This window comes from Brassica napus, chromosome A8, assembly GCF_020379485.1.
Source record: "Brassica napus cultivar Da-Ae chromosome A8, Da-Ae, whole genome shotgun sequence".
Classification (NCBI taxonomy): Eukaryota; Viridiplantae; Streptophyta; class Magnoliopsida; order Brassicales; family Brassicaceae; genus Brassica; species Brassica napus.
Genome location: NC_063441.1, coordinates 7,552,925 through 7,623,365, shown reverse-complemented (window position 1 = coordinate 7,623,365; position 70,441 = coordinate 7,552,925). Strand labels below are relative to the sequence as shown.

Genomic DNA, 70,441 nt, shown 5'->3' with positions numbered 1-70,441 from the left:
ATACCTCACTCTTCACCTTTCATTGTGGGTCAGATGTTATTTATCTCCTCGTATATGTGGATGACATGGTAATCCCTGGCAGCAACAACAAGTTGATTGACCAGTTCATTGCGACTATCTCATCACGGTTCTCTTTGAAAGACCTCGATGAGCTGAGTTATTTTCTGGGTATCGAGGCAACTCGAACCTCCAAGGGCCTGCATTTGATGCAAAAGAAGTATGTCATCGATCTCCTCACCCGCACGAACATGATGGATGCGCGACCGGTTTCCACACCAATGCCTCCAACGCCTAAATTATCTCTCACCTCCGGCACTCCCATGGAGAATCCTAGCGAATATAGAGCCATCCTAGGGAGTCTCCAGTATCTTGCGCTTACCAGACCTGATATTGCATTTCCGGTCAATCGTCTCTCTCAATACATGCAGCAACCGACAGACCTCCACTGGCAAGCTGTCAAGCGCATCCTCCGTTACCTCGCTGGAACCTCTGCGCATGGTATTTTTCTTCGCGCTGACACACCTCTGAAGCTCCACGCCTACTGATATCTTGCATATTTACATTGTTTTATCCATTTATTCATGTGCATTTTCATCATATAGATTAGGACTTAGCCATGTCTAGGTTGCATTTTGCATGCATATGTCTCTATCAGGTATTTGAGTACCACTTGGAGTTTCTGGAGACATTTGGGTGCATTTGGAGCTCAAAAGGAGGTGATTAGAGTGATCTTTGGACGAACACTGCCGGAGCGATCTCTCGGAGCGACGGCATGAGGTCGCTGTGCACCACATCCCGGAGCGACTCATCCAGAGCGACTGCACAAGGTCGCTCGCGTTTTCACGTCTGGAGACACACATTTACACCTCGGAGCGACCTTCCAGAGCGACGTGCTGAAGTCGCTCCCGAAGCTCAGAGCGACCATACCAGAGCGACAGGGAGAAGTCGCTCGCGTTTTCATCACCCGGAGACGCGAGAACGAGCCCGGAGCGACCTCTTGCAGCGACACAGCGAGGTCGCTCCCGAAGCCTGGAGCGACTTGTCGGAGCGACGGGCTGAGGTCGCTCCGTGTTTTGTTTCTGCTCGAACTTGTGATTTCTCAAGGGCATTTTGGTCATTTCATTATGCACGTTTTTATTTTCTAAACCTATGTTTTATTACTCTGTAAGCCACCAGGAGGCAGATTATCTTTTGTTCTTAGAAAAACCACCAAAAACCTTTGGAAAGTGATCTCTTTGAATCAATTGATCAATTTTGTTATTGAAATTCTGTGTTCCTTTATTTCCTGTATTTCTCTACATGATTAATCTGAAATCCAACATGGGTTTAAGAGGGATCATGGAGATTAGTGAGTAATCACCTTTTGAATTCATGGGTTAGGGAGATTAAGGGTGATTAGGTTAGAACTAGGATGTTTTAGTGTAGATCATTCATATTTCCTTGCTAGTAGAGTGAACATAAAGCATCTTCTGAGTTGGCCACTCAATTGTTGATCCTTAGGCATTTCTCACCCGAAAGGTGTTCGATGAAATGCCCGAGACAACTCTCCTAGGCTTTTAGCATGCTCTGCCAAAGACATTTGTTGTTAGAGATGCTAAGATAGCTAATAGACTTGTTAGTAATGATTGCTTTCATATATTCAACCAAAGACATTTGATGTTTGAATTGTGTTTAGTAAATGAACATTCATCTAGACATAGAGTTTGTTTAGGATTGCGTCTAAGCTTAAGGTTAATAGATTGATTGATCGTTTGCCATCTTTAGTTCGAAACTTGATCACCCGAGGTCTAATCCCTATATCCATGAGTTCTCTTTTCCAATAGTTAAGAAAGTATCATTTAGTTATTCCTTTTAATTAGTCATAGTTTAAAAACCCATCTAAATCATTGGTTGCACTTAGATTAAGTGAGTACTTGCATTCTCAGTGCTTTGATATCCCTCATAACTGGTTCGACAATCTTTTATACTACAACATTTGTCTTAGCAGCCTTGAAAACTCCTAACATCAAATTGGCGCCGTTGCCAAATTCTGAGTAGATTTGAACATTGAGATTTAGTCACTTGCTTGAGACTAAGTCATTTTTATTTTCTTTTGTTACTGATTCTCTTTCTTCACCTCCCTTTAATCTACAGGTGTATGAACTTGAGGAGCAGGGGTCCATCAAACCTAGTTCCAATAGCTGCAGACATCAGAGCTTTAGAGAGAGAGTGTGCTAGAAATAGAAGAGAAGAAGAGCAACAGGCTCACTTGCAGAGATTGAGTACTGATATGGGAGACATACCTCAAAACCAACAGCGAGCAGCTCGACCCATTGGCACTTACGACCGCCCCAACATTCATGGTCATAGATTGGGAATCCGAGCACCCGCTGTGGCAGCCAACAACTTTGAGATCAAATCAGGACTCCTCAACGTGATCGAGAACAACAAGTATCATGGCTTGGCTCTAGAGGATCCATTTGATCACTTGGAGAGGTTCGACAGCTACTGTGGGTTGTCAAAAACCAATGGTGTGTCCGAAGATGCCTTAAAGCTCAAGCTATTCCCTTTCTCTTTGGGGCATAAGGCACGTTAGTGGGAGAAGTCTCTACCCAGTGACTCCATCACTACTTGGGATGACTGCAAGAAAGCATTCTTGGAGAAGTTCTTCTCTACTTCAAGAACTGCTAAGCTGAGAAACGAGATTTCCAGCTTTCAACAGAAGAACTTGGAAGGCTTCAGTGAAGCCTGGGAGAGATTCAAGGGCTACCAAGCTCAATGCCCACACCATGGCTTTTCTAAAGAGAGCCTACTGAGCACATTCTACCGTGGTGCTCTTCCTAAGTACAGAGCCAGACTGGATACAGCTAGCAATGGGTTCTTCTTGGGGAGAACTGAGGAGGATGCAGAAGAGCTGGTTGACAACATGGTAAAGAGTGATGCAGTCAACAGTGGAGACCACGACAGAGGCAGTAGAACAGATGATAAGCAGACGAGGAAAGAGATCAAAGCTTTGGAAGACAAGATCGACCTACTAATTGCTGAAAAAGCAACCCAAGAACAGCTGAAGTTTGTTGGTAACTCCAAGCAGGAAGATCCACTTGCTGTCAATGAGGTTGAGGGGGTTGGAAGGTCAAGAGGAGTTGTGTTTCATCAACAACAATGGTAGCTGGTACAAAAAGGAGCCCAACTTTCAGTACAACAACTACCAACAGAAATCCTATCCAAACAACCAACAGAGTGGCTATCCGCCAAGAAACAACCAGCATAGCAGCTATCAGCCTCAGCAAAACCCCTCGTCTGGTTCCTCTGCTCCTCAAGAGAGCAGCACTGATACCTTACTGAAGCAAATCTTGGAGTCTCAGACTAGAAGTGAGAAGCATGTTGGTTATGAGTTGAAGAACCTTCATTCCAAGATTGATGGGAGCTACAATGAGCTCAACAACAAATTCTCACACCTTGCTTCTACAGTCAAGAATTTAGATAATCAGTTTGCTTCCATGAACACTCACCAGAATCGCCAGCAAGGATCTCTACCTGGAAAAATCTGACCAAAATCCCAAGGAGGCCAAAGCTATCACCCTTAGGAGTGGTAAGCAGTTACCTCCTAGAACCCTCACCAAGGATGCTGAGACACTAGGTGAGGAGGTGGCCATCAACATAGATGATGAAGTGGTGATTGTTGATGAGAAGATCAATGACGAGATCTTGGAGAAGATAGTGGAAGCCAAAGGTAAAGGAAAGGTTGGAGAGGAGAAGAAGACAGTTAAGGATGGTGAAGTTGTTACTCCAGCAAGTGAAAGTTCTTTTGTTCCTCCTCCCTATGAACCCAAACTTCCATTCCCTGGTAGATTCAAGAAGCAGCTGCTAGAGAAATACAAAGCTCTGTTTGAGAAGCAAATGAGTGAAGCTCAGGTTGCAATGCCCATCATCGATGCTTTCATGTTGATTCCTCAATACAACAATTTCCTGAAAGATGTTGTAGCTGCAAAGAAGAAGGAGATGGAAGGCATGATGATTCTTACCCATGAGTGCAATGCCATCATCCAGAGGCTTGATGTTCCAGAGAAATTAGAGGATCCAGGAAGCTTCACACTACCTTGTGCTCTTGGACCTATGGTATTTGAGAAAAGTCTCTGCGATTTGGGAGCTAGTGTCAGCTTGATGCCTTTGTCTGTTGCAAAGAAGCTTGGATTCACTCAGTACAAGAAGTGTAGACTCTCTCTGGTGTTAGCTGATCGTTCAGTGAAGTATCCTGTGGGCATCTTAGAGGACCTCCCTGTGAAGATTGGAAGGTATGAGATACCTACAGATTTTGTGGTGCTTGAGATGGGTGAGGAGGCTCAAGACCCATTGATTCTAGGAAGGCCATTCTTAGCTACAGCAGGAGCTATTGTTAATGTGAAGGAAGGCACGATTGATCTCCATTTGGGTAAAGAGAACATCCTCCACTTTGACATCAAGAGGAAAATGAGGAAACCAACTGTGTTCGGGCAAGCCTTCTACATTGAAGAGATGGACACCCCTGCTGATGAGCACCTTGAAGAGTTACCACCTGAGGACGACGAGGAGGGAGCATCTCCCTCTACTCATTCCCTATAGAAGGTAACCCACCACACTCCCTTGTATATACCATTTCATTTTTGCATATTAGTCTTCTTTTCGGTATCTCTCTCTACTTGACGACACAGAGACTGTGTAACTCAAGTTTGGGGGAGGTACCAAGTATTTGATCATGTTTGCTTTGATGTTGTTTCATTGAGTCATGCATGGCATACCTATTTGCATAGATAAAAAAAAAAAATCAATCATTTAGTTTGCATCATTTGCATTTTTAGGAGAGTCTAGAGCATATAGGTTGCATTCACTTACATTGGGAGCAATGATTTTGAATGCCTTGTAAAGAACACTACGTTGCACTTGAATAGCTTTTGCACCTCTCAAAAAGACTTGTATGTTTCGAGCCTTGAAAACTCTTCCTGAAACTTGTTGATTGCTGAAACTCAGTCTTTGAAGCCAACTACAACCTTATTAGAAATGAATGAACTTAATGCTTCTTGCTTAGGGTCCCTTGTGTACTGAGTCATGGCTATACACACTTGAGTTGTCACATCTTTTATACCAATCTTTTTTGACAAACTCTAGTGGTAGACCACTCCCAAAACCTTTTCCTCCTTTTAAGCTTTCATTGTTTGATGAGTGAGGCCTTCTTCGGAAAGTCTTACATGCGCATAATGTTGAGAGTATCGGGAACGACAATGCTTGATCTTCATTTTTGCTAGATTGGACACTCTTTTGTCTAGCTATAGGTGGGAGGGTGAGTGTTGTGATCATGATTTGGGAGAAATGAAAAATAAAAAGGATAGACTCTTTGTGCTTAAGTGAATTGATTTTCTGGGATAAGTAGAGAACCTCTAGCTCTAGTTTTGAAAAGTCTTGGCCCCCAACCTTAAAAAAAAAAAAAATATATATATATATATATATATATAAAAAAAAAAAAAAAGAAATCGAAAAAAAAAAAAAGAAAAGAAAGAAAAGGGGGCTAGCAAAGTTGTTAGGAGCTAAGAAATGTTTTGAGGTTGTAGAAAAATCCCTTGTAGATTTCAAAAAGAAAGAGTTAAAGTTCTTAGGATCTATCGGTGAGAGATGTGAGTTGGGTTTGACATTTGGGAATGATTGTGTAATTGTATGTTTGGGAAAAGGGTAGAATAATGGAGATTGAGCATTGTATGCATGAGTTGGTCCCTTTCTTAGATATATTATGTGCAATGTCAAGGCTACTTGTTTTGAGAGTAAATCACCTTAAAGATCGTATGTTTTGAACCTCTTGAACCACTTGAATAAAAGCCTTCCCTTACCCAACCAAGTGACTTGGACCAACGGACCATTTGCAAGAATTCACCTGATGTTTTGTGCTTAATGAATGTGAGAGTTGGTTGATTTGAATGTGTGGATGCTTGATGATGAGTGTAGGGACAAAAGGATTTGAGATAGGCCTAGAGAAGCTAGAGTGTAATAAGAGAGTGTGCTAATTATATTCGCTAGTTGTGTTTCTTTTGGCTATGAGCTCCCACCTTCAAACCTCTCTCCTTGCAAGTTCTAGAAAGTTCACTTGAGGACAAGTAAAAGAACAAGTTTGGGGGAGTTGATATCTTGCATATTTACATTGTTTTATCCATTTATTCATGTGCATTTTCATCATATAGATTAGGACTTAGCCATGTCTAGGTTGCATTTTGCATGCATATGTCTCTATCAGGTATTTGAGTACCACATGGAGTTTCTGGAGACATTTGGGTGCATTTGGAGCTCAAAAGGAGGTGATTAGAGTGATCTTTGGACGAACACTGCCGGAGCGACCTCTCGGAGCGACGGCATGAGGTCGCTGTGCACCACATCCCGGAGCGACTCATCCAGAGCGACTGCACAAGGTCGCTCGCGTTTTCACGTCTGGAGACACACATTTACACCTCGGAGCGACCTTCCAGAGCGACGTGCTGAAGTCGCTCCCGAAGCTCAGAGCGACCATACCAGAGCGACAGGGAGAAGTCGCTCGCGTTTTCATCACCCGGAGACGCGAGAACGAGCCCGGAGCGACCTCTCGCAGCGACACAGCGAGGTCGCTCCCGAAGCCTGGAGCGACTTGTCGGAGCGACGGGCTGAGGTCGCTCCGTGTTTTGTTTCTGCTCGAACTTGTGATTTCTCAAGGGTATTTTGGTCATTTCATTATGCACGTTTTTATTTTCTAAACCTATGTTTTATTACTCTGTAAGCCACCAGGAGGCAGATTATCTTTTGTTCTTAGAAAAACCACCAAAAACCTTTGGAAAGTGATCTCTTTGAATCAATTGATCAATTTTGTTATTGAAATTCTGTGTTCCTTTTATTTCCTGTATTTCTCTACATGATTAATCTGAAATCCAACATGGGTTTAAGAGGGATCATGGAGATTAGTGAGTAATCACCTTTTGAATTCATGGGTTAGGGAGATTAAGGGTGATTAGGTTAGAACTAGGATGTTTTAGTGTAGATCATTCATATTTCCTTGCTAGTAGAGTGAACATAAAGCATCTTCTGAGTTGGCCACTCAATTGTTGATCCTTAGGCATTTCTCACCCGAAAGGTGTTCGATGAAATGCCCGAGACAACTCTCCTAGGCTTTTAGCATGCTCTGCCAAAGACATTTGTTGTTAGAGATGCTAAGATAGCTAATAGACTTGTTAGTAATGATTGCTTTCATATATTCAACCAAAGACATTTGATGTTTGAATTGTGTTTAGTAAATGAACATTCATCTAGACATAGAGTTTGTTTAGGATTGCGTCTAAGCTTAAGGTTAATAGATTGATTGATCGTTTGCCATCTTTAGTTCGAAACTTGATCACCCGAGGTCTAATCCCTATATCCATGAGTTCTCTTTTCCAATAGTTAAGAAAGTATCATTTAGTTATTCCTTTTAATTAGTCATAGTTTAAAAACCCATCTAAATCATTGGTTGCACTTAGATTAAGTGAGTACTTGCATTCTCAGTGCTTTGATATCCCTCATAACTGGTTCGACAATCTTTTATACTACAACATTTGTCTTAGCAGCCTTGAAAACTCCTAACATCACCTACACTGATGCTGATTGGGCCGGTGACGCGGATGATTACTGCTCCACGAATGCATACATAGTCTATCTTGGTGGCAATCCGATCTCCTGGAGCTCAAAGAAACAAACCGGCGTCGCTAGGTCCTCCACGGAAGCGGAATATCGAGCTGTTGCCAATGCTGCTTCTGAGGTACTATGGGTATGTTCTTTGTTTACAAACTTGCGCATACCACTGCCCGAGATGCCAGTACTATACTGTGATAATGTTGGTGCAACCTACCTCGCTGCAAATCCTGTTTTTCATTCACGAATGAAGCATATAGCACTCGACTTTCATTTCATCAGACATCACGTTCAGGCTAGGGCACTAAGAGTTTCACACCTCTCCACGAAAGATCAACTCGCTGATGCACTCACAAAACCGCTTCCTCGACCTCGGTTTCTTGAGCTTATGAACAAGATTGGAGTCACTCAAGTACCTCCATCTTGCGGGGGCGTATAGGAGATATATCATTAAGGGTTATTATTGTAATTAGTGAATCCCTAATCCCTTATGTATTTTGTATAAATACTGTACAAAGACCTATCAATAAAGTATTCAGCATCCTTTCATAGTGGTGGTTGTTGGGGTCAAAATCGGTCACGACGGAATCAATGTCTGAAAGTCCGTAAAAATCAGCATAAACGTTTTTACGAAAAGTAATCTTCGTAAAGATATCTTCACGAAGAGCCTTGCAGTAAAATATCGTCCAAATCTCAATCAAACCACTAAATACCGATTGTCCGAAGGCAACGGACATGTATCCAAATCGGCCGCGGACAAACTCGAGTATGGAAATCAGACCGCGGACAAGCCAAGCTCGATCGATACGCGGCGACCAAGCATGCACACAGCTCGGTCGCTACGTAGCGACCGAGCGTCCGTCCCGCTCGGTCGCTACGTAGCGACCGAGCCTGAGCCAAACTCGGTCGCTACGTAGCGACTGAGCTCGAGCCAAGCTCGGTCACTACGTAGTGACCGAGCGTCCGTGTCGCTCGGTCGCTACGTAGCGACCGAGCGTTTGTCCTGCTCGGTCGCTACGTAGCGATCGAGCTCGAGCCAAGCTCGGTCGCTACGTAGCGACCGAGCTTGGCTCAGGCTCGGTCGTAGCGACCGAGCGGGACAGACGCTCGGTCGCTATGTAGCGAGCGAGCTTGGCTCAGGCTCGGTCGCTACGTAGCGACCGAGCGAGACGGACATGTATCCAAATCGAACCACTAAATACCGATTGTCCGAAGGCAACGGACATGTATCCAAATCGGCCGCGGACAAACTCGAGTATGGAAATCAGACCGCGGACAAGCCAAGCTCGATCGATACGCGGCGACCAAGCATGCACACAGCTCGGTCGCTACGTAGCGACCGAGCCTGAGCCAAACTCGGTCGCTACGTAGCGACTGAGCTCGAGCCAAGCTCGGTCACTACGTAGTGACCGAGCGTCCGTGTCGCTCGGTCGCTACGTAGCGACCGAGCGTTTGTCCTGCTCGGTCGCTACGTAGCGATCGAGCTCGAGCCAAGCTCGGTCGCTACGTAGCGACCGAGCCCGAGCCAAGCTCGGTCGCTACGTAGCGACCGAGCGTCCGTCTCGCTCGGTCGCTACGTAGCGACCGAGCCTGAGCCAAGCTCGGTCGCTACGTAACGACCGAGCGTCTGTCCCGCTCGGTCGCTACGACCGAGCCTGAGCCAAGCTCGGTCGCTACGTAGCGACCGAGCGTCTGTCCCGCTCGGTCGCTACGACCGAGCTCGAGCTTGGTCGCTACGTAGCGACCGAGCGTCCGTCTCGCTCAGTCGCTACGTAGCGACCGAGCCCGAGCCAAGCTCGGTCGCTACGTAGCGACCGAGCGTCCGTCTCGCTCGGTCGCTACGTAGCGACCGAGCCTGAGCCAAGCTCGGTCGCTACGTAGCGTTTGAGCGTCCGTCCCTCTCGGTCGCTACGTAGCGACCGAGCTTGGCTCGAGCTCGGTCGCTGCGTAGCGACCGAGCGTCCGTCTCGCTCGGTCGCTACGTAGCGACCGAGCTCGAGCCAAGCTCGGTCGCTACGTAGCGACCGGGCTCGAGCCAAAGTTCGGTCGCTGCATAGTGACCGAGCTCTTCCGAACATCAGTACGACATCAGTACATGCATTCTCGTCAAACCTTCAAATGTTATCTCCCGAAGACCGTAGCGAGCTCAGTCTATATTTTCCGCTATTCTAAATCATCGATCAAACTTCGTGGATTAGAAACCGCGGAAAGTTCTTTCTTTGTCGAAAGAAATCGTAGTAAACGCTTCGAGTCGGAAGACGGCCCAAAGGGACCTAAAACACGACTCGAGGCCCATCCTGCGATTTCTTAACCAAAAGCCCGTAAACCACAGCCTGGTTTACGCTTGGTCCACAAGGAAGGATAAATGTCAAGTTTCCGCGGATAAATACGGAAGTTTTGAAGATAATTGTGAAAATCGGGAAAAATGGAATATCTCCATTTTTATGCTATGACGGCTTAAGGGCAGAAGAGTAAAAGCGTAAACCGACCTTGGAGCTAGTATATAAGGAGTTCTAGGCGAGGAGCATGAAGGAGAACTTTTTTAGAGCAAACTTAGCACTTAGAGCAATTTAGGCAATTTTCCGTTTTTGTTATTTCGAGCTGCGACTCAATTAGGTTTAGCCGTCTTAGGGTTGCTAGAACTAGGAATCTCGCCGACAGCTCTCGAGCCCAGGCTTATACCTTGTTGTAACGCTCATACGCAGATTCGGAATAAGATCTACTTTGCTCTCTTTTCGATTTCTTATTTTTATCGTTGTTATTCTCGTGTTCTGATTGCTTGACGTGTAGTAATTAACAGATATCCGGGTCCTCTGGGAAATTAGGGTTTTCCTAGTTTTCTTATTTAAACGGAAATCGACAGTGTGAATTTTGGTTCCCACAGTGGTTGTAGTGAGGATCGCTTGGACAGGAGCCGTGATGGTGCCGAGTAGGGCACTGTAGAGAAGCTTATCTTGGCGCTTCCAAATGGAGTATTCGTTGTTGATAGTAACTTCACCATCAGTTGTGAGTGTTGGTGACGGAATCTCCATAGATCCATCAACGTGACCAGCTAGGTCATAACCATCAAGGAGAGAGTGGATTTGGCGATTCCACATGAGGTAGTTGGTAGAGGTCAGCTTCGTGACGTTGGCCATGTTCACATTGAGCAGCGTACGTGTACCGGAGACGAGGATCGTCTCGTGTGAAGAGGTTGGTGAGCCACCGGACATGGTGAAAAATCGGGTGAAGAGAAGAAACAGAGGATGAAGGAGAAGAAGGGATGAGAGTAGAGCGGCGGGAGAAAAAAAAATTTTAAGGTATCGTATTCAGCTCTGATACCATATATGAAAGGAGGCTGAATACTTTATTGATAGGTCTTTGTACAGTATTTATACAGAATACATAAGGGATTAGGGATTCACTAATTACAATAATAACCCTTAATGATATATCTCCTATACTTACGTCCATGATACTTGATGATAGCGGGGGTTTCCTCAGAAACTTCCTAGTGCAATACACGCTGCAGGCAACAGTGCATGCTCTGTGAGAGAAAGGAACGAAAGAAGACATGGTGCAATCGCAAGATTAGCAAGAGACATTGGTAAAGTTCTGGATCGTCAAGTAAGGAACCGATGCCTTTCTTTACGCCAACTAGGAGAGCATAAGTATGCTGGAGGACTAACTTTCTGGTTAGCCAGACGTTGATTAACGAGTTTCACACTTTGTAGTGTTCTTTAAACAATCAAAACATGTCACACTTGTTGTAAAAAAGTTGGGTTTTTTTTAAATAAATTTAACATATATTCAAAAAAAAAAAATTTAAATCATGGCACGTTCTCTTGCCCTCGAGTTAGCCTCTAATGTATCGTTTTATTAAACACCCACGAACTGTCTCTCGATGTTTTCACATGTTTCTGAGTGTATATAAATATATTTACTTATTAACTTCATTTGTATGTCACGCACGAAGAATTCTTGTGCTCAGTCGACAATTCTAGCATTGGTTTTGTGGGGCAAGAAAATTCTGACATTGTGCTTGCTTGTCTAGAATACCATGTATTATTTTTTCATATGTTATCAAAATGGAATAAGAACAAGGGTTATTTCCTATTGTCCAAAGTTATGGGTGCCACCACGTGAATTTTTTTGTAGTTTTTCTTATCTTGAGTTTTTTTTACCTATCTTGAGTTTTTTACCCGTAAAAATTTCACACACATCTTTGAATATTATTACTTTTAGAAGCAGGGTGTGTATGCTATACATGGCAGAACGAAAAATGAGGCTAGTCATCCTCCAAGTTTATCTCAAATTCTAATATATTGTCCTCCTCTTTGGACCACATCTAATAAGTGTGGTTCTTGTCTTTTGCTAAATAATAGATAGCGAATGTCCTTTTTTATACAAACAAATTCAGACAGAGTTGTTTCTTTATCAGTATTTTTCTTGATGGTGGATCCCTTATCCTCGGTGTTTCGAGCTCCACTATAACCATTCGTACATGTTTTAACATTTATGTTGATGCTTAGCTTTTAGCTTTAAAAAAATCAGATAAACGTCGCAAGTCTTTTGCTCAGCTCTACAGAAATGACGAAAGAGAACTCTAGTCATCACCATGCAGAAGCAAAGAGAAAGAGACTTATTTGGATTCTCTGTGTAAGTGGATTCTGCATATTGTCGTACGTTCTTGGATCTTGGCAAACCAACACAGTCCCGTCTTCTTCCTCCGCGGTCTACAAAAGAATGGGATGTGATGAAACCAAGACTCAGACAAAACTTTCTTCTTCTGCTGATAATGATGATGGTAATCTCTCCTCTTCCTCTTCCTTGTCCTCCTCTTCATCTTCAGAACCAGTCGAGTTAGATTTCGAAAGCCATCACAAACTCGAGCTCAAGCAAAAGAACCAAACCATAAAGTATTTGGAGCCATGTGACATGTCTCTCAGCGAGTACACTCCATGTGAAGATCGAGAGAGAGGAAGAAGATTCGATAGGAACATGATGAAGTACAGAGAGAGACATTGTCCTTCAAAGGATGAGCTTCTCTATTGTCTAATTCCTCCTCCACCAAACTACAAGATTCCATTCAAATGGCCTCAGAGCAGAGACTATGCTTGGTACGATAACATCCCACACAAAGAGTTAAGTATTGAGAAAGCTATCCAGAATTGGATTCAAGTCGAAGGTGAACGGTTTAGATTCCCTGGTGGTGGCACCGGGTTTCCACGTGGTGCTGATGCTTACATTGATGACATCTCTAGACTCATCCCTCTTACTGATGGAGCCGTGAGAACAGCTATTGATACAGGATGTGGTGTACGTTTTGCTTTCTACTACCTTTTTAGATGCACCCATCTTTCTTTCGACTTAAAACCGCTTTTAAGGCATTAATATTTTATATGATCTTAATTGGTTGTCTAGGTTGCAAGTTTTGGTGCTTACTTGTTGAAGAGGGATATCCTGGCTATGTCTTTTGCTCCAAGAGATACTCATGAAGCTCAGGTCCAGTTTGCGTTGGAACGTGGAGTGCCTGCCATTATAGGGATTATGGGATCTATAAGGCTTCCTTATCCAGCCAGAGCTTTCGATCTTGCTCATTGTTCTCGTTGCTTGATTCCTTGGTTTCAGAACGGTAAGAAAATTTTCTTGCTGATTTTTATCATTAGGTTTCTTTTGAGTATTATTGGAGCTTAACAAAAAACAAATTAGTTGCATGTAGATGGTTTGTACTTAACTGAAGTGGACCGGGTTTTAAGACCGGGCGGTTACTGGATCCTCTCCGGCCCACCGATCAACTGGAAGCAACACTGGAAAGGCTGGGAAAGATCACAAGAGGACTTGAAGCAAGAACAAGATTCAATAGAAAATGCAGCAAGGAGCCTCTGTTGGAAGAAAGTTACAGAGAAGGGTGATTTTTCCATTTGGAAAAAGCCAATTAATCACATTGAGTGTAAGAAACTCAAACGAGTTCATAAATCTCCTCCCATATGCACCAAAGCTGTTCAAACCGATTCCGCTTGGTACACAGTTTCAACCCCTCCCAAAAGCTCAAAATCAATATATGTATTGCTAAAAAATTTGAATCATGAGTTTCCAACTCGAAACCAAAGGCAAATGTCCCATTCCGGTATGATACAGTTTAACATAATTCATGTTGTACCTTTGACAGGTATAAAGAATTAGAATCTTGTGTAACGCCATTGCCAGAAGCAAAAAGTCCAGATGAATTTGCAGGAGGTGCATTGGAGAATTGGCCGGACCGGGCATTTGCGGTCCCACCTAGGATTATCCAGGGAACTATACCGGAGATCAGTGCTGAAATATTCAGAGAAGACAATGAGGTTTGGAAGGATAGAGTAGCATATTACAAGCAGATAATGCCAGAGCTTTCAAGAGGAAGGTTCAGGAACATTATGGACATGAATGCATACCTCGGTGGGTTTGCTGCAGCAATTGTGAAATATCCATCTTGGGTTATGAATGTGGTTCCTGTAGACGCAGAGAAGCAAACGTTAGGTGTGATTTATGAGAGGGGATTTATAGGAACGTATCAAGACTGGTGCGAAGGATTCTCTACGTATCCAAGAACTTATGATCTTATTCACGCTGGTGGATTGTTCAGCATTTACGAGAACAGGTAAACGCCTATTACTAGACACTAATTAAGTTTATATTTTCAAAGTAAATCAACAAAATTAAGCATTTTATGCAAAAGTTATTTGTTAATCCTAAATGTCAAATACAAAGAGAAAGATAAACACAGTGTTGTTGTTGTTGTTGAAAGGTGTGACGTGACGTTGATACTCCTTGAGATGGATAGAATACTGAGACCAGAAGGAACAGTGGTGTTTAGGGACACTGTGGAAATATTAACGAAGATACAAAGCATAACCAATGGAATGAAGTGGACAAGTCGAATTATGGATCACGAGAAAGGTCCTTTTATCCCTGAGAAGATCCTTCTCGCTGTAAAATCCTACTGGACCGGTCCTTCTTCTTAAGCTAGTTTCAGTTTCCCTTTAGACTCTGTACTTTGATCATCTTCATCCTCTGATTCTTTCTCATCTCTGCCTTTTTTCGATTTTTAAGACTACTATGATTATTTGAGAAAATACAGAGACAACTTTTCAGAGGGTTTTTCTTAACTTTATTTCTTACAAGTAAAATATCATCTTATATGTTTTTCAGAAAAAAAATGTGCGTGGACCAGCGTGGTCCTCTTAAAAAAAATATTATTTGAAAAATAAGTTTCTTGCATTGCATGTCCCAGTTCAGGTTAATTCTAATGAAGGTTAATAACTTAATAACAACAGTACCATTAATGAATCAAAATATATTTAGTGGCTACCACTTAAAATTCTATTTTCTTTTATTTCTCTTTCTATTTAGGTTTTTTTTTCCTTATATTTTTCAAATAACCTTTTATAAATGACATTTATAAAATTTTAGAACGACAGCAGATTTTATATGAAAACGAAAAAATAGATTTTCATAAAAAAAATAAAGTTTACAACAGAATCTTGATGTTAAAATAAAAAAGTAATCTTTCATTTTAAAATCTATCAGTTATATTTTTTTACGCAACTTTATACCGATCATCACTTTATTTTCTAATTTTATTTTAAAAATTTACATATACCAGAATATTAAAAAAATATATATACTTGCACATCTAAGATAAGAACCAAACTAATATAATGAATAAAATTAACTCGATTTAGCAGAAAGAGACTAAAAATAGTTGTACTTTATTTTGAAAGAATATATGTAACAAGATATGAGCCCGTTGCGTTGCAACGGGTTTTGTTTGATGTTTTAATCATAAAATAATAAATCATTTTATTAAAGTTTTATGATTATTTTTTGCATATGTTTTTGAGATTTATTTTATAATTAAAACTCATTTTCACATATAAGTTCAAGTTAATATTTGTATTTTATAATCATGGTGCATAGATGAATTGTTATAAACTTTGTACATAGGATTAGAAAAAAATACTATACCTAAATGTGTAAACTGAATACAACCTGAAATAAGAAATTGAATGAAAAGTAAAAAGAAATGATAGTCAAATATCCCTCTAGTCCTCAAATTTTTCATTACCGAAATACAACCCGAAACTATCTGCCACAAAAAGTGTTTTATCTTCGGTGGGCATCTGATTTTCCAGGAAAAAGCCTTAAGAGGTGTGACATTTGGACCATATAACGGTAGTGATTCCTCTCCATCCGGGTAAACCCGCTCTACCTGGTAACCAGATTTCACTGTATACCTGTCATTTTTAGTGAAATGCCATCCATCTCTGTCAACCATGTGAGTCCGACTCAATGGTATACTCTCTATAATCTTCGCATCTTGTGTGTCAACCATGGATCGGAGCTTGAGTATTCTACGTCCGTGAAGTAGGATTGATAAAAAAAAATCCACAGTAAGGTCCGGGTTAAGGTTACTAGTAAGTTGATTGTTGTTTGCTGGTCTCGGGTGTGTGGTTGGGAGCCAAGGATCGTTCCATACTGAGATAGATGATCCTGATCCCACCTTTTTGATTAGTCCTTTGCTAACCAGAGATCTAGCAGATACGATACTGCACCATCCATAAGACGGTGAATACGAACGGATCGGTTCCAGAGGTGATACATTCCGGAAATATCGACCTTTGAACACTCGTGAAAATAAAGTATGAGGCTTCTCAATCGGACGCCACAATTGTTTTTCCAACATTGCTGTGTTAAAATCCGTGAGATCCTTGAAACCCAATCCTCCCTCTTCTTTAGAGTGACATACCTTATCCCATGATTTCCAATGAATCCCTCTTGTGTTTCCTCCCGAGCTCCACCAGAATTGTGCCGTCTCACTTGTTAGTTTCTTCGTTACTGTCTTAGGGAGACGGTAGCATGAAATAACATGATTAGGTAGAGCTGTGGCCACTGTCTTGATGATCACCTCCTTGCCTCCTTTCGTAAAGAATTTGAAAGTCCATCCATTTACTCTGTTACTCAAACGATCCTGAACAAACCCAAAAACTTGTGTTTTCGAGCCACCCAAGCTCTCTGGTAACCCCAAATATGTTTCCATACCTCCTATATTTTGGATCCCTAAAATATTTCTGAACTCTTGTCGATTGGTTTCCTCAATCCTATGCCCAAATTTGTTCGAAGATTTCTGGAAGTTTATCAATTGCCCCGACACCTCCTCATACTCTTTTAGAATCCTGAGTATGGTCTCGCATTCCTCCTTTTCGGCCTTACAGAAAAAATTGATTATCATCCGCAAATAACAAGTGAGATACCGCTGGGCAAGCCCTTGCAACCTTCATTCATGTGAGTTGTTTTTCCCTTTCAGCCTTTTTAATATTTGCTATTAAAGCTTCCGTACACATGTTAAATAAATATGGAGAAAGAGGATCTCCCTGGCGCAATTCTCTCTGTGGAGTAATGTGCCCTCGCGGGTGACCATTCAAAAGAACCCGATATTGAACCGAAGATATGCATTCCATCATTAGTTGGGTCCACATAGGGTCAAATCCCATCCTAAGGAGTAAAGCTTGAATAAAACTTTATTCCACTCTATCATAAGCCTTACTCATATCTGTTTTTATAGCCATGAACTTATTCATATATGCATTGTTAGTCCTTAAACCATGAAACATTTCCTGAGCGAGAAGAATATTATCCGATATTAATCTCCATGCCACGAAAGCCGGCTGAGTCTCTGAAATTACTATTAATCTCCCTTTTAAATTATTTTTAGTTATTAATATATAAGTTTAAAAATTACTATTCTTACAATTCATATTAATACTAATTTTACACTTTTTTTGTTAATTAAATAATTTATAGTATCATGTTCATCAGCAAATACTCTCTTAAAATATTATCAAATAAAATTTTACAATTCTCTTTTGGTTAGGACTTAAAAATATGATACAAATTTCTTTTGCTTAGGATTTTTTATTAAAAAAAAAAACAACTATCAAATATTCTTTTACAGTTTTTTAGGATTTTAGAAAAGGAAATTAATATTCTATAATCTTTTACAATTATATTTTTTCTAGGATTTAGAAAAATAAATTTTTTATAAAATAATTATTTCCATTTAATATTAATTTTTTTTTTAAGTTTCCATTTTCAAAATTCGTTTTTTCAATATCACTAATATTTTTACAATTTTTATTGTTAATTAAATAATTATTACTATCATGTTTATCATTAATTTTTAAGTAAAAATTACTATTAAATAAAATTTTACAATTCTCTCTGGTCAGGATGTAAAAAAAAAGAAGTCTTAATTGGTTAATATTATAAAATATTTTTTTAGAAATCTCTTTTATTTAGGATTTTAGGAAAAAAGAAGTTATTTTTACATAATGAGAAGTTTTGTTGACTCAATTTAATTTTTTTAGATGACACATGTCACAATCATATCAGGTGAAATATTTGAAGTTAATTTTAGTTTATATTTTTTTAACCCAAAATTATTAAAAAAGTAAAGTTATTTAATTATAAAAAAAATAAGATTATTTTTACATTTTTATTTTATTTAGACTTTTAAAAGGGAAACTAATTAATTATTTGATAATTAGTTTTTCTTTTATATTTTTATACAGCTGTTTTATTTTTAATATAAAAAATTCTGTTAAATTATTTATATATATTTTGTGTTATACATAAAAACACATGTCACAATATTATCAAATAATCTTTGGCAATTATATTTTGATTAGGATCTTAAAAAAGGAAAATTACTTTTAAATAATTTTTATAATTATTTTTTAAAAACAATTGTTTTTGTTAATATTTTAGTATATATATTTTTAATTATAAGATAGATTAACACATGTCACAATTTGAAATATATAATTGCAATGTGTCGCGTTCATGTTAATTAGCAATTTTGAAGAACCAAACTTTATATAATAAGATACACTATATACCCACAAAAGCATTAGTTGGACCAATCCAATTATTTATCTAAAATAAAAAGTTAAACTAAGAATAATATATTGTTATCTATAGTAATATTTTCTATACATATAAATTATAGAACGACTCAACATATCAATAAATAAAGGAAATTTGCACCCTATAACCATTAAAAAAAAACACAAACACACTATCTAACCAAAGGCACCCTCTCTCTCTCTCTCTCTCTCCTTATTTCTCTTCCTATCTCTCAAAAACCTCTTACTAAAAATCTAATTACTCTTTTTTTTATCTGGCAAATAAGCCCATAAATAAATATGAATTTATCAAATAACATTATAGAGATATTAACCAACTACTTCCATTAATTTATTTGCTATATATATATATATATGTGTGTGTGCATGAGGTTTCAAAAGAATATCGTTGTTATATTCATTTATGTAACTTTAAATCGATCAACACTTCAGTTTATTTTTATTTTTTTATTCTCAAAAAACTTATATTAGATTATTAAAATCTTACGAAATACATTTACAATCTAGTACAATAATCAAATTAAATGCAAATAGTAAAGTAATCAAAATTTTAATTCATATAACAAAAATGTTTTAGTTGACTTGAAAAATATATTATCCAATATATCCAAATAATAGCCAAACAAAAGAGATATTATATATCCAAAATCACATGTATAATTAAAATAACATACTTATTTAAAATAAATCATACATATTAATTATAATATAAATTACATATTTAGTTAAGATTAAATAAAATATTATAATGTATTTACTTTATAATTATTTATACATGAGCACGGGAAAATCATCTAGTATGATTCATAAAGCTGAACAAAATAACAAAATTTAATGTAAAAAAACATTATATTTAAGTGATAACATAGTTTTCTTAGTTTCTAGTCCTGTTACTAAGCTATCAGCTCTTTCATTTGTTGCATTTCTAAGAAGAAACTAATTTTAAAAATGTGTTACTCATATTATGTCACCAATACAAAGTGAGAAAAAATGCCTGGAAGATTGTTAAAGCACGAGCAATGGTAGGTTTCTACCATCAGATCTCTGCAAAAATATAGATTAAATAATTGAAAAAGGTAGAAAGAGAGTGATTAAATGTAAGACTTCTTTTCTTGAAGTATCGATGCATGAGACTTTAGTGCTATTTGTCAAAAAATAAGTCGCTTTTTATTTTTATTTAAATTTAAATACATACCAAAATAATATAGATATTAAATTCACTAGATACTAAGGAGAGAGATTACACCACTAATGATACTCTTATGACGTATTTAAGATCGATGATGCTAACAATTAGTTTTGATATCAAATGGGCTGACAGTGTAATGAGCTGTGTGTCTCCATTCACTTATTCAGTTTTGATTAATGATCGACTGCATGGAATGATTGTATCTCACTAAGGATTGAGACATGGTGACCCGCATCACCCTTCTTTTTCATTCTTTGTACAGAAGGATTGCTTCACTTGATGTTTAAAGTTGAATATGAAGAAAAGATCACATGAATCAGGTTTGATGACTAAGGGCACTTGGTTTCCAACTTTCTCTTTGCTGGTGGCAGTCTCTTCCTATGTGAAAATCAAAGTACTAACCTATGAAATATTTTAAAAGAATATGGAAATCTCACTGGTCAAACCATTAATGTGCTTAAATCTTTCATCACTTATGGTGAGAAAGTTGACTCAGTGATTAAAAGAAAAACCAAAGGTATCTTTGGTATCTATGCTGAAAGAGGAGCAAGTACTTACCGAATACGAGAATGTCTCGGTGGGTCATATGTGGAGCTTTTGAAGTACATAAAAAAATAATGAAGGATATGATCTTTGGTTGGTTTGCAAAGGTCCTATCTTAAAGGAAAGAAATTATGATCAAGTCAGTGGCACTTGCAATGCCTATATATGTAATTTTCTGCTTTAAGTTTTCGAGAAACACATGCCAAAATTAAACTTCAGAAATTATCCAATTTAAGTGGAACTCCTCATATCAGTCTCCCAAAATGAATTGGGTAAGTTGGAAAAGATTATGTCTACCTAAACATCTTGGAGGCTTGGGGTTTAGAGATTTGGAGCTTTTCAACCATGTGCTAGCAAAGCAAGCTTGAAGAATCCTTACCATCCTGACTCTCTCTTTGTTAGACTTGTGAAGAGTTGCTATTTTCCTGAAGGTGATTTCTTGCAAGCTATAATAGGTGAAATACCAGCATTTGCATGTAGGAGTGTTTTGAATGGAAGAGAGTTAATGAAGGAGGGGATTCAACCTGGAATTGGGAATAATTCATCTTTGAAACTATGGATTGATCTTTGGATGGAAGACGATGAAAGGGTTAGAAGACCTCCTTGGAGGAAGAACTATAACTTTGATGTCAATTTGATGGTGACTGATATTATTGACGTGGAAACATGATCATGGAGAAGATTAAGGAGTTGATTTGTTTTACCAGGTGATGTTGCTTAGATCATGAAAATCCAACAAATTTATATGCTAGCAACTCAAAGAGACAAATGAGATATACAAACAAAAGCTGAAGCCTTACCATCACTTAACTAATTAAAAGAACAGGTGTGGAAGCTAAAAACAGAGCTGAAGATTAGAAGGTTTGTATGCATTGCCCGTGGAAGATTTCTTCAAAAAACTAAGGTATGAAATCAGAGGAGATATGCCCAATTTTTGGTGCAGATATATAAACAATAAACTATGTACTCTTCAAGTGTCATTTTGCAAGACAAGTGTGGGCTCATTTTAAACTCCTCTACACGTAAATGGTTTTGTTGAGTTTTCTATTTTCTCTAATATCAATGCAATGTTGAGAAATGAAAACTATCAAGATATTGCTTGGCTCAAAAAAAAATAGCGCTTTGGATTCTTTGGAATATTTGGAAAGATAAGAACACATTTATTTTTGAAAGTGTGTCTATTTTGAGTCCGCTCACAGTCTAAAAAAACTCAGAGGAAGCAGATAATGATTTTTTTGCTCAAGCTTGTGAGTTGAATATGTAGGAAGAACATAGGAAGGTAGAAAAAGAAAGGAAGAGAGGTTAGAATTTCCCTCCCAAAGAATGGGTAAAATGCAAAATCAGTTTCATTGGGATGAAGAAGAAAAACAAAGTGGGTGTGGCTAAGATTTTAAGAAATGATAGGTTTTTCCTAATACATAGTAGAGTACCTTTCTCTCTGGTTTGGAATGAGGACATGTCTAAACTAAAAGTTCTTCATTGGGATGTTGAAAGTAAGCAAGCGCATAGAATGAGTAAGGTGGTTTTATATTTTTTAGATGTAGCTCTGGTGGAAGCAATAAACCGACCCAGCAAACGCCATTGGTGGAAGAACAAAACTTTAAGACATCTTTTATCTCAGAAGCAGGAGATGAAGTTTGTGGTGGAGAGACCTTTGGCAAACATAGGTGTTTTTCGCATTGCACAAAGTGTGCACTACAAGAAAACACAAGTTTTACGAGGGCAGTTTTCCTCGTTACTTCGTCGTAAAAAGGAATTAGCGAGGAAACCCGTTTCGTCGTTATACGTTTGTCGTAACGCATATATCCTCGCTAATTCGTCGTAAGGTAGCGAGAAAATAATTTCGTCGTAAAAGCGAAGGAGGATATTTCGTCGTAAAGACCACGTAAAGATTCCACGTAAGGACGTCGCTAAGTTTCCTCGTAAATACCACGAAAAACTTTCCTCGTAAAACCCACGTAAATAAATACTCGTAAAATAAACGTAAATACCTTGACAGCTTTCCACGTAAAGAAAACGTAAAAACCTTGATAGATTTCCACGTTATTTCCTTGTAAAAGTTTCCTCGTAAAAACCACGTTAAGCTTCCACGTAAAGAAGCCGCAAAATTAGCTACGAATTTACTTCGTTTTATTATTTTATAGAAATATAAAAAATTATAATTATAAATATAATTTAAATTATTTAAATTATTAATAAAATTAAAATTCTAAAAAAATCAAAGCCAAAATATTTTATATATAAATAAGTTTTGAATTCATAATACAAGAACCGAAATTAAAAAGAACTAAGGGTGGTCGTTAATCGCCTGGTAGAATTCATCACTCCTCGCCTGAACATCCGCCTCGGCATGTGAGTCGTCGGTCGGTGACTCGCCTGGGATAGGATTTTGTTGTCGCATGGTCCTCAACAAAGTCTCCCATTCCGGATTTGTGGCCGCTACAACGTCCAAGAAGCCCTCGAGTCCACCCATACGAGATCGCAGCTGAGTAGACTCTCTACGCAGCTCTTCGGACTCCCTACGCAGCTGAGAGACTTCATCATCCCGTCGCTGAACATAAGACGATGTCGCTCTCGGAACATCGTTGACGGAACCAATCCCCAACGTCCGTCCCTTTTTTTTAGGGACAACCTTAAAAACAAAAAATAAATTTTGTTAGTAAAAATTTAAAGTTAAATTAAATGAATATTTAAGAAAATTAAAATTTTAGAAAATTTACCTCCTCGTAAAGCTTATCCACTTCAGGTGTGGATAAGGTGACGGGTAATCCATCGGTGGACTGTTGGGTCAGCTGGGTCTGGCGTTCTTCAACCCGAGCAGCCAAATCGTTGTAGATTTGCTCGGACTTGCCATCTATAAATCGGCCCGCCTTGTTCTTGTGGGTCCTCTCGTAAAGTTGCATAAGAGACGGGAATTCTCCCGTCTCTTTGGCCTAAAAAAACATTTAAGAAAGTTGTTAGAATATATATAAAAATATACTAAAAATTTAATATAATTAATTTTTAATTACCATTTCCAAACGGACACCGGCGTGGGGTTTTTGGCCCGTAGTGTGAAGCATCGGCCCGTTCCCGTGCTCATCGACTGTGTTACGGGAGTTAGAGCAAGACTGGGCGATTCTAATGGAATCAGGAAGACGCCAATATCGGATGAGGCCATCCCAGACATCCGTGGTGAGCTCAGCGGGTTTGCCACGCTCATACCCCTTCACGATCCAGTCACCCTTCCAGTTGGAGACCGTGTCCAACAAGCGAACTTTCGCCTTCGCGACAAACTTCTTCCTCACCCTCTCAGTGATCCCCAAGGCCCAATTATATTTTTGCTGTTGGAAAAAATAATTTATAATTAGTTTTTCAGAAAAAAATATATATATAAATAATGAAAAAATTTAATAATATATATTTAATTAATAAAACTTACAGCATAAATTTTGAACCACGTCTTTCTGACGTAGTGGGGCGTCGTTTTCCAGTTCGGATGTGGCATGGAGAAGTAACCTTTTATCGTGTCGGTTACGTCCGATGCAAGACATCCGTCAATCCCCCACCTGAAAAATACAAATTTAAAATATAAATTATTTTTTAAAGTTATAAAAGAATTTAAAAAGAATAAAAAAATAATGAAACATACCATAAAGTTCCGTCCGGTCGGTCGGGGTCGATGACTGGTAAACCTTCTCTGCCTGGCAGACGGAGAATGTCCTCTACGGTGTACTGCGAGTAAGGAGCACTCGGAGGCACCATCAAATCGGGATGAATCTCGGCGGGCATCGGAGGTGCCGGCATCGGAGAAGGCACAGGAGGAGGAGCCATCTGGGGAGGCACGTGAGGAACCGATGGTGCACTAGAAGAAGGAGATCCAATGACTCTCTGAGTGTACTGAGTCTCGGGGACAGTCTCCTGACCCGAAGAACCGGGAGCTGAAGAAGACGACGGGTCTAAACGACTACCCGGCTCACCGAACATCTCTCTGTAATGGGCAGTAAGTCTACCTTTTCGAACCTGAGAAAAAAATTTAATTTTTTAAATTTTCGTGAACAATATACTTCCCAACATTATCCACCTAATCAACACTAAATAACATAAGATCCGTAAACCTATCTAAATTCCCTATACTAACCACCTAATCTATCCTAAACTAATCAAACTAGAGAGGAATTAGAGAGACTTACCATTGCTACGAATTAGGGAGGAAGTGGAGAGGAAGTGGAGAGGAAAGACAGAGCGAGCTCGCTCGGGATATATATAAGATTACTTGTCCTCGTAATTTCCTCGTAAACTTACGAGGAATTACAGAGGCCCGCGTTTTCATTTACGAGGAAATAGCGACGAAATACAAAGGCCCGCGTTTTCGTTAACGACGTTTTTACGACGAGTTAGGTTACGTGGAATTAACGAGTTAACCAGTTACGAGGAATTAGCGAGCCTATATTTTCTATAAATACCCACAACTTTCCTTCTCAAACCACACACAAACTCACAAAACACACCCTATCTCAAATCACACTCCTCACCAAAATACTTTTCAAATTAGAAATATTTGAAAAAAAAAAGAAGAAAAGAAGATATTAGAATTTATGTGGGTGAGACTTAAGTCTCGCCACATATAATTCCAGTATCTTTCTTTTTTCTTTTTTACTAGTTTTTATACTATGAGGAAGTAGCTAGTCCCGCTTTTCACCAAATTAGAAATATTTGGAAAAAAAGAAAGAGAAGAAGATATTAGAATTTATGTGGGCGAGACTTAAGTATTATAATTGCTGGAAGTCTTGCCACATGTAAATCTGGTGTCTCTCTTCTTTTCCTTTTTTTTCTAGTTTTTAGTCTACGAGGTTTTTACGACGATTTTTGTTACGAGGTGTTTACGACGAAATCATCCTACGTGGAATTAAAGAGTGCCTCCTTCGTCATTTACTTTACGTGGTATTTACGTCTATTTACCTTACGAGGTCTTTACGACGATTCCGTCCTACGTGGAATTAACGGGTTTCGCTTTCTTTATTTTTTTTAGTTTCGTCGTTATTTCCACGTAAGCTAACGAGTTCTTTACGACGATTCTGTCCTACGTGGAATAAACGAGGATTACGTCGTACATTCGACGTCAACTTACGAGGAATTAACGAGTATTACGTTTAAATCCCTAAAATCCGAAACCCCAAACCCCAAAACCCCAAAACCCCATATTCCTTATCTTCTACTTCATATATTCCAAACCCCATCTTTATTTCCATTCCAAACCACAATTCCCACATTTACTTATTTATAAAACAAACTCCCACAATTTCTTATTCATAAAACAAACTCCCACATTACCTTATTCATAAAACAAACTCTCACATTACCTTATTCATAAAACAAACTACACAAAATCAAATACATCAATCGGATACATCGACATTCTCGTCATCACTAGAAATATCATCATTTTCATTAAACTCGTCTTCTACAGCTTCGTCTGTGGCATCATCGGTAAGATCTTCGTATTCGTGATTATGCGGATCAATGAGAAGGATGTCATCAATTTCTTGTTCAGGTTCCTCGACTTCATTTATCTGTTCTTCTTGCAATGGTGGTTCTTCTCCACTGATGATTCGTCCTCGAGGTGTAACTTTGATCACTGCTAACCAATTTATACCCGAATCTCTCATCCGAGGGTATGGAAGGAAGCTAACTTGGTCTGCTTGTGAAGCTAAGATGAAAGGCTCGAATTTGTTGTACCGACGTCCACCGTTGACATCAACTACACCAAATTTGTTAGACCGAACACCTCTGTTGACGACGGGGTCGAACCATTCACATTTGAAGATGACGCATTTCAGCTTCAGTATCCCTGGAAATTCGACTTCAATAATCTCCGTCAAGATCCCGTAGAAATCTGTTTCCCCTTTCACACATATTCCATAGTTACTGGTCGCCCGCTGTCTACCATACTCATATGTGTGAAAAGTGTAGCCTCGTGTGAAATACATCTGTGATGTGGTGACCTTTACAAGTGGAGATTGAATTACTTCGTGTAACCACTTAGGATAATCTGCATCGTCGTCATAATCAACCTGCAAAAATAAAGAGAACATTAAAATACAAATCATGTATGAAAAAATAGTTTGAGTTATAATACCTGATTCCGCAACCACTTAATGAAGTGCTGATCTTTCCTTTTGTCTACGTCACTTGTGGATATACCAGGAAATGTTTCTTCGACTTGAGAAACAAATAGGCTGTAAAATTAATCACATTTCATAGGAATGAATCTCTTGCAATTATATAATTAATTATATGTGTTTTGAAGTGTCCATATATGTTACCTTTCAAAATAACGCATCAATGGATCCTCGCAATTGAGTAGAATATAGGTGTGTGCACTATGAGCGTCTTGTTCACTCGACCACCAAACCTCTTTAGACTTCCCACCGAGTCGTCCAATCTGGCTAAAGATGTCTGGAACACCAGCAACTGCATATGTTGGCGCAACTCCACCATCATCATATCTTCTTGGAGCTCTTCTACGGGTACGTACTTTTGACGCAAAGTAGTACGATGTGAAGTGAGAAACTTCTTCCGTCAAACTTCCAGCAATTATAGAACCTTCAACTTTGGCGAGGTTCTTTGCTTTTCCCTTCAAATATTTCATGGCTCGCTCATACTGATACATCCATCCGTAATGTACAGGTCCACGAAGCAATGCTTCATATGGGAGGTGGACAGCTAGATGCTCCATGACGTCAAAAAATCCAGGAGGAAATATCTTCTCCAAGTTGCACAATAAGATGGGAATGTTCTCCTGAAGCTGTTCCACAACTTCTTCTTTAAGAGTGCGTGTGCTCAGATCCCTGAAAAATGCTCCAATGCCTTTTATATTCCAAAAACAATTAAACACATTGTTAGTCGTATATTATTTTGCAAACTAGACCGTTATAAAATTATTGTGATATAAAACACTACGAACCTGCAAGTGCTTCATGTACGTTTGTTGGAAGTAGCTCCGCAAATGCAAAGGGCAGTAGTCGTTGCATAAAGACATGACAATCATGACTCTTCATCCCAGAGAACTTTTGACCCTTTTCAACACATCTAGAGAGATTTGAAACATACCCATCGGGGAACTTCACTTCTGATGCCACCCAGTTGAACAACACCGACTTTTTTTCTGAAGACAGTCTGAATATCGGAACGGGAACTTGTCCATTGCTTTTAATATGTAACTCGCTTCTTGAGCAAATATCCGGCAAGTCCAACCTCGATTTTATGTTGTCTTTTGTCTTCCCTGGGACATTCAATATTGTATTCATGATGTTCTCAAAGAAATTCTTCTCTATATGCATCACATCGAGGTTGTGGCGCAGAAGAAGATCCTTCCAATATGGCAACTCCCAAAATATACTCTTCTTGTGCCAGTTGTGATGAACACCGTAAGAATCAGGCATATTACGAGGGACATGCCAATTACCACCCCAACGAACTGTTTCGTTAGCTCCGTAGTAGTCGATTTGTGCTTCAATTTGTTCTCCAGTTAGATATGGTGGAGGAGTGTCTCTCACAACCCTTTTGTGCCTAAACAAATTCTTGTTTCTTCGGTAAGGATGGCCAATGGGAAGAAATCGACGATGACAATCAAACCAACTTGTCTTCCTACCATTCTTCAGTTGAAACGCATCTGTCGTTCCATTACAATATGGACAAGCTAATCTCCCATGTGTAGTCCATCCAGACAACATCCCATATGCAGGAAAGTCACTTATGGTCCACAAAAGCATAGCTCGCATCGTAAAATTCGTCTTCGTTGAACAGTCGTACGTCCTCACCCCTGTTGACCACAAATCCTTCAACTCTTTTATCAGTGGTTGTAGGAAAACATCCAGGGACCTTTTTGGATGGTTCGGACCAGGTATCAATATCGTCAAGAATAACAACTCCCGTTGCATGCACATCTCCGGTGGCAGGTTGTATGGCGTAAGAAAGACTGGCCACAATGAATATTGTCTCCCTGACATTCCGAACGGACTAAATCCATCTGTGCATAATCCGAGATACACATTCCGGCTATTGCTAGCAAAATCCGGATGTACTTTGTTGAAATGTTTCCAGGCTCTTGCATCTGATGGATGAGTCATCTCACCATCCGTCTGAGTATGCTCGGCATGCCATCTCATCTTTGCAGCAGTCTGCTCTGATTGATACAATCTTTTCAATCTGTCTGTAATTGGTAGGTACCACATCCTTTGGTACGGTACCCTATTACGTCCCCGTCCTTGCGGCTTGAATCGTGGCTTCTTGCAGAATCGACATACTTCTAGCTTCTCATCATCTCCCCAATAGATCATGCAGTTGTCGATGCAGACATCTATCATCTCCGAAGGCAACCCAAGACTATAAACTAATTTCTGAATCTCATAATAAGAATCAGCAGACACATTGTCTTCCGGCAAATACTCTTTAAACAAGTCCGCCCATTCGTTCATGCAACTTTCAGGTAGATTGTGATCAGTTTTAATATTCATCATTCTAGCAGCCAACGACAATTTAGAGAGACCTTCTCTACAACCACTGTAAAGTGGTTGATTCGCCGCGTTTAACATTCCGTAAAACTTTTTTGCATCTATATTAGGTTCTTCATCTTCATCATGAGCTACGAATGCATCAGCTACCATATCATGAACCCTATCATAATCTACCATCTCCTCCTGATGGTAACTATGTTCATTATGCAAATGATGATTAACCGGTTCTTCCTGAAAATTGCTATTACTACTACTAGCTTCATTCTGATCATAATTATAACCTTCCCCATGTTGAAACCAGATATAGTAATTTGGCGTGAAACCTCTATTTATTAAATGCTTCCAAACATTTTCACGGTTTGCCAATTTCGAATTGTTGCATTTCCGACAAGGACAGAACATCTTACCACTTTCTTGGGCGAGCGGTGTTGAATCTGCTTGGTGCATAAATGTCTCCAGCCCCGCAAGGTATTCTTTCGTCACTCTCCCGTTAGCATCTCTATGCATATACATCCAATTCCGCAACTCGTAAATAGTCCCAGAGCCAGCCATTTTTTTTTCTTTCACGTTTTTTGTTGTTGGTGTGTTTAAAATGATGTTCAAACATCCATATTTATAGAAAATTTCGAATCTGGTAGTTGTAATTTTACTATGAAATTACGACAAAAATTAATTGGATGGCCAAAAAAAAACGTGAGCCACCTACCAAGTTGGTGGATTCAAAATTTCCTCGTTAAGTACACGTAAAATATTTCGTCGTAAAGAACTCGCGAAATTTACGTGGCTTTTACGAGGAAATAGTTTTTCCTCGTAAAAGCCACGTCAATTTACATCGTCTTTACGACGAATATGTTTTGTCGTTATCTTACGACAAAATAACGATGCTTTTTTTTTTCCACGTACTTTCCTCGCAAAATCAACGTTTTTTTACGAGGATTCTTTTTTCTCGTTAAATTTCCTCGTTAAGGTTACGTTTTCTTGTAGTGGTGAGATGTGAGGCTTTCATGCAATCTTATGTTGCAGCTGGTCACCTAGTTTGGCTGCACGAACCGTTTGTCGGTGAGAAATATATGGCCTCTTTCTAATTAATGATTGTGATTTTTGATTATATGTAATCTTTGTGATTCTGTTGTTGGATTTGGTTGTTTTCAGTATGGGTTTTGGTATATGACCATTTTCTTGGTTTTGATCTTTAGTCGTTGGTGGTCTTTACGATTAGGGTTTTTGGTATATGACCATTCTCTTCGTCTTGGTCTTGGTCTTTAGTTGTTGGTGTTCTTTGCGGTCAAAGTGTTTAGTATATGACCTATGTAAATATATGTTGTTCAAGAATTTATTGCCTTGTAGTTGAATGTCATGTGAGGCCTTCATATGTCTACATTCTGATTTTAATACATATTCACGTTGACCAAAACAAAAACCATGTGAGAGTACATCGTTTCTACATTTTTTGAGTTAAGATTTTGAATACATTTAGGAACATAATTTTTTTCTCACACACTAGATGTTCAACAAAAAAACAAACAGAACTTTTGAAAGAACTACTATTACAATTACATGAAAGCTAAAAGCATCATGAAAATCAAATGATTATCCAGTATAATTTATTTTCAAATTTATTGTATTTTTCGTTTTACATCAAAAATATACTTAAGAAAATTAATTTTGCTAATGAAATATTGATAGTTCTACCAATTTAACATTAAACTAAACTGTTAACTATTTGTTACATGATAAAATAGAAATCACTATTATTTATCGATGTATGGATTAGTAAAACAAATTTACTATTCAGATTTCCGTCGAAATCTACATTGATCCAACTCATCTATCAGTATCTTGGTCTATCCCACTAACTTATTACTTTAATTTTACTCATTTTATGGTTATTCAGTAACCTTTTTGTACACAAAATCTTCAATAATAGATTTAAACAACTACAAGAATGGTAAGAAATCGTACAAAACACGATGTGTAAGCATAAAGACTAAATACCAGACAAATAAATCAACTATAAACAAGGATATAGACACAAACTTATGGAAATTTGATAAAATTCCATGAAAGATTTTAAAGTTGTCACCGGCGATCAAATCTATAAAATACTTAAACCACACTTCAAGTTTTTCAAATAACAGATCACTATAACCTGTGATGTCACAACACCATCTACAACTTCGATTCTCACCTCAATGAGAATCATTGCATCTACTGACCTCAAGTGGACCTTCACCTAAGATAACAAGCAGTTAAGAAACAAATAATTTAGACTGAATAATGAAAGAGGTGAAATATTGGTGAAATAGTTCTCTTTTGAAATATTTTGGTGAAATATTTCTCTTTTGAAAAAGAGGAAGTGGAGAAGCATACCTCTTGAGTCTACCGAGAGGAAATTTGACTAAATTTATCCAACAAGGACAAGTTTAAAGGGTTGTGTAATGATTTCTCCCAATAAGAGAAACTTGCTAAAATTAGCATACCCAACGCCAAAAAAAAACTGTGCCAAGTGCCCTAGAAACACCAATAATGACGTAGGGACTGACGCCAAGATTGAGCATTTTTTACCTGAAATTTGCTGGCCTACAAATTTATGGGCAGAACTAATGGCAAAACCCACTATATTAACTTTTTGGCCTACTTATATTGTTGACATCACCGGCATAGTTGAGATCGTCAGGAGGAAAGGAGGAAATTGGGAGTGTTACGATTGGATGGCAAAGTGGCTTCAGAACTCCACTAGCAGGTCGCCAGAGCTAATGATCAGGAAACATACCGCATAAGTAGTGTGACATACACTAGGTTTGCTCCACAAATCTTTATCGGAGAGAAATATAAACACAGTAGAGACGAAATCCATCATACTAGGGGGATGGGAGACCAGTAGCGAATTTAGAGAAGAAGACATGAATTGAGGAGGGAAGGGTTGATATGCCGGGTCTCGGTCGGGAGGCTCCAAGGAATGGAGGAGATTTGGTGAAAAGTCAGAACATGGCGATAAACAGAAGATGCTAGCACACTTGATAGATCTGGTGGCGCTACCACAGAGAAAGGAGTTGTGGTCATCAAGAACTCATCAACCATGTAGAATCTAGACTAGGGAGAGGGGATCTCGCCGGTAAGACAAAGATCTGGCAGAAAGTGAGTAACGGTTCTTCAGGGGCACTTGAAGTTCCAAGAAAGAGGAGAAGACCCGCTTAAATAGGAGGCAAATGGACGATGATGGAGTCCCAAGGAACCATCATGAAACCTTGATAAGTGTGCCTCGTTTCTCTTGGTCATTCACTAAATATGATCTAATTCTCCTCTTTAATGTGAAAATGGATGTTACATCATTACCATAGATTTCTAGGTTAATTTTGATAATATGAACAAATCTATTCTATTAAAAGGGAAACATTTTTGATAAATCTACTTATAAAACTTGTTTGGACCTTTTCATTAGAAACTTAATATGTCTTTTATATTGTTTTAACTAAATCAAAAATATATAATCTGTTACATTAGAATCCTTTTTTCAGTTGATAGATTTTAGTCACATATATGGTGGGTCCCTTATCTACGTAGATCGACAGCAACTCTCTTTTATGTTATAACTATATCATAATTAAGTTTCAAATTAATAACCTATCATAATTCATCACCTACATATAAACAAAAAAATATGTTAACCTTATTACTCATAATCGTTGGAAAAAACATAGAACAACCACATGAACAAAAAGCATAGAATAATTATTGAAAATATTAGATCACACAAATTTCTTTTTATTATCTATATTATTAAAATATGATCATCCTAAAAAGTTACTTACAAAAATATTGCACCTACTCATTAATTATATTATTATTTTTTGCCTTACTTTTATTTTCTGTAACTATAAAATACTTTAAATAAACTCATTTTTTTACTCAATATTATTGAAACTGAATATAAGAACCACATTTATAATAGAGGGATACACTATGAATTTGGAAATGGGTCCCTTTCCATCTTATCATGTAATTTTTTTGAGAATTTTTTATCATGTAATTTTTAAAAAATCTTAGTGTCATTCGATATATTCAATTTTAAGTACTATTAAAAAGTACGCAAAAGTTTAAATCAATATTTTTTAAAATGTCATCAGATTTATATAATATTTTATTGGATCAATCATTATCATATGGCGGGTTAATGATGAGTTTTTACCAAGTTTTATCAAGTTTTATCAAGTTTTTACATATTAAGTTTTAACTTAATCCAGATCGGATTATATATGGATTACCGGATTTATTAATTCGACCGCGAGTTTGGACCGGGTACAAAACTATTGCTAAAACTGTTAAAAACCTACAAATTCATACTATTAAAGAATCACAAATCAAAAAGTTTATTCACTTTTAAGTACTACTAAAAAGTATTGAAAAAGTTTGAATCAACATTTTAAAAAATATCATCAAATTTATATGATATTTTATCGGGTCAACAGTATCAGATGGCGGGTTAATGATAAATTGTTTTTCAGGTTTTATCATGTTTTTATATATTATGTTTTAATTTAGTATGATCAGATTATATACGTCACCAAAATTATCAATTCGACCGTGGATTTGGATCAGGTACAAAAACATTGCTAAAAATATTAAAAACCTAAAAAAAATCATACTACTAAATTAGCCCAAAATCTTCAAAGCAAATCTTATGTCTCACCAGCTCAACAGATATAACTCTTATAAAATTCACATAAAATATAAAGATGATGTTGTAACATAAGAGTGTGCATAATAATATACATCAAATCAAAACACTAATTCATATCAATCGTAATTAAACGAAAAATCTGTACTTCCACTAATTCATATCAAACATTTTTATTAGCCAAAAAACCCGCGCTTCGAAAGCGCGGGTCAAAATCTAGTTGATATTTAAGAAAGCATTTTCCTAAACGATGTAATAATTGCGAAAGCTCAAGGTGATGCCAATCAGCGGATGCAACTACAATATAAGTTTAATAAAACATGTTCACATCATTACCATACGGGTCCAAGTGAATTCTTTACTTATCCCGTGGGTCCAAGTGAAGCCCATCCTACCGAAAGTCTAATACTGCAGGACACTTACTCGCTAGGCCTCCTCCTTTGCGAGCCTACAAATTGCCGGCTCAAATCCTCCCCGCAGAAATTCTTTACGGGTCAGGTCTGCAGTCCAGGTTAGCAAATTGCTATCTCTATGCATGGGTGTTATGAAATGTAAAAGAGTTATCCTGCATAAGCATAGGAGCTTTCTCCAAGTGGTAATGGAGATTGATAAGAACAATAAATAGCTAGTCTTCGAAGAGCGTGCATGAGATTGGATCATCATATCAAAATTTAGATTGTTTTAGATATTCTAATAATTGTAATAATATAATTATCGGGCGTTGAAAAAAAAATATTAATAAATGTATAAATTGGATGTTCGCTTCTTTTTTTGTGTGTCAACAATTGGATGTTCGCTTTTAATATCTTTGATTGATACACACATAACCATTAACTGAAAATTGAAAATCTATGCATTCTCTAAGATAAGATACGATGCCATCGGCATGCCGACATGAAATAGTAATAGCATGTTTTTATTCATTATTATTTTCTTAGTAATCAAAGTTTCGTTTAGAAAGAGGAAATCGAAAGAGGCGTGCGATTAGATCCGAATTCACGATTAAAAGAGACCTCTGTGAATTTAATTTAAGAAACACCGAAACAAACCCCAACCTCCTCTTCTTTTTCTTCTTCTTCTCCATCTCATTCCTTTTTGTCTTGGTGTGCTTGCTTGCTTCGGAATCGACGCCATGGAGGTTGAAGAAGAAGTGAGACGGATCGTGGAGCAGGTTAAGGAGCTTAACGACTCTGCGACCTCCTTCGTCTCTTCTTCTTCCCACGAAGAGCTCTCCCTCCGCAAGAGATCCTCCCTCGTTGACGCTTCAATCACCCGCCTACACTCCACCCTTCTCTCCGACAAACATCATGATCCCAAGCTTCTCGACAAGGCATTCTTTTCATCTCTCTCTCTTGTTTTCCGAATCTTTCTTATAAATAAAGATTCCATCTTTCGGTTTGGGTGCAGCTAGAGGAGGATCTGCAACGGGCAAGATGCATGCTTGCAGATGGAGACACTTGCTCTTTTCTCCCCTCCAAACCTCAAGGTTTCTTTATTGAATCCAATCCCTGATTAAGTTTTGATTTTGACCCCCCCATCCCTTGTGTATAGGACGCTTTGTGAGGATGTTCTTAGGGCCACTCAATGTTCGAGCCTCAAGGAAAGATATACAGCTTAAAGTCAAAGAAGAATACAACAGCTACAGAGTTAGTATTTCCCCCCCATTGATATTATTATTATGTAGAATACAATGAGATGTTTCTGTTTTGAAACAGGATAGAACAGCTCTTCTTTTCCTTGTTTTCCCTGCAATACTTTTGACCCTAAGATCTTATGTCTGGGAGGGATGTCTGCCTGCTTTCCCTGTTCAGCTCTACCAGGCTTGGCTTCTGTTCCTTTATGCTGGTTTGGCTATGCGAGAGAACATTTTGAGAGCCAATGGGAGCGATATCCGTTCTTGGTACTCTAATCCCATCCCTTCTTACTTGTCTTTGCTATGTCAGCGTTCCAACTTTCAATTTTATCTTAGTTTCATTTCTCATTTTGGAATGGTTATTGTTGTGTGATTGAAGAGGTAGCTATGACTTTTATACCTCTGGGCTGATGTGCTTGCAGGTGGCTTTATCATCATTACTGTGCCATGGCTATGGCCCTTGTCAGTCTCACATGGGAGATCAAAGGTCAACCAAATTGCGTTCAGAAGCAGGTAATGGTCATTTTCATATCTGCATAGTAAAATGGTATGGACCATTCTGAATCTATATGCCTTTCAGAAAGGAGTCCGTCTTTTCCTCCAGTGGGCTATGATGCAAGGTGTTGCGATGCTTCTGCAAAACAGATATCAGCGCCAAAGATTATACACTCGCATTGCACTAGGAAAGGTACCATAACTATTTACATTTTTTCTCTGGTCTAAATCATATCCATAGCTATGAAAATGGCTGTATAAAAGTCATTGTTGGTCACTTTCAGGCTAAGAGGATGGACGTTGTTTGGGGAGAAACGGCTGGAGTAGACGGGCAATTATTGCTGTTGTGTCCTATTTTGTTCACTCTACAGGTAACAGTTTTACTCATCTTACCGCAATAAATTTCACAAAAGATTATGCAAAAGCTTGTGTGATTAGATGCTTCTAGCTATTATTCGTATTCATGGCTTTCATGGTCTAAACAATGGAAGACCTTTTCTCACTCAAGACACTCCAAAAGAAACTTCAGATAAATACTAGATCTGTAAGGTCGTTTATGGTATTGTTTGTAATATATATGTGCTATACTTTGGCAAGCTTAGGGCTTTGAAGCATATGTTGGACTGCAGTTGCTCAGGACAGCACTAACTGGGGTAGTCGGCGAATGGCAGGTATTTAGACTCTCTCTTTTGGCAGCTTTTGTGCATTATCCCCACTGGTTGAATGTCAATAATTTAAAATATTAGAATATTTTGAATGTCAATAATTTAAAATATCGAGCTGGGTTTATTTCTCAGTTCCAATGAAGTACATAATCTTAGAAATACCCGTGGAAGTGTTTTATCACAATGGTTTTCTGATGTCAATGTGAATCCTTTGACAGGTATTGATTTGTGGCATACTTCTGGTTGTGATGGCAATTGGAAACTTCATAAACACGGTAGAAACGTTGATGGTGAAGTCAAGGTTCAAGGCTAAGATGAAGCGAAGTAAAAGCAGAGCTGAGCTCGATTAAACTATCAAACTTATATTTAACTACAGCTTCATAGTGCCCAACTATGGATCTTTCTCCCCATTATTTATTTTACTTATAAATTTTTGTATACTTGGGGCACACGTGACCTAAGGTTCTGAAAAAGGCCCTTTCTTTGTGAAAATGGAAGTGGGAATTGATAGTTGATGGATTGGATTGAGTTTTGTATAACTTTAACATAACAGTAGGTGGTAACATGCGCCCTATGCAGGGTGAATGAAATAACATAGATTAAAACTTTTAATTTATAGATATTAGAAAGTTAAAAATCATAGTAACAAATATTATATATTATATAATGAAAAGAGAAATTGGTGGGATTGCCCCAAAACGAAGCGATAATTGGCGGTTTGCCCTCAGTTTTGGAATAAAAAATCCAGATCATTTTACCCTGGGGCCTGCATCAAAACTGGTGTATGTCAGATACTCTCTCATATCCATTGGATAATTCCCATCATCCTCCATTTAGTCTCACTCCACGCTTCCTCTCTCTTTTTCGAAAAAAGAGTCAAAAACATGAATAATCCTATTTAATTTCGTTTCCCCTACCAACAATTCACTTCTTAAAATATGTTTTGTTTCTTTCAAACCCTAAATCTCTAAAATCTTACAAAAAAATTACTTTATCTCTTTTCGCGATGGATCAAATCGTTCTACCACCGAGAATGTTCGCCGCCGATAAAAAACCATTAGACCAGCGTATCAACTCTTATCATAAAATCAAGAAGACGAACCAGATAAGTTAGAGTTCTTGCAGAACTCCACCTTGGGGAAGATCCTTGATCTGTAAAATTGTTTGTGTTCTCATATGAAACAGATAACATCTATGTTACCATGCTAACTTATTTCAAAACATGTTAGTTTCTTATATTTTGTTCGTTAACTTTCATATTAGATAGTTAATTTTATATTTTACTCATTAAATAATATGAAAGATTGTTAATAATACTAATTATATTGTCTCTTATTAAGTTAACATTTTTAGCGTGTTATAAATATATATAATTTGATACCAAAATCTGTAACAAGTTAAAAATAGTATTCAATGTTAATATAATTTATAATATGTTAAAAATTTGTTTACTCGTTAAAAAATTGTAACGTTAGATGTTTCAATTCATAGCTAAGTTAGTTAATTGTTAGCCAACTTCATATGTTAACTGTTAAATATTGTGTTAGATTGATAACTAATGTTAAATTATAAAGTGTATTACCAAGTTATTAATTTGTTTAACGTGCTATAACAAAATATAACCCGATAACAAAATTTGTAACACGTTAAAAAAGTAATATTAATGTTAACAAATTTTGTATCATGTTACATATTTGTTAACTCGCTAACATATTTTATAACATATTTGGTGGTCAAATCACTGATGAGTTATAATATAACATTATAAACTCAAAAAAAAATTATCAGATTTTTCATTTTTTTCGTAAGTATGTTATCATAATTTTATGCTGGAAAAATGAATTACACATAATTTGTAGGTGGAAAGAAAATATAAGTAAAATATGGTGTAAGAAAAAAAGAGGTGAGGTGAAAAAGATGTGGGGTTTGGAGGAAAGAGAATGTCAGAAAAGAGAGGAAGAAACGTGGATAAAGAGAAAGAGAGTGAAGGGCATTTTCGTCTATCTAATACACAAATGGTATGAGATTACATCTTTACTCAAATCAAGGTATTTTGCCAATTTAAATCCAAAATGAGGGTATTCCACTTAATGACCCTAATGAAAAACTGAACTAAATTGTGCATGTAAGTTTATATAAAGTAAGCTTCAACTTAAAAAAAAAAACTTGTGTAATTGAAGTATATTTTATAGAAGTAAATATATAAAAATAAGCAAAGACTAATATAAACAATTGTTTTTATTTTGAAAAAAATACTTTATTTTAATGATATATAAGATTATTTTGATGTATGTGTTGGTCACCTAAACATATATAAACATAGTATTAGTAATAATAAACCTGAATATAATATTTCTCACTATTAAACATAGTATTAGTTAACCAAATCATTAATTGTTGAAAATAATATGGTCAGCTTTGTTAATGTACACGAAACATATTCAAAAAAATGAGAAAAATATTTATTTTCTCACAAATAAACATATACAAAAGAACAGAGAAAATCATACAGGCCTAAATAAGCACATGATTGTCTCAAGTGTTACTGACCCACAATTTAAATTCTTTTAATTTTAGTGACATCACTCAAAACAAAACAAAAACTAGATTTTTGACCCGTACATCCATGCGGGTAGATTTTTATTTTATAAATATATAACAGATACCATCGCAAAACTTTTAAAGATATAATTTACATTTTAGTGTTATATATTGTGTAAATCTATAATGTTATTGGTTATGTTTCTTATTCGATATTATTAATGTATAATGATTTATTTTATACATTTAACTTTATTATTAATTGTTATTATATATTAATATATTTTCGAGTTTGGTAAAATAAATTCATAGTATGAAATAAACAAATTCATATATTTTCTACGTTATTTATTTTAGTATATTGTGGGATTTTATAAGTAAATAGATTATAATAATACTATATTATTAATTATGAAATCAATCGCTCCATTAATTTAAAAATATTTTAAAATTTTATTAAGATTTTGTTAGATTTTTTTCCAACATATTTTGTTATAATTAAAAATAAAATTTAAATTTACAGTTAAAATTTATTTATTAATTTCTATATAATTTATAAGATTTTTCAGAAATGTTATATATTAAAGAGATTAACTGAAATAATCAGATAGATATAATTAATGAAATAGACCTAGTATGAATTTTTATGGTATTTCTTTTAATAAAGAAGATATAGAATATAATTATAAAATTTGAAAAATATCATACACTTTTATTTTATTTTGTTTTATAATAAAATCTTATTTAAATTAATGTATAATAGTATATATTATTAATTACGAAATTAATCAATGGTATTAATTTAAATAAAATATTTTAAATTTTTAGAAAAATTTTGTTAGATTTTTTCTCAACATTTTATTATAACTAAAAATAAAATTTAAATTTACAGTTAAAATTGATTTACTATTAATATCTTTATATATTTAACATATTAATGTAAATAATTAAATAAATGTAATTAATGAAATGGACCTAATAAAGCTAATATGACTTTTTTTTATGGTAGATAAAAATGGTACTTCTTTTAATAGAGAATTTTAAGGAAATGAAACTTATGTTTGAATAAACTTTATCATAGTCCAAAAGTTAAAGAAAATAAACTTATGGTTGAAAAAGATTATAGTAGTTTCGATGTCTAGTCCAACTTTTAAGTGGAGAATAAATTTTATAAATTAAATGAATAAGATAAGGAAACTTAGGTTTGAATGCCGAATATGATTGAATTATAAATGATTTGTTACATTAATAGTCTAATTTGACTTTTTATGATTTCAATAATTTCTTTTTTTGTTAGAGCGGTTATCCAAAAATATTAAGGGACCCCGAATATCAATTCATTAAAAAAATTTAATAACTAGCATACCAATTTTGATTTTTTCAAAAAAAAAACCAATGATGGATAATCAGTGCGATATGTTTGTACATAAAATAGGTAACAATATGAAGATCTGGTCACGCAAAATTTAATGTAAAAATATCCTCTGTTGCAAAAAGTATGTATAAATCAACGATGGATAATCATATATTCGTAATAACTTTGACGTGGTGAAACCGTATTCAAATAACAACGATGCAATATCCGTTAAATCCCTTATATAGAAAACTCCTCTTTTCACGGCAATTCATTATCACACTGTAATTGCCATTGACAATAATTCATTTGATCACGTGATTGACAATTCAAATTTGAATCATTTATTATGGGAAAAATAGAAATGGTAACGTATTAAATTGTGTTGCCTTGAATCTAAATTATCATAAAATGATCGTCGATTACAATTGCATTGATAATTATGGAAACGATAAACATGGTTAACATGCAATGGAGGAGATTTGAAACTATTATTAGCTTTTAACAATATAATATATTTCCAAGTTTTATGTCATTTAAAAAAAAGTGTACGTATATATCTATACGATTTTGCCATTATGTAATAATTCTTGAACGTTGCGATTGTGATTGGTATATTTATCTAATACGGAGAAGAGTTGCAGCAACATATATATAAGTAGATATGTAGATACATACGTACACAATAGATTTTATGTAGTCTAACTATGTAGAAAGGCATTAATATTTAAGTCGGGCTATATTACAAAATCGATCATTATGAAGAATCTGAGGTTATGGCAATAAAATCTCTGCGTATTTAAATTTGCCGTTTCTAATTGAAGCGTAGCAAGCCGGGCGCGGGTTTAATTTTTTTTGTTAGTCAATAAGCTTATAGTATATACCCAATTTTTAATGTAAGGAGCAATGGCAAATTTTGTAATTAGTCTAGTTAATAAAAAGGTTTTTGAATATATGAGGTGAAAGAGCTTGTGGTGCTGACACGTACGAAATAACACATATGTAATAAACACATGAATTAAAGGTTACTTTTATATAATGCTCCTCAAATAATAAAAAAGGGATTTGTTGGGTTTCTAATTATCACATACTCAAAAGATGGTAGCTGAAAGATATGTATCTTTGTATTTCTGTTTTGAACTTTACACTTGTTTGAAAACGGTAGCTTCCTGGTTAAGTTTCACAATGGACGTTTGTAATAGAACTTGATATCCGAACTGAGTTTGATTCAGATAATTTAAATCTAAACCGATTTGATCTATAAAAATATTCAAATGAATCTTGTAAGTGATAATTTGGGTATCAGATAATATAAACGAACCCGACCAAGATTTTTGAAAATACTCAAAAACTTGGTGGTGAACGACATTCGGGAAAGTCGGGCCCATCGGGTTTCTTCGCGACGATACAGAACGAACAACGAACGAAGTGAGAGGCTGGGGCAAAAATCTAAGACCATGTCCTAGTATCTCAAATGAGTATTGAAAATCAAAATAAGTAACTCAAATAGATTTCATATTTATTTTTGGTATTTGATCATAGAGTTACTCAAGTATATTAAGTTTCTTTTAGTTTTTAGATAATTTTGAATATATAATTAGTTTTCTTATAAAAATCTGAATTGATTCAACAACTGAAAGAATGTGCACCCAAATTCAACTTCAATCCAAAAAATCTAAACCGATCAAAATCTAGAAATACTGGAATGGGTTTACACTTCTTATCGTGAAATTGAAAACACATAATCCGAAATACCCAAACCAAATTCCAAAAGTTATATTCGAGACATGAATTGTATATTAATGATATTTTTATATTTTTCGTCACCAAAGACTCAAAGAGTATGTTTAAGTTGTTATTTTAGTATTCTTTACGTCGACGGTACTCGAACTCGTAATCTTGGAAACTCTTTTTCTTTTGACATCTGAAAACTCTCTTTTTTAAATCTCAACTAGTACCCCTTAAGTTACCGATGACGACAGGTTGGAGATATAATTAGATTCTTCATCCGAAGAGAAAGTTACAGAACAAGGAGATCGTTATGGTTTGTAGGCAAGAAAGGAGAAGCAAAGCCTAATCAAAAAGGAAACTACATGTGAGAGCATGACCTAAAAACAGATCTTAAACTTTTGAGTTTATGGTGGGATCAACATGTGACATTGTTGATTACATGTTGAGTTGTTTTCGTACGTATTACCCTAAACATACGTAATTAAAAAAATAATATATGAAGTCTAATTAATTAATAAAACTACAAAGCACATGGGTAGGACAGGCTCGTTGGGTATTTTATACACTAGCATTACATTGTTATATATGTATAATTAGATACATACATACATAATACATACATTTATATATAAAATGATTGCACGTTGGGGCAGCTGTGTTAGTAGACACAAAGAGGTGAAAGCAAGTTGGCAATGAAAGTGGTAGATACCCTTTCTTACCTGTACCCATTTCCTCCATTATTACTCTCCCTATCAAAAAGATACAGAATCTTTTCTCTGTTCTTCCATTTTTTTTATTAAATCTTTTCTTGGTTTGATCATGCTGTCTCATTCCATATTTGTATATTCTCTCCGTTCAAATAACCAGCTTATATATTTTTCTGTGATTTCTGTTTTTTCTTTTACAGACGAGTATAGTTTTGCAGTAAATGTAATATATTCTAAAACAGTTTTTGAAGGTATTAAAAAGCAAAAAAACAAGACAGGAGATGAACAATGAGAGTGGGACGAGTCTTGTCGTTGTAAGTACAAAAGCTGCACATGCTTTTGATTATAAGGAAAATAAATTTTAAAAAACAAGAAAGTTGAAACAAACGAACAAAACTTTGAGTGACTCTATTTAACTGATCGTGACACAAATGAATAATGGCTTATCGGATTGTGTCTTTGTGGGCGCCGCAAAAAAGGATAAAACATAAAACACGGATTCTTTCTTCTCTTCTCCTCTCGCTCAAACTATAGTTTTGAGTGAGTCTCTTCTCAGTAAAAAATGAACAGAAGCAAAGTGAATATGAATAAGCCAATCTTTTCTCGTATAGTAGTTCGAAGCAGAAATACTTAAGTAAAGTTCTTGAAAACCTCATAAAGAAATAAAGATTTACAGTATGTTTCTTTTCTTGAGTCTTCCTCAAGGAATAAAAAGACTCTTTTATTCCCCAATTAACCAATCAACAAATGTTTTAAGAAGAGAAAAAGTATGAGACTTGCTGATGAATTACAACTCCAAATAAACTAAAAGACCTTTAGCTAGAGTTTTTGTTTATGTGGGTGGGGGGGTGTGTGTGCTGAAGAAGAAAACAATGAACAGAGAAACAAACAAGAGACTGAGAAAGAAAAGGAACAAGGGAAATAATGTGAAAGAAAGAATTGTATTCACTGGAAAATCAAGATTGATGAGACCTCGATTTTCAGTTTCTTGGGTCAGATGTGTGTGTGTTTTTGAGGTTTTTGGTGTTGTTTAGAAGCTATGCACACATAAGTACATTTTCTTGGTACAAGGGTATAATTTGAAGAACAGTGATTCTGATTTACTGAACCATTGTCAAGAAAGGTGGCTCAGAGTGGCCATTACCTCCTCTGTTTGCAGGGCTCTGAAATGCAATCTCATAAGCCGCGGATTTCTCATCCTCGTCTAGTTCTTCATCCATCTCTTCTTCTTCCATGTTATAGTTGTGAGACGCCTCAATCTTTTCATACTCGCCTATCATTGAATCTTCTTCTTGTTGTTGTTTTTGTTGCATCAGCTCTCTCATCACAAGGTCTTCTGGCTTCAATTCCAACAAATCAAGATTTTTAGCTGTTAAGAAACAAAACCAATTCACATTTTGAAAATGATAAGCCAAGTTTGTACCTTCTCCGCTCCTTGTGGAGTTTCCTCTCTTGGTTCTTCTCCTTGATGGACGTTAACATCCCCTTCTTGTGACGGCTTCATTGCAGAGACCGGACTCTGCTTTTGTATATTTGATATTTGGTCTTGAGGTAGAGCAGAAGTGCTAGAACCGGCACCACTACCGAGTACTTTGCTGCGGTAAAGAAGATCAAGGCGGTGATAATAAGGACATGTCTTAGCATCTTGAGGACGTTTCTTGTTGCTTTCTTTAACTTTTTTGTAGTATTTGTTTATGTTTTCCCATTTCTCTTTGCATCTCTTTGCGTTTCTGTTGTATCCCATTCTCTTCATTGAAGATGAGATCTCTTCCCATAAAAGTCCTTTAGGGACATTATCTTGGTACCTTGGTTCCATTCCGCTCCTCAGGTTTATAAGAGCAAGAATCTCCTCCTTTGGCCATCTCGATGATGACGGTAACGATTGATCCGAGCTCATAATCATCTCTTGTTGTTGCTGTTGTGGTGGTGGTTGATGAGGAGGAGGAGGGAGAACTTGTTGTTGTGGAATCGCCATTATTGGTTGAGAATGAGGTGGTTCTACAGCTTGTGATGAAGGACGTTTAGCGGGAGGTGGCGGCGGAGACGGTTGTGATGATGATAAAGAAGGAGGTAACTGAATGGTATGGCCAGTAATTTTCTGGATCAACGAGATGATTGCAGCGTCACGGGAAGCAGAAGCCGCTCGTTCTTGAGTCATGATCTCGTGCTCTCGAGCTAACCGAGACATCTCTTGGCGTTTCCAAGCTTCTTCTCGAGCAAGACGTTCTTGTTCTCTCTTCTCAAGCGCCTCGAGAAAGCTCCGTTGCATCGCCGCTTGTTTCTGCATCACTTGTCTCACCAAACCTTGGAATAGTTCCATCATCTTGCCGCCTCGGTTTTCACGTTTGCGTTTGTGGCTACTGGGACCCGCCTGATCCACGTCCATGTCGTCGTCGTCGTCGTCATCATCATCAGACCCCATTCCCGAAGCCGTCGATGAGCTGTGAGAAGAGAAGGTACCTCCGGGAAATGGGGGATCTACTGAAGGAGGAGGAGGAGGATTGGGAGTAAAGGAGACTGTGTGCGGTGGAAGCGGTTGGGACGGTGGTGGCGTTTGGGTTAGAGAGAAAACGGGGAATTGAGAAGAAGGCTGCTGAACTGGATTGGCGACGGAGAGAGGAGTGACGTCGAGAGAAGAGGGAGGAAGAGGAGCACTAGTGTTGAGAGCTTCGAGCTGAGAGAAGAACTTGTATGTTTTGCCTTCGTGGCGACCACCGCGCGTTTCTTTGGTGCGTTTGTGATATTTCTGAACGTTTTCAAACTTCTCTTTGCATTTCTTAGCATTGCGTTTGTAACCAAGCTCCAACAGCTTCCTGTCAGTGTGTGTCATTCAAACATCAAAACTCAGTTTCTGTCTTTTTTTTTTTTTTTTTTTATTATGATTATTCATGTGTACTGTTCGATCGGAATTATTATAGAAAAAAAGAAAAATCTTGGGATTTACAAAATCGAAAGCGTCCCAGAAATTCATGAGAGCCACTTCTGTGTAAACAAACAGTTATTTAATGTTCTCGGGGATGGTGAAGATGCTTGATCCCGAATATATTAATATTTATATAAATAACAGAATTAGAAAAAGAAGAAAAAAAGCGTTGGAAACACATGCAAATGGATCTCTAGTTATCTCAAGAAACACCATTGATGAAAATTTGAGAATTCAAGGAGTATAATGGATGAGAGAGAGAGAGAAACCTGGAAACGTGTTCCCAAAGAGGAGCTTTGAGAGTGGCGTCACGGAAAGTAGAGTCCATTTCAGATCGGATCCTAAGAAGTGCAAGTGTTTCTTCTCTTGGCCATCTATTTCCCGATGAAGAAGACGAGCTTCCTCCTCCCAATCCTCCACCGTCATCCGCCGCTGCTGAGAATCTCATAAGCTCTTCCATATTCGCCGGAGGTCTTGAGCTGATCGGTGAAGCTTCCTCCACCACTTCATTACCACCACCACCACCACCTCCTTGCTCCATCTCTAGATTCACCAATCTTGCTTTCAACCCACCACTCTTGTATTCTATCTACCCGCTCTCTTTCTCTCTCTTTAAGCTCACGGGTTCTTCATAAAACCATTGACGATGGGGGAAGAGAAAGAAGCAGCCTTTTTTTAGTGCAACTAGGTGTTAGAAAGGAGAGATGAGGATTACGAGGATGATGATGAAAGATAGAGAGAATGAAAGCAAAGAGAAGTTAATAAAGCTGAGAGCCTCTTCTAACTTTGCAGCAAATAATTGTTAAACCCACTTTTCTTCACCCTCTTTTTCTTTTCTTTTCTTTTTAATTTTGAAAAAGGGTCCACATATTTTATTTCATCAAATTTTATAATTTTATATGTATTATTATTGTTACAGAAGGAAGGCTTTAAAAGTTAAATTTGGATCCGCGAACATCTCATTGCGAGTGATCTGTTTTTCATTTTATTTTAGGTTAAAACTGCATAATATAAAATCATGTGCATCCCATGTTGTCCTCTCCCACCATTAGGAGTGGGCGTTCGGGTATCCGTTCGGGTTCGGATCGAGTATTTCGGATTTTCGGATATTTCGGTACAGAAGTGTAGAACCCGTTGGATATTTATGTACTTCGGGTCGGGTTCGGGTATTTTTAGTTTGGATTCGGTTATTTCGGATCGGGTTCGGATATTTAGATTTTGAAAAAAAAAAAATTCATCTCTCAAATTTCTTATATTTAAAAATATAACTTTTACTTAACTATTTTTTTTATTTTTAATAGAATGGTTAATAGATTTGGACATAACATTTTGAAACTAAAAAAATATTAATTTGGTTATTATTTTTAAATTTTGGATATAACTTTTTGTTAATTTTTAAAATAAAATGTTTGACATGCATTTTAAGTGTAATTGTATGTGTATCATATGAACTTAAAGTATGTGTAATATCAATATAAATATTTTATATAAAATGAGAGATATAAACTAGAAATATAAGGTTAATTATACATAAGTTCGGTTATCTTTGGATATCCATTCGGGTTCGGATATCCAATCTCTCCTAATTCAATACCCGTTCGAATATTTTGATACTTTGGTTCGGATTTCGATTCGGATTTTTCGGATCGGATTCGGATGCGGTTTTGGATATCGGGTAAAGTGCACACCCCTACCCACCACCATGTCTAAAGTTCCCACGTGGCATTGTCTAATTGGTAGGGTATGTGACAATCAGATTTTTGGGAGGGGAAGGACAAAGTTGGAATCGTATAGTTTTGCCCGATTTGAGCTGGACCAGCCTTGACATCTTTCCCCCACTCCATTTCCTCTCCAGTTCAACAGTCTCTCTCTCCTTTATAATTTTGATTTTTGTTGTGTAATAAAGTTATAGAAACAGACCAAACAATAGTGATGTAATAAAAAATCAGACAAAATAGTAATGTAACAAAAGGACTGACCAAGTAATAGTTAATTTTAACCTTCCAATGAATATATTTTATTATAATTTAAATAAATTATATAATGCATGACTGTGTTACCAACTCCAAATCTATTGCAGCTGATCAAATAATTAGTAAATATGCAGTGTATATATTATTTCTTTGGGATATATATATAATTTTAGATTTATTTGATTTGAGTAAATCTAGAAAACTGACAGAACCAATAGTTTGACAAATTTTATGATACAATATTTTAAAATTTGTTTAAATCAAATGTAATGCAAATCAAACCTCTAAAATATAATATTATTAAAATACTGGAGACAAGTACATTTGAGACACTAAAGTTGAGGTGAAGAAATATAGGAAGGATGAAGTTTTAATGAGTAAAGGAATTAAATAGCATCATATCTAAATTTAGCTGCAAGCTGAAACGTCGATGCAGACACTGCCACTGTCGACATTATACACTCCTAATAAATAGCCTCAACTTATAACTGTTTGTTACAACATTTCATTTTCATCACCAAATGACGCTGTGCACATATACACCGCAGGTTCTTAAGCTATCTAAAAAAGGAAAAAACTTTACAGGAAAAGTTCGTGAATGTTAAGGAGAACAATTGGGTAATACATAATTGAGAAGATGCTAATAATAATATAGCAGATAATAAATAAATAATAAAAAGAGAGATGAAGAAGAAGAAGAAGGTATGAAGAGAGAAGGTGGGCGGTGGAAGTGGAGAACTTTCTTGATGGGGAAAGAAAAAGAGAGAGAGAGAGAGAGCGAGCGGCGTACACAGCTGTATTCTCTTCTCCTTTCCCACTTTCACATGCCCTCTCCTTAACCCCTCTTAGCACTTATTACATTATTACTTATTACATGTGATGTGTTCTTTTTTAACTCTACGTAATTATTAGTATTCTTTTAATTTTAAAACTCAAAATTAAAACGAAAGACAATAATACACAATCAAAAGAGGTGGTAACAACATGCTCGCGGAATGAGTTCTGTGATTTCTGAATCTCTCTAACTAACTAACCGTATCCTTCATCTCCTTGCGTTTGATCTTTAAACTAATCATATTTTATATCTTTAATCTAGTAATTTGGTAATTCCAAAAGAACGTCTCGCTCTCTAGTCTCTACCAATAGAAACTAACTCCAAATCTGATCTCGTTAGGACGCAACTTGTCAAACTCATTACTTTCCCAACTTGTGTCATACAATGACTTACCCAATAAAACAAGTCAACATCAATGTTGACGACTCAGAAACTAATTAAAAATGAGACATCCACACCCACTTAATCCAGAATCCTGCAAAAAACATTTCTTCTAACGTTTGAGTGGCAGCCCATACACACCTAAGGTCCATAACAAAGTCAAGAAGCCAAAATAAAACTTGTTTTTTACTCAAACCAAGTCTATAAAAATACTAACTTTGTGATCACTGCATTAACTATTTGACCCCTTAAATAGACACAATGATGCAACTGCACTCTCATCATAATGTCAATTTCAGGGTTTACGACAAAGAAGTAGCAAACCTGGGCTCACTAGCCAGTGTGTCAGAGAGTTTAGGACAAGTCAACTCACACCCTGATTAAACCCGCAGTTTTACTACACACAGGCCACATCTTAAAAATCTATCGATATCCAACCAATGGACCACTCTGCTAGTGGATATATATATCTCTTTTAATAAGGCATAAAACAAAGTAAACCCACAAATATTATGTGGCTATCAAGATTGACAATATAGTAGATAGGGAGAAATAAAATGACTATTTTTTCACAGAAGAGTATCATGAAAACAGAAACAATGCAATCTTTTTCTTAACAGATACGAAGTTTTATGGTGTGCTAAGCTAAAATGTTGGACACAATGTACTCTTTTTCTTAACAGGAAAAGTTGAGTTCTTGTAAATCTCAGATGTACAAAAATGTGAAAAAGGAATAAAAAACAGTGACAAAAGGAAAAAAAAAAAATCAAATTTGGGCATTAGCATTCTAGGGCAGATAACAATTAAGGTCATGGATCTTACCTATCAACAAGCCACAATGATCTTTACACACCGTCCAACTGTTAGTCTGAGAGGCTCATTAGTATTTGGGGTTTTGTCTGCAGCACAGCCGTCCGTGTCGCATAATAGGAGCAATAAAAAAGTAATGCAAGACTTAGTGTTATTGGTAACTGAATTCTCATGAACTAATTTGAGATTCAATTGCTATTAGTTTTTAGATTTCAAAATTTTTAATAGAATCTATTGTTATTGGTTTAAAAAAATTCAAAATTCACTCAAATCCCATGTTATTCAAATTTTTTTAGTAATTACTGATTTTTTAATTCTAATTAAATCTAGTGTTATTGGGAGATGAATTTTATTCTTTTTTACACATAAGACTTAACTTTCAAACAATCATATGTATCCATGTGATTTTCAAAATTCATGTGATAAAAAACTAGAAAACAAAATAATTCTTACCAAATATCTATTGCACCTTAAATCCAAATTATAATTCATTACATTTATATAATTTACATTTTTAAATATATAATTATTTTTATAAATATTATCATTTTGAATATAAATATTAACAATTACATTTCTAAATATTAATAATTTTAAAATAATTTTTTAAATAGTTTCAAAAAGCATTTTCTAATTAGCGAACATGTCAAAAAACTTTTACTTAGAAAAAAAATCTAAGCATGATGCAATAAGATCACATCATTAAAAAAAATTCCAATTTGCATGAAAAAATGAATGAGCTTGGGAATCAAGTTTTTTCTTTAATTGGCCAAATTCTTTTTATTGAAATTTTGAATACTTCTAATAGAGAGAAAATTAAATACATCATTGAAGTTTCTGTTATATGAGTTGACCTTAAAGACTTAGTTTTCAAATTAATACAACACTAGGTTAAGATCCGTTCCTTGTGTGGGATGAACATTATATATATTTTATTTTCACATTGTATGTAATAAAAATGTATATTGAATAATTAAAAATTTAGTAACTATTACATATACAATTAAATTGGTGCAAACACATAAATAAATAACACTTTTTCTATTTTATATGGTATAAAATTAAAATTAAATAATATTAACATAAATATATAATATATTTTTAATATTGTTATCTATTAAATAATTTTTTCTGCTCATTTTTTTTGATCATTGTATCTTTTTATATCAAAACCTTTAAATCACTGATAACAAAATTTTCATTGTGAAATGATTAATAGTTTAGCAATTTATAATTTTGAAAAAAAAACTCAATGTAAAGTTAAAATAAATATTAAGTTGTCAATATTTTTTCAAAGCTTTTGTCAAAAAGAAAAATTGTTCAAAGCAAATCTCAAAATTAAAATATTTATCTATTTTTTATCTGATACATTGTTTAATTTAAATGATATATATATATATATATATATATCTTAATATTTATTAAATAAGACATCCTGCTTATATAATTTTGTAATCATTTGTATCTTGTCAGAATAAAAATTTTAAATTATGGATCATAAATTTTTTTAAATATATATATTAGTAATTTATAATCGTTTTTAAAATTTCAAAATATAACATAAACATAAAAGTCTAAATTTTTATTATATGGTTAATGTGGTTGTTTAATTTATTTTAATAAATGAAAAATGACAGATGATACAATAATTTTTATCAAATCTTTATTATTCAATATCGTTAACTGTCATATATACTTTAGCCACACATTAAGCAATTCTGTAATTTTTATTTAAGAAAAGAATGAAGAAAATTAATAATTAATTTATGAATTCTGTAATTTTTATTTAAGAAAAGAATGAAGAAAATTAATAACTAATTTATGGTTAGTTTAATAAAACTTATTATATATTTAGGTGGACTAATTTATTTCTTTAAGGATTCTATAAATCATTGTAGTGATGTCACATGCATATTTCAATGTTATAATACTTATCTTTTAAATACAAGGGATTTCAAATTTTGAATATTATATATAATCTAAATTCTTTAGAATGAATTTTAACATGGTTGAAAAAGACCCTCCTTAGAAATAAGAGGATTCCAGCATTTTAGCTCTCTGTCCTGCATTCAGAGCCTCTGCATCACCTTCCATGGCATAGCTCTTCTCCTGGCACCAAAAGTATGACATGGTTTTCTCATCACTAAAACTCATTGACACATGAACAAAACTCAGTGAGATCCTACTTGTAGAATTCATATTGTGTTTACCAGCAAACGCCACGTGAAAGGAGAACCTTCTCTGACCTTTATCCTCTTTCTGATAACTTCTTTGGCTGCACACATCAGCAGTGCCGTCCCAAACATTTTGGTGGCCTGAAGCATTTTTTTCAAATATAACCCTAATAAATTTTTATTTGTTAAAAACACATCTTCTAGTTCCCATTCAGTTTCTTTTGTGACATATAGTAAATCGTAAATATTTTTTATCAACTTCAACTTTAAAAAACAAATTCTGCAGAAGCAACCTAAACTGGAATTGCTAACATATATTTTTTTTGAAAAAGAATTGCAACATATTTGATAAACAATCCATGAGTTATAATAAAATCTCCCATTACTTTCATAGAGTTCAATATTTCAGCAACTCTTTTAACTTCTGCTTGTAGTGCCATTTTTAGAAGTTCGATCTCCGAACATAAATAATTTTATAAATACCACCCGCCAACAACCATTGTTATTCTAAAATTCAATTCAAAAGCACTTTATAACTAATTATTAATCAACTTGTTAACAAGATTTAAGATTTTTCCATACTAAGTAAAGAAATAAAGAAGAAGATTAAATTTTTAAAAAAAATATGAAGGAAGAAATAAAGAAGAAGATTTGTTAACAAGTATTCGTAGTTTTATATCAAGCTAAATAAAATGAAAAGTACTGTACATAAAATAGAAGATGTGGCCTAATTTTTTTTTAAAAAAATTGTGGCCTAAAGCTAATGCTTTAGCTGCCTTATAAGAGGCACGGGCCTGCACATCAGAGCCAAGAGCATTCATTGGTATAGTAAACAAGATGTATATTTAATGAAAATTTTAATACTCTACAACAAGTACCAGTGGACGATTGGCCTGTCTTTAGCAGCAGCTGGCACCATACTTCATTGAAAACATCTATCTGTTCATCTGATGCCGCAATGATTTGGTATTAACGACCAAACAGTTTAGAAAGGAATCCATTGTGTTTGATCCAGAGAGTTTTTGAGTTAGTAGCTTGAGCTTTATTTACCTTATAGTCAATGGCATTAAAATCTGAACCAAGTAAACATAGAGCCTGTTTGTAGTTACCCTTCGCGTATTCGTACACAGCTTCTACCAGCTAATAAAAAAGAAAATGAAGACTGATATTGACTGTTAGAACAGAGAAGACGGTCAAGAACGGAGAACAAACCTGAATCGCTTTCTGCATCACTTGTTGTTTCTTCTTGTTCATCTTTGATAGTCTGCAAGAACAACATAGTTTCACAACACACCCAGTTTCAGTTATAGAAACTGTAGAAGATTATAAATTCTTACTAACCGGAACTTCAGACCCTCAAGTAATTCATGAGCCATTGAAGTCTCTCCAACCTTCGCCAGCGCCCAAACTATCAGTAAATCTAGCTGCCAGTCCTTTTTTTTTTTTGTCACTTAAACTTTCATTAAACTAAATAAAAGAGGAGATGGGCCTAAAACGTAGCCCAACCCAAGGTCCATTACAAATTAAAAGAAGAAAGGAGCACCGCTTTTGCGACCCCATCGGCAACAGAATTTTCCGATCGAGGGATAAACGAGAATGAGATGCTTGTGAACTCAGAGGAGATCACTTGGATATCACTCACGATTCCAATGATTTCTTTTGACTGAGATTTGCTGTTTATGGCTCGAATGAGCGTTGAATTGTCGGAGCAGACTTTTAGATTCGTGAAATCCAAAGTCAGCGCCATATAGAGGGCCGTTCGTACTGCCAGGGCTTCTGCGATCAGCGGAGAGTTGACTGAGGCTTGGATTCTCGACCCTTGCGTTGTAGCTGTTAAAGACGGTCCGGAGAAGGTCCACCCCAGCCCCGCCGTCTTTCTGCTTGCATTCCATGCCGCGTCTGTAGCACACACGATCGGTGGAGGATTCTCTGAAGAATCTGGAGGTCGATCCTTGCTTTCCTTCGGTTTGGGAGGTATCTTAGACTCTGATGTTTTTCCTTGCGCTTCCATCCAATCCTTTGCTAGTCTTAACCCTTTCAAAGCTATGTCTTCAGGATTGCTTCGTTTATCCTCAAAAACAAGAGCGTTTCTTGATGTCCAAAGGACCCAACAGATCCAAGGAAGAATATTTAGTGTAAAACCGGAGGGTGGTAGACAAACAGCTTTACGGAACTTGACAATAGCTTCTTTGAAGGTGGACTCCGCAGCTATGTGAACTGCTGAATGTAGAGGTACACACCGCCAAACTCTCTTCGCAAAGGGGCAGGTAAAGAACAAGTGTGTGCTTGTTTCATGTTCATTACACCTAAGGCACTGAGCAGCCGATCTTACACCTCGTTGATATAGGTTTTCTCCGATAGGGATTGCCTTTTGCACTACTGCCCAGAGAAAGGCTTTCATCTTTGGTGAGAACTCCCCTGCCCAAATATCTTTGATCCAATGAAACTCCTCAGCTTGACTTGACTCTGATTTCTCTAACCAGGGAGTGGAAGCAGCAAAATACCCTGATTTTGTAGAGTAAACTCCAGAGGATGTCGCATGCCATATGTAAGAGTCCTCAGCTCCTTTCCTGCTTGGTTGCAGGCAGATGATCTGTTCCAAAAACTCAGGTAAAACCTCTTTTATTCTTCTGCTGTTCCAACTTAGATCATCTGTTAGTAAATCTGAGACAGTGAGGTCTAGATCAGACTCCTTGATAGGTCCCATAGGCTTCACCATCTTATCAAGTGAAATCCACGAGTCTTTCCAGAGTCGTATTGTTTGCCCATTACCCACTGCTTTCCCTAGGTTCTTCGTTAGAAGGTCTCTTCCAAATAGGATTCCTCTCCATCCATGGGAACACACCTTAGGAGATTCCACATCTAGAAAGTGCTTACCATGACAGTATTTTCCGAAAAGCACCCGTGCTAGTAGACTCTCAGGGGCTGTAACAAGCCGCCATGCCAATTTTGCTAGGAGAGCTTGATTAAATGTTTGGATATCCCTTAGGCCTAGTCCCCCCATCTCTTTAGGTTTTGTTAGACGATCCCAAGCTACCCAACAAATCTTTTTCTTTTCGTCTGCTCCATCCCACCAGAACCTCGTAAGCACTGATTGGATTCTTTTACATAAACTGACTGGGAGCATAAAACATGACATTGTGTAGGTTGGAATGGCACTGAGGACTGCCTTGAGCATAGTGAGCTTCCCAGCCCGAGAAAGCTTACTTGAGGACCAACTGATAGCCTTTTGACGGATTCGGTCAACAATAGAAGTAAACAAATCTTTCTTCCGTCTGCCAAAATGTTCAGGCAAACCTAGGTACTTACCCAAGCCACCTTCCTTTGTAATTCCCAATATTGACTTCACTTGTTCTCTGACTTCAGGGGGAGACTTACTTGAGAAAGTAACAGAGGACTTCGACTTGTTAATCATCTGGCCTGAAGCTCGTTCATAGTCTTTTAGGATCTTCATCAGAGTCTCACAGTTGGTGGCCGAAGCTAGACCGAAGAACATCGTGTCATCTGCAAAAAGCAGATGACTAACTCTCGGACTTCCCCTTGCTACTCTGACTCCTTGGAGTAATCCCTTCTTCTCTGCACTCTTGCAAAGACCTGACAAGACTTCGCTGCAGAGGATAAACACGTAGGGAGACAAGGGATCCCCCTGTCTAATGCCCCGGTAAGGTTTCACCTCTCCATAGACAGAGTCATTCACTAGATAGGAGTAGGAGACCGTAGTAATACACTGCATTAACCAGTTGATCCACTTTGCATTGAAGCCGAGTCTCTGTAGAACTTGTTGTACAAAACTCCATTCTATTCGATCATAGGCTTTGGACATATCAGTCTTGACTGCCATTGTACAGTTTTTCTCTGCCTTTGATGTCTTTAGAATCTGTAGAACCTCATGAGTAATCAATACATTGTCTGCTATAGCCCTTCCAGGAATAAAAGCTGATTGATTTTCCGACACTATAGAGCTTAGCACCGATTTTAACCTTAGGGACAGTAGTTTGGAGTAATCTTGTAGTAGATATTACAAAGTGCAATAGGTCTGTAGTCCTCCACTTTCTGTGCCCCTGTGATCTTAGGTATTAATCTCACATGTGTTTTGTTGATCGATGGTGCGAGGATGCCGGTTGAGAAGAATCCCTGGATCTCTTTTATGACTGCTGAGCCAATGATCTCCCAATTAGATTGGAAAAAACCAGCTGAAAACCCATCAGGGCCTGGAGCCTTGTCAGCATGGATAGCAAAGGTAGCTTCCTTAATTTCCTTTGACTGCGGCATTCTTGTGAGCATGATATTTTGTGTTTCAGAGATGCAGGGTTGAAGTGCTTCAGCTATTGTATGTTGACCGTCGAAAGCACTTGATTGAAACAAGTCAGAGTAATAAGCAGAGATAACTTTGGATATTTCTTCTTTTTCAAAGACAGGTACACCATTTTTGTTAGTTATCACTGAGAACCTATTCTTAGCTGATCTCCCTTTAGCCACCGCATGAAAATAACCCGAGTTTGAGTCCCCAAGAACTAACCATAACTGTCTGCTTCTCTGTTTCCAGAAGCTTTCTTCGGCTTTGTACAAGTGCAGTAGTCTCAGGTTTAATCCATGGATTAATTCTTCATCAGGACTGGGACTTGACATTGCAGACCCCAGCTGTTCTCTTGTCTCCTCGAGGGCTTTTTGGCTATTTTCGTGAAACTGTTTACTCCATGTGCAAATGGCTCGCCGACAGAGCGTAAGCCTGTCCTCAACAGAGAGGTGTGGACTCTTCTCCCAAATTTCCTTGATAAGATCTTTAATTTCCAAATTATCATTTAGCCTCCTGTCGTATCTGAAAATTTTTGCACTCTTTTTCCTTGATGTATCGAGAAACGTCAGCAGGGGCCTATGATCAGAACCTTCAAACTTCAGATACTGGTTTCTGCTCGATGGGAATAGCTCAGTCCACTCACTATTGCTAACAGATCGGTCAAGCCTGCACAGCACCAGATGCGAGTGTCTCTTCCCCCTCCATGATAGGTATCTTCCCGAGAACTTTAGATCAAATAGACCATTCTTAGAAAGAAATGATCTAAAAGCACAAAATGTTCCTTCTGCTCGTTCTGGTCCTCCACATTTCTCACTGTTATCTACTATCTCGTTAAAATCTCCTGTTAAAAGCCAAGGAATTACAGAAACCGGCTGTAGTGATGAGAGAGAGCACCACACTTGATATCTTTTAGATTGGTCTGGCTCCCCATAAACGAAAGTAGTGTGGAAGGATTTGCCTTTGTAGATGATTGTAGCATCTATATAACTGTGTGATGATGATAAGACCTGAAGATCAATGTCTTTTTTCCAGGATAGAAACAGACCTCCTCCTCCTGGTGAATGCGGTGGAACTGCAAAATAGTTGTTAGCTTGAAGCCACTCCAGTTCCTTGCACACCATCTCTGTGGGGGTTTTTGGTCTCCATGAGGAAAACAATATCAGGGTTGTTTTTCCTTTGGATCCGTTTGAGGCGCTGGACTGTTATGGGGTTCCCCAACCCACAACAGTTCCAGCTCAGGATGACTAAGGAGCCGGGTGTGGAAGAAGCCGAAAATCCGTTTTCTTCCTTGTGATCGCTGGGATGAGTTGAATTGGAGGATTACTGGTCCCTTGAGAAGGTCCTGCAGCATCCTGAGAAGGTCCTGCAGCCGTCTGAGAAGGTCCTGCAGCAGCCTGAGAAGGTCCTGCAGCAGTCTGAGAATGTCCTGCACCTATCTCATGTTGAGAAGGTCCTGCAGCCGTCTAGCTGCCAGTCCAAATACCAGTTTGCCTGAAATGTTAAACCACACATGTGGCCGAGAAAAAAACTAATCATTTCGACATATCAATAAAAACCCTATGGAGAAAAAGAACACATGTCATCCTACTAGTGCATGGCTTACCTGATCAGTTAAACGAGCAGCAAGGAGTTCCAGACGGTCTTTAAAACCATCAAGAACATCTCTTACATCCAAACGCAAGAACAAACCCAGAGCATTGAGATAAACCTAAAGAGTTGCATACAGTTGAATATTGGATGAAAGGAAATGAAAGCATAAAAATTTTCTAACCAAAGAGAGAATTTACCTCTGGAGGAATGGCGTCCTCTTTCTCCAGTTCTTTCCAGATGTGATTATCATAAATCTCCTTCACTTTACTCATTGGTGACCCTCCTTCCAAGTAACAGAGGGCAACATGCCACCAATTGTGTGTACACCTTATAATTTTATATATATTATTATTATCAGGGTTCTATCTAAATGATAAGAGTTGAGCTTTATAATATTCAAGTAGGAAAAAGCTCTACAAGAATGATGTGCAAGAAAGTCAATATTCTGCCAGTTCTTCCATGAACTCCACTGCTTCTTTAAAATGACATTTATGTTGAAGAACATGACAAAACTGCAACAAACAAAGTTAAATCTTTACAAGAAAAAGAAAACCCTAAAATGCTGAATGAGATGTCAACTTGTTTGAAACAACTCACGCAGTGATGTGCCAAGGCGTCTTCTTTGTTTATCCCATAGCCTTTTCTGGAAGCAGCTGCGGCTTCTTCCATTCGACCAAGTTCTAACAATGGGAACGCAAGCATACCGTGTATATAACTTTCATCTTGATTCTCAGGTAGAACCTACAGCGTGAAGCAGATAAAATAATAGCCTTAGGCTAAGTGTAAATCATATTAAGTGACCATCAACTTGAAGAGAGATAAAGTACCTGCTGAACAAGATTCAAAAAGGGAACAGGCTTAGCCATCTGGAAACTTAAAACCTGAGCTCTCTTCAGATAGACCAAGTCCTTTGGGAATCTTTTAAGTAGCTGCAGACCATATATATAACTTAAGACCGATTTATTGGTGCCGGGTTCATGTAAAATAACAATGGAAGTGAGAACTGAACCTCGATGTGCATTTCAAAAGCCAAGTCGTCATCCTTGTCCTCTGAAATCAAGTAAGTAACAGTCTCGAAAACGGCTTTCTCATAAGGTGTAGAGCGTTCCTGAAGAAGAAGAAGAAAAAACGAATTATACTAAGAGCACCATTAACCCAAGTGCTTATTGGGGTGTTTAACAAAAAAATAATATAATAGTAGGTGGGTCCCAGGATAGTACTTACAAAATTTTAAACACCAGCTCTTCTGCAGCCTATTTAAACACCAGTCTCACTTATACATGGTGATCCGCGATTGATCCATTTTTTAATTTCTTTTTTAATTAGAAAAAAACAATTTAAGCACCCCAATACCACATTATGAGTTTGTTAGGTTAATGGTGCTCTAAGAATCTTCCTCGAAACTAAAAGTAGTGAATATAAAAAGAAGACTCACAAGTTTACTAGACGCAGATTTAACGTAGAGATTAACTTTGGAAGGATCACATGAGGAAAGGTAATGAGCAGCTAAAATGTTCCCCAAAACACAATCTTTGTCGTGTAGTGGTGCTTCAAGAATCACTTTCATGTTCCTCCCATAACTAAGAACCTGAACACGACCAAACAAGAATTAATGAGTACAGTTACAAAGAGTCCAAGATCAAAACTTCATGAGAAATTAGAAAAAAAACAGAGAAAAGCACAGCATGAAAGCACAAAAAGAAAGAGAGAGAAAATGGAAGAGGAACCTGTTGAAAATAGGAGTCAATTGCGTTCATGCATTAATCATCGGAAGAGGCATTAACCTCATAACCCCACCGGACGCATCTCACTATCTTCTCCATTATTACAACAAAAAAAAAACAACTACAACAGAGCCCAAAACTCACAGCTTTCTACAAGCGCAGTTCTGTCTTTCTTCAGTGTTGGAAGATGTTTTGACTTTTGAGAGAGAGAGACAATTATAGCTTGAAAAGCGACAGCGAGACTTGCATGTTCCTTGTAGTCATCAATCATTCAAGTTATTTTTAAATAAATAAAAAAACACGAGTTCCTCCTCTCTTGTGATCATGTGACGTGTTCGTCCGTTATTGTTTTTGTCGCCTTTTGGATAAACTAATTATGACTCTACCTACCAGTGAGGATACTAAACCAATTCAATTTACAGATCATGATTCAATCGGTTTAGAAGACCGGGATTCTTGTTATGTTAATCACTTTGATCCTTTCTCTTCTCTGACGAAATATTCGGCGAAGCAGTGTCGCCTTTTGCCCTAACGTTACATGTTCCTCCGGTGGTCTCTGCTGTAAGGTGGAGCTAGCTCCAGCCGTAGCTGCTGGTTATGGTGTTCTTCTTCTTGGAGGCGGCCTCTTAGCATGTAAGTTATTCATCTTACAATACAGACTTTTACTTTGGATTTGCTTTTTTCCTTACTTCACTAAATTTCGATCTTTTTCCCAAATATAGATAGCATGTAAGTGATAGATACAAGCGCATGTTTTGATTGGTAGAACATAAGCATTAACATTATGCTCTACATTATCTAATAAAGTATTTACTAAATGTTAATGTTCTTCAAATGCTCTCTCGCCAATACTCTCATATAAAGATTTTAGAAGAGCATTTGCATTTATAATTTATAAAATTAAGAAAAATATATAATTAATTCATTTATTTTATTTAATAATATCATAAAATTATTTTTATATCCAGAAAATAAAATTTTGATTTCTAAAATTAATTTACAATAATTTATTTTATTTTAAAATAGTATTTCACATTTAAAATATAATAGTTTGATTTATTTTAAATGTTAAATATTATTTTAAAAATTAGATATTTAATTATAAACATTATTTTAAAATAATAATTTTTGATATAAACATAATTTTAAAATTATTAAATAAAATAAATTAATGATATATCTTTTAGTTTTATATGTTAATATTCATATATATATATATTAGAAATATATTCATTAAAAATAAAAAATATATATTATATACTAATTTTTATAATAATTTTAAATAGCATATTATTACTATTTTACCAATTATCATATTAAACAGTTTAGAAAAAACATACAATTCCTGCAGTATACTGCTTCTATACCATACTGCTATTGCTAATGCTCTACCTATCGAGACCTTATGAGAGAAGGAGGTTACCAATCAAGAACTTACGAGAGAAGGAGGTTTAAGAAGAATGAAGTAAAGAGTGGAGTGGAAGAAACGAGGGAATAAGCTTGAAGTCTTTTAAAACAAATAAGCAGATGACACGTGCTTGTATAAGAAAGAAGTATAAATACTAGTATTGTTTCTGTTATACGGTTATGGTTATCGAAGATTACAATTGTAAAACTTAGCATATGAGCTAGGATCTACTCAGGTGATGAGAGTAGAGTGATACTCAGGTGAAAGAGTATCAATACAGTTGTAGTTCTCGAGTTGATTCATCAATATACTATGTTACTCCAGAGATCCAATCTTTGATCTTAATAGTAAGCTAACCCCGCCTTCTTCCAAAACTTATCCCAGGAAGCATCGGTCTTGCATGTGATCGGTTCTTGTTCCAGATGAGCTTGACCAAGGTTCCTTTACCTCTCAGGTATTGTATGAGTACACTTTGGTTTTTGTCCTTGTACTTGAGCCCGATTATATTGACACAACTGTAGACTACATCACTTAAAAAGAAGCACTTTTAATTTCCTTATAAATAAGCTTGTTATTAACAGTATGCGTCTCATATAAAGTGGATTATGTTTCCAGCGGTTATTTTTATTCTTTTTGTTTTTGTAAATTTGTTTAAATCCAACGAACATGAATTGACTCGGTAGAAAGAAAAGAATTGAAACTAGTCACTGCTTTAACATTTTTTAAAAAAACTTGTATAACCTATTATAAATTTAGATGATTATTATAATTTATAAAAATACTTTAGAATAAAAATAATAATTTATTTTCATTTGGTAATAATTGTAAGATAATAAAATATAATCGACTTATATTCATTTTTTATAAAAATGTATTCAAAATATGATTTATTATTTATTATATTTTCTAGATTTTGTAATCTAAACAATTTTAGGTTTAGTTTTGTATAAAATTGAGAATCAAATCGAATTAGAACCTGATAGACAATGTTTTCATTTCAGTAAAACCTGATAGGGTGCGTTGAAATTCACGTAAACCTGTTTTCATTTCAATTTTGGACTTTAAACAGCAAATAGTAATGGAATTAACCAAACCGAACCTATCAAACCAAACCGACCCGAATACGATACTTTTCTACCATATGAATATATATGCAAGTTGCATCAAAAAGCTATGTATAGAAAGCCATATAAATATGAGGGCACTGCGGTATGTAAAGGTGGATGATGTGTTTCATATCAAACGTCACCTATCTGCGGTACAACAGCATATATGGTTGGGTAAGAGTTTATTTTCATTGCAGGCCACTTTCCATCTTTTTATTACATTGTAGATGACAATGTGCTACTGAGGTAGTTTAGTATGGTTGAAGACCAATTTGACCTTTGTAAAGGTAAACCAAGTATGAGTAATTAGGTAACTGGACAAATAATTTTTAGTTGGGCTAGTTATAAGATTTGAAATTTGAAAATCCATGAGTTTAGGTGGTGGACACGTAGGAGAGTTAAAATTAGTTTTTTTTTACCTTGGGTCCAACAAAAAGTTTAGACTTTATCCTTTTTTTCATCGTGGGTAAAAGTAGATCTAATTGCACTGGAGAAGGCGGCGAACGAAATCAGCGACGAAGAATGTTTAAACTGACGGAGAAGACGATGTCGTCGAGAAAAAACGAGAATCAAAGGGGAAAGGAAAAGGTTAGACACTTTTCTCGCTTTACTACTTTCCGGTTGTGGGGTTAGGGTTTCAATTAAGTTTTCTGATTCTGGGATTTATTATTTATGGGTTAGATTGCCGAGATTTCTAAGATGTTTATGGTGCTTTTTTGGTTTGATTAACAAAGATTCAGCAACAAGAGGAGGGAGCAGTAGATGAAAGGTATGTATGAACGCCACTTGCGATGTTGTACATGTTAATATGAATGTATAGTTGTACAATGTTGTGTGAGGGTATGTATGTACAAAGGGGGGTTGAGTGTACATAATGACTAGGTTGTATGTATGTACATGGAGAGTTGGGTATACATGAGGATTTAAATTTTGCGTGTATTAGAATCTGACACTAGCCCTAATTTTCTATATTGTTTTTTTGGCAGAGACGACGCCGATGGAAGTGGTAGACAAGGAATCACCGCCTGAGGCTCTTTGCAGTGACCTATTATGATATTAAAAGTTGGAAAGTGACCATGAGTGTAATTGTTTCGTTGGGTAAAATACTAGAGTTATTAACATTGCAGGTCACTTTTAAGTTTTTATTGTCACTCTATGACACTTATAGCTACCGAGGTACTTTCGGTGGTTAATTACACCAATAACCTCCCAACGGTAGCAAACTGAACTTTGGCTTTATTTTTTTTTCTGTTTCCTCACTTGTTATTTTTTTGGTGGGTTTTAAATAAAAAATAAATGTTAGGGTCTCTCTCTCTCTCTCTCTCTCTCTCTCTCTCTCTCTCTCTCTCTCTCTCTCTCTCTCTCTCTCTCTCTCTCTCTCTCTCTCTCTCTCTCTCTCTCTCTCTCTCAATTTTTCAGATATGTCAAATTAAACGTCCAACTTTTTTCCGGCGAGAATCTTGAGGCTTTAATAATCTATACAAAAGGTTGAGTTTTATGGAGTCTTAGGTTTGATGTTGATATCTTGCATATTTCTATTGTTTTATCCATTCATCCATGTGCATTTTGATCATATAGATTAGGATTTAGCCATGTTTAGGTTGCATTTTGCATACATGAGTCCTTATCAGGTATTGGAGTACCACACGGAGTTCTTGGAGACACTTGGAGGCATTTGGAGCTCAAAAAGGAGTGTTTAGAGTGGTCATTGGGCGAGCAAGGCATGGGAGCGACCAGTCCGGAGCGACGCCACCGAGTCGCTCTGATCACCCTACTGGAGCGACCTAACCAAAGCGACAGGGAGAAGTCGCTCGCGGTTTCATCACTCGGAGACGCGAGAACGAGCCCGGAGCGACCTCTCGGAGCGACACAGCGAGGTCGCTCCAGCTGGGAGCGACGTTATGGGAGCGACAGGGAGAAGTCGCTCGCGGTTTCATCACCCGGAGACGCGAGAACGAGCCCGGAGCGACCTCTCGCAGCGACACAGCGAGGTCGCTCCCGAAGCCTGGAGCGACTTGTCGGAGCGACGGGCTGAGGTCGCTGCGCGTTTTATTTCTACTCGAACTTGTGATTTCTCAAGGGCCTTTTGGTCATTTCATTATGCACGTTTTTATTTTCTAAACCTATGTTTTAATACTCTAGGAGCCACCAAGAGGGGGATCATCTTTGTTCTTAGAAAAACCACCAAAAACCTTTGGAAAGTCATCTCTTTGAATCAATTGATCAGTTTATTATTGAGAATTCTGTGTTCTTATCTATTTCCTGTGTTTCTCTACATGATTAATCTGAAATCCAACATGGGTTTAAGAGGAATCATGGAGATTAGTGAGTAATCACCTTTTGAATTCATGGGTTAGGGAGATTGAGGGTGATTAGGTTAGAACTAGGATGTTTTAGTGTAGATCATTCATATTTCCTTGCTAGTAGAGTGAGCATAATGCATCTTCTGAGTTGGCCACTCAGTAGTTGAACCTTAGGCATTTCCCCCCCGAAAGGTGTTCGAGGAAATGCCCGAGACAACTCTTCTTAGCTTTTAGCATACTTTGCCAAAGACATTTGTTGTTAGAGGTGCTAAGATAGCCATTGGACTTGCTAGTTATGATTGCTTTCATATTATTCAACCAAAGACATTTGATGTTTGAATTGTGTTAAGTAAATGAACATTCATCTAGACATAGAGTTTGTTTAGGATTGTGTCCAAGCTTAAGGTTAATAGATTGATTGATCGTTTGCCATCTTTAGTTCGAAACTTGATCACCCGAGGTCTAATCCCTATATCCATGAGTTCTCTTTTCCAATAGTTAAGAAAGTATCATTTAGTTATTTCTTTTAATTAGTCATAGTTTAAAAACCCATCTAAATCATTGGTTGCACTTAGATTAAGTGATTACTTGCATTCTCGGTGCTTTGATATCTCTCAGAACTGGTTCGACAATCATTTATACTACAGCATTTGTCTTAGGAGCCTTGAAAACTCCTAACATCAAATTGGCGCCGTTGCCAAATTCTGAGTAGATTTAAACATTGAGATTTAGTCAATTGCTTGAGACTAAGTCATTTTTATTTTCTTTTGTTACTGACTCTTCTTCACCTCCCTTTAATCTACAGGTGTATGAACTTGCGGAGCAGGGGTCCATCAAACCTAGTTCCAAGAGCAGCAGACATCAGAGCTTTAGAGAGAGAGTGTGCTAGAAAGAGAAGAGAAGAAGAACATCAGGCTCAATTGCAGAGACTGAACACTGACATGGGAGACGTTCATCAAGAAGATGCAGGCGTCAATGGCGCTAACAACAATGGTCCACCTAACCAACAGCGAGCAGCTCGACCCATTGGCACTTACGACCGTCCAAACATTCATGGTCATAGATTGGGAATCCGAGCACCCGCTGTGGCAGCCAACAACTTTGAGATCAAGTCAGGACTCCTCAACGTGATCGAGAACAACAAGTATCATGGCTTGGCTCTAGAGGATCCATTTGATCACTTGGACAGGTTCGACAGCTACTGTGGGTTGTCAAAAACCAATGGTGTGTCCGAAGATGCCTTAAAGCTCAAGCTATTCCCTTTCTCTTTGGGGGATAAGGCACGTCAGTGGGAGAAGTCTCTACCCAGCGACTCCATTACCACTTGGGATGACTGCAAGAAAGCATTCTTGGAGAAGTTCTTCTCTACTTCAAGAACTGCTAAGCTGAGAAACGAGATCTCCAGCTTTCAACAGAAGGGCTTGGAAGGTTTCAGTGAAGCCTGGGAGAGATTCAAGGGCTACCAAGCTCAATGCCCACACCATGGTTTCTCTAAGGAGAGCTTGCTGAGCACATTCTACCGTGGTGCTCTCCCTAAGTACAGGGCCAGACTGGATACAGCTAGTAATGGGTTCTTCTTGGGGAGAACTGAGGAGGATGCAGAGGAGCTGGTTGACAACATGGTTAAGAGTGATGCAGTCTACAGTGGAGACCACGACAGAGGCAGTAGAACTGATGATAAGCAGACGAGGAAGGAGTTGAAGGCTCTACAGGATAAGATAGACATCCTCATTGCTGATAAAGCTACCCAAGAGCAGCTGCACTTTGTTGGCAACCCAAGCCAAGAGACACCAGTTGTTGTCCATGAAGTTGAGGGTTTGGAAGGTCAGGAAGAGCTGTGTTTCATCAACAACAATGGTAGCTGGTACAAGAAAGAACCCAACTTTCAGTACAACAACTACCAACAGAAATCCTATTCCAACAACCAACAGAGTGGTTATCAGCCTCGGAACAATCAGCAAGGCAGCTATCAACCTCAGCAAAACCCTCCTCCTGGTTTCAACAACAAGGGCAACCATTCTTCCCAACAACAATCTAATCCCTCTACCTCCACTCCTCAAGTCAGCAGCACTGATGCTCTACTGAAACAAATCCTGGAGTCTCAAACAAGAAGTGAGAAGCATGTTGGCTATGAGTTGAAGAATCTTCACTCAAAGATTGATGGGAGCTACAATGAGCTCAACAACAAGTTCAGAGCTTTGGAGAACCAGTTTGCTGCCATGAACACTCAACAAAATCGCCAACAAGGTTCTCTACCTGGAAAATCTGAGCAAAACCCCAAGGAAACCATGAAAGCTATCACTCTCAGGAGTGGTAAGGAGTTACCTCAGAGAACTCTCACCAAGGATGCTGAGAAACAAAGTGAGGGGGTTGCCATCACCATAGATGATGAAGTGGTGATTGTTGATGAGAAGATCAATGACGAGATCTTGGAAAAGATAGTGGAAGCAAAAGGAAAAGGAAAGGTTGGAGAAGAGAAGAAAACAGTTAAAGATGGTGAAGTTGTCACTCCTGCAAGTGAAAACTCTTTTGTTCCTCCTGCCTATGAACCCAAGCTTCCATTCCCAGGTCGATTCAAGAGGCAGCTGCTAGAGAAGTACAAAGCTTTGTTTGACAAGCAAATGAGTGAAGTCCAGGTCACAATGCCCATTATTGATGCTTTCATGCTGATCCCTCAGTACAGCAAGTTCCTCAAAGATGCTGTAGCTGCAAAGAAGAAAGAGATGGAGGGCATGGTGATTCTCACTCATGAGTGCAGTGCTATCATTCAGAGGCTGGTCATTCCAAAGAAGCTAGAAGATCCAGGATGCTTCACATTACCTTGTGCTCTTGGACCTATGGTATTTGATAGATGTCTCTGCGATTTGGGAGCTAGTGTCAGCTTGATGCCCCTATCTGTTGCTAAGAAGCTCGGTTTCACTCAGTACAAGAAGTGTAGACTTTCTCTGGTATTGGCTGATCGTTCAGTGAAGTACCCTGTGGGTATCTTAGAGGACCTCCCAGTGATGGTTGGAAATTATGAGATCCCTACAGACTTTGTGGTGCTTGAAATGGGTGAAGAAGCTCAAGATCCTTTAATCCTTGGAAGACCTTTCTTAGCCACAGCAGGAGCTATTGTTAATGTGAAAGAAGGCAAGATTGATCTCCATCTGGGTAAAGGGCACGTTCTCCATTTCGACATCAAGGAAGTAATGAGGAGGCCAACAGTTCAAGGGCAAGTGTTCTACATTGAAGAGATGGACGCCCTTGCTGATGAACTCCTTGAAGAGTTGTCACTAGAGGACCCTCTACAGCATGCTTTAACTGTAGAGAAAGAGGCTGAGGTGATTGAGAACCTGGAGAGTACTGCCTATGGGATGATGCTGGATTCACACCAGGGGTTTTTCAGTAAGGATCAGTACGAGGAGCTTCCACAGATGGTTCACCAACAAGTCTCAGTCACTCAACAAGAGGACACCCAGCAAGATGACTGGAGTGAGCTTAAGGCACCTAAAGTGGAGCTTAAACCTCTTCCCCATGGTGTAAGGTATGCATTCCTTGGTCCTAATGAAACTTACCCTGTCATTGTGAGTAGTGAACTTACTGAAAATGAGCTATCTGAACTTTTGAAAACACTTAAAAGATTTAGAAAGGCAATAGGTTACTCACTAGATGACATCAAGGGGATATCACCCTCTTTGTGCATGCATAGGATACATCTTGAGGATGAATCAATGACTTCTATCGAGCATCAAAGAAGGTTAAATCCTAACCTGAAGGATGTTGTAAAGAAAGAGATTCTTAAACTCCTAGATGCTGGTGTTATTTACCCTATCTCAGATTCTAAATGGGTATCACCTGTGCATGTTGTACCAAAGAAAGGTGGTATCACTGTGATTAAGAATGACAAGGATGAATTGATACCAACAAGAACCATCACAGGTCATAGAATGTGCATTGATTACCGAAAACTAAACTCTGCATCTAGAAAGGATCATTTTCCATTACCATTTATTGATCAGATGCTTGAGAGACTTGCAAATCACCCATTCTATTGTTTCCTTGATGGGTACTCAGGATTTTTCCAAATCCCCATACATCCCAATGATCAAGAGAAAACGACATTCACATGTCCCTATGGTACCTTTGCATATCGAAGGATGCCATTTGGTCTATGTAATGCTCCAGCCACCTTTCAAAGGTGCATGATGTCAATTTTCTCTGATCTGATTGAGGATGTTGTGGAGGTATTTATGGATGATTTCTCTGTCTACGGATCTTCGTTTTCTGCTTGTTTGTCAAATTTGTGCAGGGTCCTACAGAGATGTGAAGACACCAACCTTGTGCTGAATTGGGAGAAGTGTCACTTCATGGTCAAGGAAGGGATTGTGCTAGGACACAAGATTTCAGAGAAGGGGATTGAGGTGGATAAAGCCAAAATCGATGTTATGGTTGGTCTGCCTCCACCAAAGACAGTGAAAGACATCCGGAGTTTTCTTGGTCATGCTGGATTCTACAGGAGGTTCATCAAGGATTTCTCCATGATCACTAGACCTTTGACCAGGCTGCTGTGCAAGGAAGCTACCTTCAGTTTTGATGTGGAATGTCTACAAGCTTTCAAGAAGCTGAAAGGTGAACTCGTTAGTGCCCCAATTGTCCAGCCACCTGATTGGGATCTCCCTTTTGAGATCATGTGTGACGCCAGTGACTATGCTGTGGGAGCTGTTCTGGGGCAGAAGAAAGATGGCAAAACCCATGTGATCTACTATGCCAGCCAAACCCTCAATGATGCTCAGATGAGGTATGCCACAACAGAGAAGGAGATGCTGGCAATTGTTTTTGCCTTTGAGAAGTTCAGGAGCTACTTGGTTGGGTCTAAAGTCATTGTCTACACAGATCATGCTGCCTTGAGACACCTTTTGGCCAAGAAGGATGCAAAACCCAGGCTTTTGAGGTGGATCCTTTTGCTCCAAGAGTTTGATATGGAGATCAAGGACAAACCTGGAGTTGAGAATGGAGTAGCTGATCATTTGTCCAGGTTGAGGGTAGAGTCTGGTATCCCTATTGACGAAGGACTTCCTGAGGAGCAGATCATGGCTATCGAAGCAGTGATAGCAGTTTGTGAGACTGGTAGGAAGCTGGAAGAAGTCAAAGCAACAGAGGAGAAAGAACCCTGGTATGCTGATTTGGTGAACTACCTAGCCACAGGAAGAGAACCTCTGAATCTTGTGGGCTATGCCAAGAAGAAGTTCTATAAGGATGTGAAAAGATACTACTGGGATGAGCCCTACCTCTACATTCTCTGCAAGGATCAGCTTTATAGGAGAGTGGTTGCAAATGAGGAGATTGATGGGATCCTTGCACAGTGTCATGGATCATCCTATGGAGGTCACTTTGCCACCTTCAAAACAGTTGCAAAAGTATTACAAGCTGGATTCTGGTGGCCACATATGTTCAAGGATACACAAGACTTTGTTTCGAAGTGTGATTCTTGCCAAAGAAGAGGAAACATCACCAAGAGGAATGAGATGCCTCAAAATCCAATCCTTGAAGTTGAAGTGTTTGATGTCTGGGGTATTGACTTCATGGGACCATTTCCATCATCTTTTGGCAACAAATATATCCTTGTGGCTGTTGATTATGTCTCCAAATGGGTGGAAGCCATTGCAAGCCCCACCAATGATGCTAGAGTTGTAATCAAGATGTTCAAGAGCATCATCTTCCCAAGGTTTGGAGTTCCAAGAGTTGTAATCAGTGATGGAGGTTCCCACTTCATTAACAAACTGCTTGAGGGACTTCTCAAGAAGAACGGTGTGAAGCACAAGGTGGCAACTCCTTATCATCCCCAAACAAGTGGCCAAGTTGAGATTTCTAACAGGGAGATCAAATCTATTCTGGAGAAGATTGTGGGGATTACAAGGAAGGATTGGTCCAATAAGCTTGACGATGCACTTTGGGCTTATAGGACAGCGTACAAGACACCACTGGGCACCACACCTTTCAACCTAGTGTATGGGAAAGCTTGCCATCTGCCAGTGGAGCTTGAGTACAAGGCACTATGGGCAATAAAGTTGCTGAACTTTGACATCAAGAGTGCCAAGGAGAAAAGGCTTTTTCAGCTACACGAGCTTGATGAGATAAGAATGGATGCTTTTGAGAACTCAAGAATCTACAAGGAGAAGACTAAAGCTTTCCATGACAAGAATATCCTGAAGAGAGAGTTTAAAGAAGGAGATCAAGTTCTTCTCTACAACTCTAGGCTGAAGTTGTTTCCAGGAAAGCTTAAGTCAAGGTGGTCCGGTCCTTTCAAAGTCAAGGAGGTTAGG

General features: G+C 37.3%; 5 protein-coding genes, 2 long non-coding RNA genes and 2 other non-coding genes across 17 annotated transcripts; 3 read left to right on the top strand and 6 right to left on the bottom strand.

Moving 5' to 3' along the window:
* Nucleotides 1-2,668: 2,668 nt before the first annotated feature.
* On the bottom strand, nt 2,669-2,775 carry LOC125577526. The gene has a single exon (XR_007315934.1). It is a non-coding gene; the product is annotated as a small nucleolar RNA R71 (small nucleolar RNA).
* Nucleotides 2,776-12,027: 9,252 nt separating this feature from the next.
* On the top strand, nt 12,028-14,754 carry LOC106418933 (probable methyltransferase PMT18). The gene is made up of 5 exons (XM_013859667.3): nt 12,028-12,933; nt 13,039-13,249; nt 13,337-13,637; nt 13,787-14,254; nt 14,402-14,754. Exons 1-5 carry the CDS (start codon nt 12,205-12,207, stop codon nt 14,616-14,618), a joined length of 1,926 nt encoding a protein of 641 aa, XP_013715121.2. The 5' UTR covers nt 12,028-12,204; the 3' UTR covers nt 14,619-14,754.
* Nucleotides 14,755-30,668: 15,914 nt separating this feature from the next.
* LOC111200045 lies at nt 30,669-34,188 on the bottom strand. The gene is made up of 2 exons (XR_002653773.2): nt 31,671-34,188; nt 30,669-31,561 (listed from the first exon to the last, which is right to left on the bottom strand). It is a non-coding gene; the product is annotated as an uncharacterized LOC111200045 (long non-coding RNA).
* A 132-nt stretch (nt 34,189-34,320) lies between these two features.
* On the top strand, nt 34,321-36,891 carry LOC106418975 (transmembrane protein 120 homolog). 3 transcript variants are annotated; one of them, XM_013859712.3, is made up of 9 exons: nt 34,321-34,816; nt 34,894-34,972; nt 35,038-35,132; nt 35,202-35,386; nt 35,542-35,632; nt 35,700-35,807; nt 35,899-35,985; nt 36,217-36,285; nt 36,498-36,798. In XM_013859712.3, the coding sequence occupies exons 1-9, from the start codon at nt 34,619-34,621 to the stop codon at nt 36,627-36,629; spliced, it is 1,044 nt and encodes a 347-aa protein (XP_013715166.1). In that variant the 5' UTR covers nt 34,321-34,618; the 3' UTR covers nt 36,630-36,798. The 3 variants fall into 3 exon arrangements, with proteins under 3 accessions (XP_013715166.1, XP_013715168.1, XP_013715169.1); XM_013859714.3 differs by having other exon boundaries at nt 34,324-34,816; nt 35,298-35,386; nt 36,498-36,891; XM_013859715.3 differs by having other exon boundaries at nt 34,356-34,816; nt 36,212-36,285; nt 36,498-36,891.
* Nucleotides 36,892-43,239: 6,348 nt separating this feature from the next.
* On the bottom strand, nt 43,240-46,355 carry LOC106418917 (trihelix transcription factor GTL1). 2 transcript variants are annotated; one of them, XM_048738546.1, is made up of 3 exons: nt 45,805-46,355; nt 44,036-45,425; nt 43,240-43,948 (listed from the first exon to the last, which is right to left on the bottom strand). In XM_048738546.1, the coding sequence occupies exons 1-3, from the start codon at nt 46,074-46,076 to the stop codon at nt 43,937-43,939; spliced, it is 1,674 nt and encodes a 557-aa protein (XP_048594503.1). In that variant the 5' UTR covers nt 46,077-46,355; the 3' UTR covers nt 43,240-43,936. The 2 variants fall into 2 exon arrangements, with proteins under 2 accessions (XP_048594503.1, XP_048594502.1); XM_048738545.1 differs by having other exon boundaries at nt 43,240-43,952; nt 45,805-46,350.
* A 5,131-nt stretch (nt 46,356-51,486) lies between these two features.
* On the bottom strand, nt 51,487-57,227 carry LOC106418824. 3 transcript variants are annotated; one of them, XM_048738541.1, is made up of 6 exons: nt 53,050-57,227; nt 52,921-52,972; nt 52,759-52,848; nt 52,587-52,655; nt 51,745-52,502; nt 51,487-51,643 (listed from the first exon to the last, which is right to left on the bottom strand). In XM_048738541.1, exon 1 carries the CDS (start codon nt 55,547-55,549, stop codon nt 53,225-53,227), a length of 2,325 nt encoding a protein of 774 aa, XP_048594498.1. In that variant the 5' UTR covers nt 55,550-57,227; the 3' UTR covers nt 51,487-51,643; nt 51,745-52,502; nt 52,587-52,655; nt 52,759-52,848; nt 52,921-52,972; nt 53,050-53,224. The 3 variants fall into 3 exon arrangements, with proteins under 3 accessions (XP_048594498.1, XP_048594499.1, XP_048594500.1); XM_048738542.1 differs by having other exon boundaries at nt 51,745-51,849; XM_048738543.1 differs by having other exon boundaries at nt 51,745-51,809.
* LOC106418734 lies at nt 55,569-59,508 on the bottom strand. Of its 4 annotated transcripts, XR_007315633.1 has the most exons (9): nt 59,323-59,508; nt 59,031-59,183; nt 58,605-58,703; nt 58,423-58,524; nt 58,193-58,336; nt 58,013-58,107; nt 57,793-57,922; nt 57,609-57,713; nt 55,569-57,496 (listed from the first exon to the last, which is right to left on the bottom strand). XR_007315633.1 is itself a non-coding variant. In XM_048738544.1 (7 exons), the coding sequence occupies exons 1-6, from the start codon at nt 59,350-59,352 to the stop codon at nt 58,033-58,035; spliced, it is 603 nt and encodes a 200-aa protein (XP_048594501.1). In that variant the 5' UTR covers nt 59,353-59,508; the 3' UTR covers nt 55,569-57,922; nt 58,013-58,032. The 4 variants fall into 4 exon arrangements, 1 of the variants encoding a protein (XP_048594501.1); XR_007315632.1 differs by having other exon boundaries at nt 55,569-57,713; XR_007315631.1 differs by having other exon boundaries at nt 55,569-57,713; nt 58,013-58,336.
* A 225-nt stretch (nt 59,509-59,733) lies between these two features.
* Nucleotides 59,734-63,072, top strand: LOC125577270. Its single transcript, XR_007315634.1, has 2 exons — nt 59,734-59,952; nt 60,671-63,072. It is a non-coding gene; the product is annotated as an uncharacterized LOC125577270 (long non-coding RNA).
* Nucleotides 63,073-65,518: 2,446 nt separating this feature from the next.
* LOC125577536 lies at nt 65,519-65,625 on the bottom strand. Its single transcript, XR_007315944.1, has one exon. It is a non-coding gene; the product is annotated as a small nucleolar RNA R71 (small nucleolar RNA).
* Between the last annotated feature and the right edge of the window lie 4,816 nt (nt 65,626-70,441).

Coding starts and splice junctions, on each gene's coding strand:
- LOC106418933 (XM_013859667.3), top strand. CDS start 12,205: ATGACGAAAGAGAACTCTAGTCATCACCATGCAGAAGCAAAGAGAAAG. Junction 13,250..13,336: donor GATTCCTTGGTTTCAGAACG/GTAAGAAAATTT, acceptor AGTTGCATGTAG/ATGGTTTGTACTTAACTGAA. Junction 13,638..13,786: donor GTTCAAACCGATTCCGCTTG/GTACACAGTTTC, acceptor TACCTTTGACAG/GTATAAAGAATTAGAATCTT.
- LOC106418975 (XM_013859712.3), top strand. CDS start 34,619: ATGGAGGTTGAAGAAGAAGTGAGACGGATCGTGGAGCAGGTTAAGGAG. Junction 34,817..34,893: donor ATCCCAAGCTTCTCGACAAG/GCATTCTTTTCA, acceptor GTTTGGGTGCAG/CTAGAGGAGGATCTGCAACG. Junction 35,808..35,898: donor CTCGCATTGCACTAGGAAAG/GTACCATAACTA, acceptor GGTCACTTTCAG/GCTAAGAGGATGGACGTTGT.
- LOC106418917 (XM_048738545.1), bottom strand. CDS start 46,076: ATGGAGCAAGGAGGTGGTGGTGGTGGTGGTAATGAAGTGGTGGAGGAA. Junction 45,426..45,804: donor CTTTGGGAACACGTTTCCAG/GTTTCTCTCTCT, acceptor ACACACTGACAG/GAAGCTGTTGGAGCTTGGTT. Junction 43,953..44,035: donor CTCCACAAGGAGCGGAGAAG/GTACAAACTTGG, acceptor TTGGAATTGAAG/CCAGAAGACCTTGTGATGAG.
- LOC106418824 (XM_048738541.1), bottom strand. CDS start 55,549: ATGGCAGTCAAGACTGATATGTCCAAAGCCTATGATCGAATAGAATGG.
- LOC106418734 (XM_048738544.1), bottom strand. CDS start 59,352: ATGAACGCAATTGACTCCTATTTTCAACAG. Junction 58,525..58,604: donor CTTTTGAAATGCACATCGAG/GTTCAGTTCTCA, acceptor TATGGTCTGCAG/CTACTTAAAAGATTCCCAAA. Junction 58,108..58,192: donor ACGCCTTGGCACATCACTGC/GTGAGTTGTTTC, acceptor TGTTTGTTGCAG/TTTTGTCATGTTCTTCAACA.